The 72,089-nt window shown below is 36.0% G+C and overlaps 3 protein-coding genes and 1 pseudogene across 4 annotated transcripts; all 4 read right to left on the bottom strand.

Moving 5' to 3' along the window:
- Positions 1-7,050: 7,050 nt before the first annotated feature.
- On the bottom strand, positions 7,051-7,989 carry LOC306655307 (olfactory receptor 4K3-like; the record flags this gene model as incomplete). Its single annotated transcript, XM_079129685.1, has 1 exon — positions 7,051-7,989. The coding sequence occupies one exon, from the start codon at positions 7,987-7,989 to the stop codon at positions 7,051-7,053; it is 939 nt and encodes a 312-aa protein (XP_078985811.1).
- A 12,878-nt stretch (positions 7,990-20,867) lies between these two features.
- Positions 20,868-22,676, bottom strand: LOC306653418 (protein CDV3 homolog; annotated as a pseudogene). The gene is made up of 2 exons (XR_013766985.1): positions 22,127-22,676; positions 20,868-20,936 (listed from the first exon to the last, which is right to left on the bottom strand). The product of XR_013766985.1 is annotated as a protein CDV3 homolog (transcript).
- Positions 22,677-28,412: 5,736 nt separating this feature from the next.
- LOC306653375 (olfactory receptor 4K3-like) lies at positions 28,413-29,360 on the bottom strand (the record flags this gene model as incomplete). The annotated part of the gene is made up of 1 exon (XM_079126377.1): positions 28,413-29,360. The coding sequence occupies one exon, from the start codon at positions 29,358-29,360 to the stop codon at positions 28,413-28,415; it is 948 nt and encodes a 315-aa protein (XP_078982503.1).
- A 21,024-nt stretch (positions 29,361-50,384) lies between these two features.
- LOC306655306 (olfactory receptor 4K17-like) lies at positions 50,385-51,335 on the bottom strand (the record flags this gene model as incomplete). The annotated part of the gene is made up of 1 exon (XM_079129684.1): positions 50,385-51,335. One exon carries the CDS (start codon positions 51,333-51,335, stop codon positions 50,385-50,387), a length of 951 nt encoding a protein of 316 aa, XP_078985810.1.
- Between the last annotated feature and the right edge of the window lie 20,754 nt (positions 51,336-72,089).

Below are 72,089 nucleotides of genomic sequence, written 5' to 3'. Positions count from 1 at the left end.
ATTCCAGGTCAGGCACCTCTCTCCCTGGTGGTTCTGAGGGCAGAGTTCTGGTAACTGTGATCCTATTGTGGAGAGCTTTTCTATATTGGTTGCATCAAGGACAAGGTGATCAGAGCTGTAGGCAGGCCATGTGGCTGTGAGTGCTGGGCTGGGTTAGTGGCTGGGGAGAGTTTTGGAGAATGGGGACTGGGAAGCCAGAGGGCCCTGTTGATTGTCAAACCTGAGAGAACAAGGGTGTGGTTGGATGTTGGTCTGGGGAAGAATTAATGTCAGTACTCCTCAAATGATTCCATGAAATAGAAAAGGAGAGAACACTTCCAAACTAATTCTATGAGGCTAGTATCACCTGATACCAAAAAAAGAGAAAGACACGTTAAGGAAAGGACACTTCAGACCAATATCTCTAATAAACATAGATGGAAAAATTCCCAATAAAATTCCTGCAAATTGCAAACAAAAACATTAAAAAGATAGTGTACCACAATCAAGTAGGGTTCGTCTCAGAGATGCAAGATTGGTTCAACATATAGAAATCAATAAATGTAATTCATCACATCAGTAGACTTAAAAACAAGAAATATGATCATGTCAATAGATGCAGAAAAAGCATTTGACAAAATACAGCACCCTTTCACCTTCAAAACCCTGGAAAAAATAGGAATAGTAAGAACATACCTCAACATTGTAAAAGCTGTATGTGATAAACACAAGGTTAACATCATTCTAAATGGAGATAAATTGAAAGCATTCTCTCTAAAAACTGGAACAGGATAGAAAAGAATTCTGTCACCACTTCTATTCAACATAGTCCTGGAAACTCTAGCCAGAGAAATTAAAGAGATGAAAGAAATTAAAGAGATATGAATAGGAAAAGAAATTCAAACTATCACTATGACATGATTCTACATTTAGAAGATCCAAAATATTCCACCAGAAAATTTCTAGAACTCACAAATGATTTCAGCAAAGTATCAGGATATAATATTCACACCCATAAATCAAATGAATTTCTATACATCAATGATGAATCTACTGAAAGAGAAATTGAGAAAACTACCTCATTCACAATAGCCTTAAAAAGATATTTGGGAATCAACAAAAGAGGTGAAAGACTCTGCAATGAAAACTACAGAACACTACAGAAAGAAATTGAAGAAGACCTTCGAAGATGGAAAACTCTCCCATGCTCTTGGATAGGCAGAATTAATATTGTCAACATGGCCATACTACCAAAAGCTTTGTACAGATTTAATGCAATTCCTATAAAAATCCCAATGACATTCTTCATAGAACTAGAAAGATAAATTTTGAAATTCATTAGGAAAAATAAGTGACCCAGAATCGCCAAAGTATTCCTTAGCAAGAAGAGTGAAGCAGGAGGCATCCCTCTACCAGACTTTAAACTATACTACAGAGCAATAGTAACAAAACATGGTATTGACACCAAAACAGACAGGTGGATGAGTGGTACAGAATTGAAGACACAGAGACGAACCCACATAATACAGGTATCTCATACTAGACAAAGGTGTCAAAAATATACATTGGAGAAAAGATAGCTTTGTCAACAAATGGTGCTGGGAAAAGCGGAAATCCTATGTAGCAAAATAAAATTAAACCCTTATCTCTCACCCTGCACAAAACTCATCTCAAAGTGGATCAAAGTCTTCAGCACTAGAACAGAGACCCTGCACCTAATAGAAGAAAAAGTAGGCCCAAATCTTCACCATGTCAGGTTAGGAACTGACTGCTTGAACAAGATTCCTAAAGTATAAGATATAAAATTGAGAATCAATAAGAGGAGTAGTTTCAAACTAAAAAGTTTCTTCTCAGCGAAGGAAACAATCAATAATGTGAAGAGAGAACCTACTTAATGGGAGAAAATCTTTGCCACCTGCACCTCAAATTGAGCATTAATATCCAGGATATATAAAGAACTCAAAAAACTTAGCATCCAAAAAACAAATAACCAAATCAATAAATGGGCTAAGGAACTGAACAGAGACTTCACAGAGGAAGAAATACAATCGAGGAACAAATATGTGAAGAAATCTTTAACATCTCTAGCAATTAGAGAAATGCAAATCAAAACTACTCTAATTTTTGCTTCACTTCAGTCAGAATGGCAATTATCAAGAATACAATCAACAATATATGTTGGTGAGGGTCTGGGGAAAAAGGTACACTCATACACCACTGGTTGGACTTCAGATGGTGCAACCACTATGGAAATCACTTTGGAGATTCCTCAGAAAACAACCCCACTTCTCATTTCACACCCAAAGGACTTAAAATTGTCATTCTACAGTGACACAGCCACATCAATATGTATAGCAGCTCAATTCACAATAGTTAAACTATGGAACCAACCTAGATACTCTTCAACAGATGGATAAAAAATGTGGTATATATACACAATGAAATATTTCCAAGCTTTAAAGAAGAATGAAATTATGACATTTGCAGGCAAATGGGTGGAGCTACAGAAGGTCATGCTAAGTTAAGTAAGCCAATCCCCAAAAAACAAAGGCCAAATGTTTTCTCTGATATGTGGATGATAATTTGCAATAAGGGGGTATTTTGGGGAAGAATAGAGGTACTTTGGATTAGACAGAGGGGAGTAAAGTGGGGGAAGGGATATGGGGATAGGAAGAATAAATGAATCAGATTTTATTGCCCTATATACATATATGATTACATTACCCATGTGATTCTACCTACATCTTGTACAACCAGACAAATGAGAAGTTATGCTCCATACACGTATGATGTGTCAAAATGCATTATACTGTCATGTATAACTAATTAGAACAAAATAAAAAATAATTATCAATAGTGAAAGATAATATTGTCATATAATCAATTGTGTTCTGACTTAATTGTAGTACCTTTGTTCTTTACTTCATATTTTTTGTTGCCTCTGCGATTTGGGAAATTTGTTTCTGGAGTAGTACAATTTGATTATTTTTCTTTTTTAAGTGTGTATTATAACTTTGTGCTTTTTAATTTGTCATGGGGCACTCAAAAACATAGGTTTGACATTGTAATTTACTTCTTTTTTATTGTGCATCTTTAGCTCATACTTATTCTTCATTCCCAGTTGTATATGAAGAGAAGCTTTGTTATGGGAATAGGAGTAGTTTTGTTGCCGGAATGGGAGCAGTTTCCCTCACTATTACACTTAATTGCAGAGGTTAAAAAAATTATTTTCATCCTCACAACTTTGAGCATTCAGAGCTGGAAATTTTGGTTACTGAGGAGAGAATGAGTCAGATAAGAGAATAATAATTATATTGCATTGGAAATTAACATTAGTTAGTGGATATTTGATTTTGTGTAGGCTGTGTATAAGTTCTCTAGGTTAGTATTTATTACAAGAATTCTGATAGAAAACAGTGAGAATTAAGGCAAATCTATCTCTATTACTAATGTATAAATAGTAAGCTTGGATTGCATGTCAGTAAGTGACTAAAATTTTTGAATAGAGAGCATATAGCACTTGGGTATTTTTGTGACAAGTTAGATTATAGGACAATACAAGCTGTTTTTTTATTGTTATTTTGAACTTCTTATGGAATAGTTAGGAAATCATAAGGATATCTGTTTTAATCAGATTTTTACTCCTGTGACTAAAAGACTGACCAGAATAATAGTAGAGGAGGAAAAGTTTATTTGGGGGCTCACAGTTACAAAGGTCTCAATCCATAGATAGCAAGCTCCATTCCTCAGGGCTTGAGGTGAAGCAGAATGTGGTGGAAGAGCATGGTATAGAGAAGCAGCTCACATGATGATCAGACAGCAGAGAGAGAAATTCCACTCACTAGATACAAAATATATACTCCAAAGCCATGTCCCCAGGGACCACCTCATCCAGCCACACCCAACTAGTTTTCAGTTACTGCTCAGTTAATTTCATTGCAGGTTAACTCATAGATTGGGTTATGACTCATAACCCAATCATTTCTTCTCTAAAACCTCTTGCATTGTATCACAAATGACCTTTTGGGGAACACCTCAAATCCAAACTATAACATTCTGCTCCCGGCCCCCAAAAGTTTATGACCAACTCACAATTCAAAATGCATTTACTCCATTTCCAAGAGTTCCCATAGTCTCAACAGTTCCAAGATTGCATCAAATCCAAAGTCTTCTCTGAGTTTCAAGGCAATCTGGTAGTGTGAGCATCTGTGAAAATCAAATGCAATTTACAAATATTTAATATATGAAGATACAGAATAAACATTTCCATTCACAAAAATTGGGGCATAGAAAGTAGGGATATGACCAAAGCAAGCCTGAAATCCAGCAGAGGATGCAAGTCCTGTAGCTCCATATGCAGCATATGGGGCACATGGCATGGTGATGTTCTGTCCAAAGGACTTGCCCCTGTGACCATGTTGGTTGTAGGCCAAGTGACTTTTCTGTTGACTTGTCTCATCTCAATTCCTGTAGCCTTTCTTAGTGAACATTCTATGGTACTGATATTTCTTGATCTTGGGGGTCTCTGCTATAGCTTTGACTTCTTCACATCTCCATGCCATACATTGCCCTCTCAGGGGATGCCTGCAGAAACTCCAGCTCTGCTGTGCTTTTGTCTGGCCTCCCAGGCTTTCGTTTGAAATCTTGGTGGAAGCTTCCATGACCCTCTAACTCCAGCATCCTGCATTTGTGCAGAGCCAGCACCATGTGGTTGACACCAAGGTCTGCCGCCATCTTGAAAATAGCCAAACCTCCAGGAACCTTGGTTGCAGCAGTCTCTGAGTGCCTGTGTAGCTAACCATGTTGATAAAACTTCCCAGGCCCTCTTTTGCAAGAAAGATATCCAACTGCTTTCTTTTCAAGAGAATTTTAACTTTTATATCCTTGAGTCTAAGATGAATATGATCTTGCCACTTCCTGAGATATCCTCAAGCCATTTTTCTTACTGTCTCTGGGCAAAGTGTTTGCATTCCTCAAGTGGTAGTAATGTCTTTACCAACTGTGACTTCCTTAGCCCCAATTTTATTCCTACCTTCCAAAGTCAAGTTTTTCAATTTTTTTTCTGCACTACTTTATGCTCCTGTTTTATCACAATAAATTTGGCTAGAAGTCACTAGCAATATCTATGCCACCTCCTGGATACTATGCTACCTATGTATTTCTTCCATCAGATTAAGAATTCCATTGCTTTTAAAATCAGTCTCACAGAAAGTCTCAGGACAACTTCTTAACCAGAACATAACATGAATGGCCTCTAGTCCAATTACCAATATTCTCCTCCTTTTCCAATAAAACCTCTTGATCCCTGTCTTCACTGTCCACAGTCCTATTAGCGTTCTGTTCTTCTGAGTTACCACCAGAATTGTCCATTAAGCTCAATTTACAACAAACTGAAGCATTTCTAGCTTGCACTATTAAATATATCAAAATGCCTCCCACCAATTTAAAAAAACTCCAAATGCTTATGAACCACATGGTCAGGTTAATCACAGCAATGACCCCTCTTCTGGCACCAATTTCTGTTTTAGTCATTTTTTTTTCCTGCTATGACTAAAAGACCTGACCAGAATAATTATAGAGGAGGAGAAGTTCATTCGGGGGCTCATGATTTCAGAGATCTCAATCCACAGATAGCAGGTTTCATTTCTAGGGAATTGAGGTGAGGCTGAACATCATGGGGGAAGAGTATGATGGAGGGAAGCAGCTCACATAATGATCAGGCAGCAGAGAGACAGAGACTCTACTCACTAGATAGAAAATATAGATCTCAAAGACATGTGCCCAGGGATCCACCTCCTCCAGCCACACCCTACAAGCTTTCAGTTACCACTCAGTTAATCCAAATGGGGGATTGCTTCATAGATTGGGTTAAGATTCTAATAACCCAATCATTTCTTCTCTAAATTTTCTTGCATTGTCTCACAAATGACCTTTTGAGGAACACCTAATATTTAAACCATAATATTCTCACACAAGTTTAAATACACCAAAAATTTGGGCAGGAAAATATTACTTAAAACAGAATGCTTACAGTGAAGAATTGGTATGTCCTTGTGAAGAACAGAACTAAATTATAAGCCAGACAAGAGTTGAGCAGTATTCTTTAAAAATATCTATGTGGGGTAATATATTAGCTGTACAATTGACATTGTATGATCATAGATTGTAATTTATGCCATTTCCATCACTTTCAAATTTTCACTAGATTAGTATAGATGTCCTTTAATTTTAAGGTTTGGGGAATACTTTCACAATTCCAATGGAGTACATCTAAATACACACAAAACAATATCATGAGCACTTGAATGTAACAAGTGAACACCATTTACTCATTAATTCAGTATGCATTACTGAATCCCACTGAAGCAAGTACTGGATTTTCAGAAAATAAACAGGTAAGATTACTTAGTTCTTGCCTTTATGTCAATTTCCTTTCTGGATTTAACACAAATTATTAATAATAATTTAATCACTACATTTCAGTATTTGAGAATGACATAACCAATAGAAATAGCATTAGTTTTCAATTTTTTATTTTAACTTGTATGGAGTTAATGAATTTCACATAGGAGTAATGTCCATTGTTCCTCCTTATGTTATTTATCACATTTATTCATCCTATATTCTTTTCCCCTATTAATATTTGCTAAAGAATTTATGTCAAGAAAAAATAATAATTTATATTCTGACAAAACATAAATGAAAGTTAAAAGAGGAGGTCAATATTAAGAAGAAAAATTTTCAAATAAGGTTAGGAGAAAATTCAAGAGAAGTTCTTTTAGATACAAACAACTGAAATGAATGCATGCTTTTATGAAATATATTTTAGATTATTTTTTAACAATTTATAGTAAAACTGAGTAAATACATTTCTCAGATTGTTAGATTTGTATTTTAGTAATAATTTCTTAGTGTTCTATAGGCTAACTACTAAATATTAAATTTTGTTATATTTTATTAACCCTGTTTCTATATCTGGACACAGGAACACTAAGGGCCTCTAATTTCAACCTATTTTACAAGGCCTGTATATTATCAATTTGAAGTGTTCATGAAATTTCCAGGCACTAATCATTTCATTTCTTTGGAATCCATGTAGTAACTTCTAAATCTCTTCATAGCATTTTTCATCTCTTTATTTCTCAGTGTATAAATGGCTGGATTGAGGAGTGGTGTAAAAACAGAATAAAACACAGCAAGAAATTTGTCCAACCAGGTGATGTTGAGTGGCCACACATAAATGAACATACAGGGCACAAAAAAGATCACCACCACTGTGACATGGGCACTGCAGGTGGACAGGGCTTTAGATGCACCAGTTTTAGAGCTCTGGCGAACAGTGAGAAGAATATATGTGTAGGATATCAGCAAGAGGATAAAGCAGGTTACAACCACAACACCACTATCAGCATTCATTAATATTCCCAAGTCAGAAGAGTCCATGCAGGCCAGCTTGATCACCAGTGGTATGTCACAGAAGAAGCTGTCTATTTCCCTGGGGCCACAGAAAGGCAGCTGCACAATCACAGCCATTTGACTCATGGCGTGCACAAAGCCTGCGGTCCAGGATGTCAACACCAGTCCAAAGCACTTTGACAGGCTCATAATGGAGGAGTAGTGGAGTGGTTTGCAGATGGCCACATAGCGGTCATAGGCCATGACCACCAGTATTACCATCTCACCTCCTCCAACAAAATGCACAAAGAGGATCTGGCACATGCAGCCCGCAAAAGAAATGGTCTTATTGTCCTTCAAAAAGTCAGCAATCATCTTAGGAGTGGTGACTGAGGAAAGCCACAAATCAATGAAGGACAAGTTGGCCAGAAAGAAGTACATGGGGGAATGGAGGTGAGGGTCAGTGATGATTAAGGTCACAATGACAACATTTCCAGATACAATGATCAGGTAAAGTATCAAAAATATCATGAAGAGTAAGACCTGCATACTCCATGAGTGACCAAGTCCCAGAAGCACAAATTCTGACACTGTGGACTGATTTCCTCCATCCATTTTATTCAATGTCTCCTCTGAAATGACCTGGAAAGGACAGATAATCAGTTAGTGGGATGAGAAAGGGACATTGATTTTTAGAATTTAGTGTTCCCAATGAAATTTAGGGACTATGCCTGCAGTTAAGGAGAAATCTTGGTCACATATGCATAGTATTATCCGTAAAAGAGAATCTAAATGATGTCTAGGAATGGGTTTTCCAAGAAACAGAGCCTAAAATGGGACTGTTTTCTAGTGCCTGGTTGAGAGAGTCAAGAAAATAGGACAGTGAGGGGAAAGTCTGGGAAAAGAGTGTAATGCCACCTGGGCACTGGCTTCTGTTCACTCTGCTAGTTAAAGGAACCTGGAGAGGGCAGCAACCATCGCACAAAGAACAAAAATTAGGTCACAGATTTAGAAGACGATGGTTAAGTGATATTGATATCTAGTGCAAATGACATGATATGACATTACAGTTTCCCTGTATCATTGTAATGATTGTTTTAATCCTCAGTCTTCAATTCAACTCATAAACTAAACTTTTAAGTTATCATTCCAAAATACATGTTGGCTCAAAATACAAAATAAAAAAATATGTGTTGACACAACCTTTATGAGAGAAGCCGAATAGAAGGGTATATAATAAATACCTTTACATGAATTATTTGGTTGTAAAACTAGACCCATAGTTTACCATTAATTAAAATCCAACATATAGTGGAATTCATTTAGCATAATAAGTTAACTCAAAGAAAATGGTGTAGAGTTCTATAGAAAGTTGAAGGCAACTGTGACTCAGATGCTGACTTCATGAACTCTGGCTTATCATTAGTAAATCATTCAGGCTTATCATTAGTAAATATTTGCCTTCGATTTATGACTGGATTTTAGGAATTGCTTAGGCTTTGAAATGTCACAATCTGTGACCATCGGAGATACTAATGTGTTCTAACTATGCTTTCTCAGACCATAAATTACATACATGTGTAAGCTTATTAGTGATAAGTGAACATGTGATTTATCCTTCTGTGATACATGGTTCATCTCCAAATAAAACAATCACATTGCTTAAAATTATCCATAAGTAAATTGACCACACTTCCAATGCCTCATAGTGGAAAGATAATTGTTTATTTCCTTCCTCCTTCATTATTTCTCTCTTGGCATTGTTTCAGTTTTTGCAGTTTTTATCTTCTATTCTTTGAAATTGGAGAGCATGTGAACAATGAGAACCACTATTTCACCATGAGAACTGGTTTTCCTTTCCCTTTCACTGGGAATTCAGTGGCTTAGCTTAAGGATTAAGGATGGAAAGAGAAAAATTTCCTACATACATTATTGTAAGTAGTTAACACATACACTTACTGTGAGAAAGGAGACATGTGACAATAGTTTCACAACTTACAAATGAACATACCCTATATAATAGAAAAGATTTACCCAATTTCTAAAGAAAATATTCTGATTTATGAGCACTGAAAAACTTGAACAATCTGCCCTATGTTTTGAATCTTAACTTCTTATTAACATAAACAACTTCTAGATTAATGTTTAAAGCAGTAGTTCTGTACTGTCGGTAGAATAAGCAGTACTTTGACTCTGCTTGAAAAAGGATACTGACAAACAGATGATTATGTGCATTCCTAAGAAACAATTTACCAATTAAAAAATCACACTTCCTTTCCATCAGTTTTGAAATTTGTTAATATTTTCATAATATTAGTAAGCTAATTATATTACTCTATTATTTAACTAATATTTAAGATATTTTATAGAACAGAATAATAAGACTTTTATTTAGTCACACATGGATTGAAATCTATTACTTGTTGACCTATGCCATTAAGCTAAACTAGTTTTGTTTTCACTTCCTCATTTGTAAAAAGAGAACACTTAATCTGATAGATGTGTCCAAAATATGAATTGGAAAATATACAGAAAATTCTTTGATTTGTTTGGTACTCAGTGAATGTTAATAAATATTAGTTCTTTCTTCCAGTTATATGATGACAGTTTCTAAAACATATTAGTAATACTTTTTTGTACAGCTGAAACTTTCTTTTTTAATTTATAAATTATTATTATAGTAATTGTACATATTGAAGGTATCATCTATAAGCAAAATATATGCAATAATTTTTCTTCAAAAGATCCACTCATTTTTTCTCTTAATTAACATACACATACTAAATAATTCTGTAAGGTGTAGATTGAAGAAACATATCAGACATGTTTCTTTCTTTCCAGGAACTTAGTGTTTTCATCCTTAACTCTGCCCTTGCCAAGAGGGGTTATTAATATTATAATAGGACCTGTAAGTGGCAAAAGGGTATTCTATTACAGCACTTTAAAATTCTTACTTTAACAAGGGAAGATTATCCTAAAAAATAAAATGCCAATTCTTGGATTAGTAAAATTGAAAAAATTAAGAAAAGGGGACAAATATTTATACTCTTTAAGTAGTATGAAAATAAGCAACCTATTTTTCTACCTCTTCTACATTCAATATTCCATAAAGATTATTTTCTAAGAGAAGCAGTAGTGCATGACTGTAATTCTAGCAACTCAGGAGGTTCCAAGCAGCAGGATCACAGGTTTGAGGCCAATCTCAGCAACTTGTTGAGACCTTGTTTCAAGATTAAAAAATAAAAAAAGGACTGAAAATGTAGTTAAGTGCCCCTGGTCTCAATTCCCATAACAACAATAACAACAAATCACAAAACTTAGTAAGAGTTTCAGTATTAGTATTTTTACAAGAATAAACTTGAATTTGTACACTTTAATAGATTACCTAAGATATACTCTGTGTGTAGTACACAGGGAGAAAGACTAAGTAACTTCCGCAAATTCATGCTAACTTTTGTTTTGAGGGTTTATGAGTTTTGATTCTATTTCTGTGGTGATATCACTTTTCCCTTAATAAATAAACTTTTTTAACTTCAGTCTGTATGATAAAAATATCTTATACATAACACCTCTCTGATATGAAAAAGATATTGTTTCAAGATCACTTGAACAAGCATAACTGGAGATGGTCATATTGACTAGCTGTCAAAAAGCTATGATCTTCTTATGCAGACAACTTCTCTGATACAGAGTGATATGGTGTTGTGTGCATCGTTGTTAATAAGACCACAGAAATTCCAATGGTAAGAGGGCAGGAGGATAAATCATGAATTGTCATCTAGAAATGTCAGAAGATAAAAAAGCTTTTCTCAAGTCAAAAGCAAAGAGGGCATTCTTGAAACAGATACAAAGAAATATTTTGAGAATTACCTTTAAAAAGAACATCAGAGAGACATGACTTACTGAACACAATTTTTTACCGTGGATCACATTCTCTCTTAGTCTTTTGTTCTGACGGTGTCTGAGATAACATCCAAATGAGGGGGAGACCAAATCTGTGGATGTGCTTTCCCTCAGCCTGACCTAATATAGTCACCACTGGAAGTGGTCCCTCGGTGAAATGACTTATTATATGCTCATAATAGAAGAACCATGGAAATAATTTTCTTCAGATAGCCATAGGGAATTCTTTGTTAAGAGTGATATCAACTATTGGCTACTGTGGAAATTAGAGCAAGAAGACAAATAGCCTCACATAAATCAACTCAAGGTTAAAAATTAGTGTTCGTTTTTAAGTTAAATTAATTTAATAATTTTAATTTTCATTAATTAATTAATTAAATTAACATTGTCAGACAAGTACTGCATGTTCTGTTTCATATGTTGAAACCAAAACAAATTGACCTGAATATAGAATAGTAATTAACAGAGGTTTAGAAAGACATGTGTGTGAGGGATCAAGGAGGCTGGTTGCATCTGATCAAACCAAACTTATGCATATATCGAAACATAAAACTGAACCTCCTTAATACATAACAATGTTAAAATTAAAAAGTTAAAGAAAAAATATAAATGTTCATATTAATGAGGTAATATGATTTTGGGATACATATATAAATCATTTAATGTTTAAGTTAGGCTAAACATATCTATCTCCTCAACTATTTGTCATTTTTCATGGTAAAAACTTTCAAAATACATTTTTCTACCTTTTAAAAATACATAGTAGGGCTGAGATGTGAATCAATTATAAAGTACTTGCCTAGCATGTATGAAGCCCTGGGTTCAATCACCAGTACTAGGGAAAGAAAAGGAATAAAAATATACAGTATATGTTTGCTATCTATACTTATTATACCATGTGAAAGTGCATGGCAACTTCTTACTCCTCTCATACAACCAGATGGTTTCATTGCTGAGATCTACCAAACATTTAAAGAAGAAATAGTATCAATTCTTCTGAAATAACTGAAGGTTTGAAGAGGAGAAAAATTTTCCAAATAAATTCTATACATTCTTGTATATATAGAAGACCCAAGAGACTGCACCAGAATTCTAGAAGTGATAAGTGATTTCAGAGAAGTAGCAGAAAACAATATCAACATAAAAAAATCAATGGGCTTTCTATACTCCAGTAAATGAATCTACTGAGAAAGAAAGAAAAATAATCCCATTCACAACTTCAAAAACTTGAAAAAATGAATGTACGTGAATAAAAATTTAATAAATATTGGCATTTGTACATAAACATGAAAAGATCAACACAATCAAGAGAGTGAACTTGTGTCACATTCTGCAAAATTCCGTTCCCGCTCAATAACCCTTCTTTCCAGTCCCTCTTTCCAAGCTCCTTCCCTAGAAAACTATTCATTTTTATTTTATTATTATTTGTTCATTTTCATATTCTGGAATTTTATACAAATGAAATCAAGTAGGATGCTCTCTGTTTTTTTAATCAGACTTTTTTTTCCACTCAGCTATTTATTTTGATATTTTTTATGATGTGTGTCTTCCTTTTTATTGGTAAGTAGTTTTTCATTGTATGTATATAACCACAATTTGATTATTGATTCATCTGTTTGGGGAACATTTTAAGCTATTAAAAATAAAGTTTTAGGCTATTACAAATAAATCTGCTATGCACATTCATGTTCAAATCTCTGTGTGAACTTGACAACTTTTAAATTTATTGAGACTTGTTTCATGGTCCCGAACGTATTCTGGTTTGATTAATGTTCTGTGTATAATTTTAAAAAGAAAGATTAGTCTGATATTTTAAGTCAATGTGTTTCATAAATGTAAATTATATCAAACTGTTTCAGAGTTCTTGTGTAGTGTATCTGTCTTTGGTTTAAACTCCCCCTTTTTTGGTCTATTTCTGTCAAATATTGAAAGGGTCAATATTTTGTCAAATATTGAAATCTTTGACTGAAAATTTTTATTGAAACATAAAATGTGCTTTATATTTACTGAATATGATGATTTTGATTTGGGCACTGGGGATTGAACCCAGGGATGCTCTACCATTCAAATAAATCCCCAGCCCTTTTAATTTTTTTCTTTTCAGACAGGGTTTCACTAAGCTTTTCAGAACAGGTTTGAACTAGCCATCCTCCTGCCTCAACTTCCTGCTGGGATTATAGGCATATATCACCACACCCAGCTCCATATGATCTTTTCATATATGCATACACTCTAATGTCAAAATCAGGGTAAATATATACATCACCTCAAATTCATCATTTCTTTATGGTAAAAACATTCAACATTCTTTATTCCAGCTTTTTATTTGAAATATGTAATATGTTATCGCTATTTATAGTCACCCTACTATAAAATAGAACATGATAATTTATTTCTCATATTTAATTATAGCTAGGTACTCATTGACCAACTTTTTCCCATCCTTCCCTACCTCCTAATCCTCCAGACTGTTGTACCATTCTTCTATTCTCAACTTCTATGAGATCAACTTCTTAGATTCCACAGAAGGAGATAAAATGGTATTTGTTATTCTGTGGTTGCATATTTTAATTTTCCTAATGACCTCGTCTTCCATTCTGATTGTTGCAGATGATAGAATCTATCTGTCGTGGTTGTAAAATCTTCCACTGTGATTGCATGTTATAATTTATTTTCTCAGCATCTTAATTATACTTAGGTTGTTTCCATTTCTTTGCTATTTTGAATAGTGCTGCAATGAACATGGGGCTACAGAGATATCTTCAACTTACTCTATTAATTCATCGGAATATATACTCATCAGTGCAATTGTTGGATCATTACCTAGTTCTCTCTGGTTTTTGGAGGAAGCACCATACTATTTTCATGATTGCTGTACTAATTTATATTCCCACTAATAGTGTACACTGAATCCCTTTTCTCCAAATCCTTGCTAGCCTATTTAGTCTTTTTAATGATAATCATTCTTCATTATGGTCTTGATTTATACTTCTCTAATTACTAGTGAGGTTGAGCATTCTTTAATAATCCTGTTGACCATCTCTGTCTTCTTTGAGACATGTCTATTTAATTTTACTCTATTAAATTAAAAAGATGATGATGATGATTACCATTATCATTATTGTTATTTATTATTGAGGTTTCTTTTGGTCCTTATACATTCTGGATATTAACCTCTGTCATATGTATAGTTTGTGTTCATATATATATATATATATATATATATATATATGAAACCATTCTTTAGGTTATCCCTTTGTTCTCTTTGTTGATTGTTTCCTTTGTTATTCAGATGATATTTAGATTGAGATAGTTCCATTTTTCTATTTTCTTTTTGTATCCTTTTTAAATTTTTTTAAAAAATGCCCTTGCCCTTTTCAATATCCTGAAATATTTCTCCTCTTTTATTGTAGTAGTTTTATAATTTGGGGTCTTATATTTAAGTCTTTAATTGACTTTGACTTGATTTTTGCAGCTGTTGAAACATAGGGGTCTAGTTTTATTTTTCTGTATGTGGACATAAATTTTTCATACCAATGATTATGGAAGAGACTTTTCCCACTGCATTTTCTTAGCACTTTTGTCAGAGATCAGTTGGCTGTAGATGCATGGTTGAATTTCTGGGCTCCTCTATCTTTCTCCATTGGTCTATATATCTGTTTGTATGCCACTGCTATACTGTTTTAAGTATATAGCTTCATAGTAGTTGAAGCCAGGTAGTGTCATATCTCCTACCATGTTTTTACTTTGATTTACTATTCCCTCAATACTGCTTTGATTATTATTTTTGTGTTTATTTCTATATTATTTTAAGAATTTTCTTCTAGTGCTCTGAAGAATGTCTGGTATTTTGATAGGATCTGCTTGCATCTATCAATTAGCTTGTACTGATATTTTAGCAATATTAATTCTTCATGAGCATGGTATATTTTTCCATTTATTTGTGTCCTCTTCAACTTTTTCCAACAATGTTTTATAGTTCACAGTATACAAAGCCTCTATCTCCTTGATTAAATTTATTGCTAAGTATTTTTAATGCTAATACAAATGAGATAGTCTTCTTTATTTTTGTATAGTTCCTGGTTGGTATACAGAAACACTATTGATTTTATATCCTTATATTGTACCCTACAATTTTATTGGATGTGTTTATTAGTTCTAATGGATTTTTAGCATAGTTTCTAGGATATTTGGAAACTACACATCTGAAAAGGGATTAGTATTTGAAATGCTTAAAGAATTCAAAGAACTCAGTAGCAGATAAACAGGTAAGTCTATCAAAAATATTGAAAGGAATTGGTAAATAACTTTTCTAATATTTGCAAGACTGTAAGTTTGATCCTCAGCATTATTAAAAAAAAATTGGTGAAGGAATAAATTTGACATTTATCTAAAAAAATATAAAAGGCCAAACATTTATGAAAAAATGCTTTCTATCACTGATCATCAGGGAAATACAAATTAAACAGAGTTGGTTATCAACTCATATCTAAAAGAATGGCTATTACCAAAGGACTATAGATTTCAAGTGTTGGTGAGAATGGAGGAAAAGGAACACTTGTGCCTTATTATGGAGATTAAAGTGGAGTTTCTTCAAAGAGAATAAAAATAGAATTAACATAGCATCCACCAATGTCTGGGTCTATATTCAAAATAAATAAGATCAGAATATGGAAGTCATATTTGCATTCTTGTTTTATTGTGAGTTGTATTTAGTTATACATGACAGCAGAAAGCATTCTGATTCATTGTATACAAATGGAGTACAACTTTCCATTTCTCTGGTTGCACACAGTATAGTCACACCATTCATGTAGTCATTCATGTACATAGGGTAATGATGTTTATCTCACTCCAAAACTCCATGCCTGCTCCCACCACTCCCCTCATCCCTCCACACAATCCAAAGTTCCCGCATTTTTCCTTTACCCATGCTCCACCCCCATTATGTATCAGAGAAGACATTTGTCACTTCGTTTGGGGGGTTGGCTTACTTCACTTATCATGAAATTCTCCAACTCCATCCATTTACCTGCAAATGCCATAATTTTATTATTCTTTATGACTGGGTAATATTCCATTGTGTGTATATATATATATATACCACAGTTTCTTTATCCATTTATCTATTGAAGGGCATTTTGGGTGGCTCCACAATCTAGTTATTATGAATTGAGCTGCTATAAACATTGATGTGGCTGTGTCAATGTAGTATGCTGATTTTAAGTCCTTTGGGTATAAACCTAGGAGTGGGATAGCTGGGTCTAATTGTGGGTCCATTCCAAGTTTTCTGAGAAATCTCCATACTACTTTCCAGAGTGACTTTCCAGTGCATCAATTTGCAATCCCACCAGCAATATATGAGTGTGCTTTTTTCCTCACATCCTCCCCAACACTGGTTATTGCTTATATTCTTGATAATAGCCATTCTAATTTGAGTGAGATAAAATCTTAGGGTAGTTTTGATTTGCTTTTCTCTAATTGATAGAGATGTTCAACATTTTTTCATATATTTGTTGATTGATTGTATTTCTTCTTCTGTGAAGTGTCTGTTCAGTTCCTTAGCCTATTTATTGATTTTGTTACTTGTATTATTGGTGTTAAGTTTTTGAGGTCTATAATTCTGGAGATTAGTGTTCTATCTGAAGTGCGTGTGGTAAAGATTTTCTCCCATTCTGTAGGCACTCTCTTCACATTATTGATTGTTTCCTTTGCTGAGAAAAATATTTTTAGTGTGAATCCATCCCATTAATTGATTCTTGTTTTTATTTCTTGCACTTTGGGAGTCTTGTTAAGGAAATCTGGTCCTAAGCAGATTTCCTACTTTGGGCCTAATTTTTCTTCTATTTGGTGCAGTGTCTCTGGTTTAATTTCCAGGTCCTTGATCAATATTGAGTTGAGTTTTGGGTAGGGTGAGAGATAGGGGTTGAATTTCATTTTGCTGCATATAGATTTCCAGTTTTTCCCAGAACCGTTAACAGACTATCTTTTCTCCATTGTATGTTTTGGGCACCTTTGTCTTGTACTGTATTTTTGTGGGTTTTCTGTGTCCTTTATTCTGTGCCATTGGTCTACCTGTCTATTTTGGTGCCGATACCATGCCGTTTTTGTTACTATTGTTCTGTAGTATAGTTCAAGTTCTGGTATTGTGATACCTCCTGCTTCACTCTTCCTGCTCAGGATTGCATTGGCTATTCTGGGTCTCTTATTCTTCTAGATGAATTTCATGATTACTTTATCTATTTCTATGAGGTGTGTCATTGGGATTTTATTAGGAATTTCATTGAATCTGTGTAGTGCCTTTGGTAGAAAGGCCATTTTGACAATATTGATTCTCTTATCCAAGAACTTAGGAGGTCTTTCCAACTTCTAAAATTTTTAATTTTTTTCTTTAGTGTTCTGTAGTTTTTATTGTAGAGGTCTTTCACCTCTTTTGTTAGATTGATTCCCAAACATTTTATTTTTTGAGTCTATGTTAATGTTAATGGAGTGGTTTTCCTAATTTTTCTTTCAGAGGATTCATGAATTATGAGTAAATTAGAAATGCATTGGATTTATGCACTGATTTTATATCCTGCTACTTTGCTGAATTCATTTATTAGTTTTAGAAGCTTTCTGGTGATTTTTTTTTAATCTTCTAAATACAGAATCATGTCATCAGCAAGTAGTGATAGTTTGAGTTCTTTTTCTATTCATATCCTTTTAATTTCTTTGGTCTGTCTAATTGCTCTGGTTAGAATTTCAAAGACTATGTTGAATAGACATGGTGAAATAGGGCATCCCTCTCTTGTTCCAGTTTTTAGAGGGAATGCTTTCAATTTTTTTTTCCATTTAGAATGATGTTGGCCTTAGGCTTAGCATAGATAGCCTTTTGAATGTTCAGGTATGTTCCTACTATCCCTAGTTTTTCTAGTATGAAGTATGAAGGGGCGCTGTATTTTAGCAAGTGGTTTTTCTGCAGCTATTGAAATGATCATATGATTCTTAACTTTAAGTCTATTGATGTGATGAATTACATTTATTAATTTCTGGATGTTGAATCAACCTTACATTCCTGGGATGAACCTTACTTGATCATGGAGGACTATTTCTTTAATGTTTTTTGTATGCAATTTGCCAGCATTTTGTTAAGGATTTTTGCATCTATGTTCATCAGGGATATCTGAAGTTTTCTTTGATGTGTCTTTGTCTGGCTTTGGTATCAGGGTGATACTAGCTTCATAGAATGAGTTTGAAAGGCTTCCCTCCTTTTCTATTTCATGCAATACTTTTAGAAGTATTGGTATTAGTTCTTCTTTTAAGGTCTTGTAGAACTCAGCTGAGAATCCATCTGGTTGTGGGCTTTTCTTGGTTGGTAGGCTTTTGTAATTTCTTCTACTTCATTGCTTGAAATTGAACTGTTTAAATTGTGTATGTCCTCCTAATTCAGTTGGGGTGGATCATATGTCTCTATAAATCTGTCAATGGCTTCAAGATATTCTATTTTGTTGGAGTATAGATTTTCAAAATAGCTTCTAATTATGTTTTTTACTTCAATAATGTCTGTTGTGATATTTCCTTTTTCATCACAAATTTTAGACATTTGAGTTCTCCCTCTCCTTCTCTTTGTTAGTGTGGTTAGGGGTATCAATTTTGCTTATTTTTTCAAAGTACCAATTTTTTATTTTGTCAATCTTTTGAATTGTTCATTTCATTTTAATTGATTTCAGCTCTGATCTTAATTATTTCCTCCCTTCTACTTTTGTTATTGATATGTTCTTCTTTTTCTAATATTTTAAGATGCAGTGTTAGGTCATTTATTTGTTGACCTTTTATTGTTTTATTGAATATGCACCATGCAATAAATTTTCCTTTTAGTAGTACTTTTATAGTGTCCCAGAGATATTGATATGCTGTATCAGTGTTCTTATATACCTCGAAGAGTTTTTTTTTTATCTCCTGCCTGATGTCTTCTGCTATCCATGCATCATTTAATAGCATATTTTTTTAGTCTCCACGTGTTGGAGTAGTTTCTATTTCTTATTTTATCATTGATTTCTAATTTCATTTGATTACAATTTGATAGAATGCAAGTTAGTATCTCTATTCTTTTGTATTTGCTAAGATATACCATATAACATATGGTATATTTTTCCAAAGGATCCATGTATTTCTGAGAAAAAAGTGTATTCCCTCATTGATGGAAGTGTATATATATACACACATATATATATATATATATGTATATATGACTATTAAGTCTAAATTACTGATTGTATTATTGAGTTTTATAGTTTCTTTGTTCAGTTTTTGTTTGGAAGATCTATCCAGTGTTGAGAGAGGTGTATTAATGTCACCCAGTATTACTGTGTTGTGGTCTATTTGATTTCTGAAATTGAGAAGGGTTTGAAGTACATAACAGGTCCATTGTTTGGGGCATAAATATTTATGATTGTTATCTCTTGTTGATTTATAGTTCCCTTAGGCAGTATGGAATGTCCTTTCTTATCCCTTCTGACTAATTTTTACTTGAAATTCACTTTATCTGATATGAGAATGGAAACTCATGCTTTTTTACTGAGTCCATGAACAATGATATATTTTTCCCATCATTTCACCTTCTGTCTGTGGATGTCTTTTCCTAGGAGATGAGTCTCTTGAAGGCAGCAAATTGTATGTTGGGCCTTTTTAAAAAGTCCAATCTGCCAGTCTATGTCTTTCGATTAATGAGTTCAGGCCATTAATATTCAGGGTTATTATTGAGATATGTTTTGTATTCTCAGTCATTTTAGCTTATTTTTGGTTTTTAACTTGACTTGGTTTCTCCTTTGATTGATTTTTCTTTTAGTGTAGTTCCTCCCTTTACTGATTTTCATTGTTGTTTTTCATTTCCTCCTCATGGAATATTTTGCTGAGAATGTTTTCTGTTTGTAAATTGTGTTCATAAAGAAGACTTTCTATTTGTAAATTATTTTAATTTTTATTTATCATGGAAGAATTTTATTTCATCATCAGCACCTGAAGTAGAGCCTCCAGCATTCACTGCCGCTTATGTCAAAGGCTATTTGGTTCCACTATAGGGATTGGCAAATTCAGGAGACATTTCACAATTCTAATGCATATTTCAGGTTACTTGCCGAACCAAGCAATATGCTGTCAAAGAACTTATTCCAAGTCAAAGCAAAAAAGGCCTTAATGTGGAACACAGAAAAAGCACTATCCAAATAAAAAATTACTAAGAGAAACAAGATTATTCCATCCCCCACCCCTCTTCCCACTTGGTGGCCCCAAGTTTGGTTGAATTTCATTTGTAGTTACCTCAGACTACAACTAAAAACTTAAATTATAAATCACGCCCCTACACAGATGATCTGAACACTGTTCTTTTGAGCGGCATGTTCCAGGAAGTATAATATAGCCACAGCCTACTACAAAGTATTCCTTAGGGTGGGGCACAGGACAGGTTAATTAAGGTCACTTAAATCTTCATCTTTAACAGCAGATCAGAACCCAGATGGCTGACTTTCTGCAGGATTTCTGATAGGAATCCAGTAGAGCTGGTTTCAAGGTTCACATGGACACTTTAATAGCTGTAACCTTATTCAGAAGTTGTGATCCACATGAAGTCCACAATAAGTGCAGCAAATCTGAGGTAGTCAACCCTTATGAAGGCTCAGTATCTGAACATAAAAAGATTTTTGAAATGACCACTGCTGCAGGTTTTGGTTTTCTTGTATTTGCAGAGCAATTACGAAATAACACTGCTGAATCTAGTCCACACTTTTATGTAACAATGGAAGCTCTCCTAAATCCAGTATACATAAAGAGCAGTTGTGACACTTTAAACTTCCACAGTGCAACAGGGTCGGCCACTTAAATCGAGGGGTCTGCATCAGCGGCTGTAGGTCCAACAGAGATTGGATGAAAGGTTCATGGAGATTAGCTGTGGTCTAGTTACCTCAGAAGGGTTAGCAAAGACCATTCTTCAATTGTACTGTGTGTGGCTGCTTTCCTGATTTTCAAGCACAGCGTATTGGTTGTCTAGCTGAAGTTTAAGGGCCTGGTTTTTTGAAACCTCATCCCTACCTCTATTTTTGTTTCTTACTACTTCAAAGTTCTTCTCCATTTCTTTATCCCTAAGGGAAAAGAAATGTAATCAGTAAATATTCTTCACTAGGGTTTTTTGAAAATATTCTTCCTTGGGGATGGGGTGGGGGGGAAAGGCCACCCCTAAAGAATCTTGGGGAGAGACAGAAAAGGAGAATTGGTATATAAAATTCTATCAAACCATTTTAAGGCTTCAGTTGAACAGAAAAGGTAATACCGTACGGACACTCCATGGTCCCATCTACTGAATAGTATTAACTGAAAACCTGTTTGAAGACCAACTTGAAGACAGCTGGAAAGAAGCTGTGCAATGACATTCCTCCTAGGACTCACTTCTAGATTTATCAATTAGTAGACAATACATCTCTTGATTTATGCATAAAGTAACGGTAATCATTTTCTCATTCAAGTAAAGTTCTCATCATTCAATGATTTCTCCTCATTTCTGTTTGTGAGGGGTCGGATTAGATCAGGTAAAGAAAGCTGTGTGTGGTGAGTCACTCCCCTCTCAGAGTCCTTTACGCATTCTGTAGGACACAGCAGAGGGGCAAGTCCAAGTGGAGGCTTAAATTCAAGCCAGCTGTGCTCTCAAGAGGCGAAAAGACTGGGATTTACTTTAAAGGCCACCCCCCAAAAAATTTCCATCTGATGTCATTAACATTTCTTCCCATTTTTTATTTATTTTTAAAAATTCATGTCCCTAAATAAGATGTAGATGTGCCATATGTGGTCATTAACTCCGGGTAGCATTCATTTTAAGTACCTGTTTCGGCTTTCTACATGCTTGGCAGTGGACTGCAGGGATGGGAACTGTGTGTCGCTGTATATTTCTGGTGGTCCTTGTGGTGTTTTCCTTGTTGTGGTCAGCCTGGCCCCAGGAGGCCTGTACACACCACTAGTCATTGCTGGTTCTGGGGTTTCTGTAACGGAGCTGTTTTATTCCAGGGACCTGAAGATTTTTCTACACCACCACCTCCGCCACCTTCTTCCCAGTTATCTCCTGGATCTTCTCTCTTTTCATTGTCATCTTCTTCCTTTTCACTTATCTGCATTGCCTGAACTCTGAGTCCGCTGTAATCAACCTCTTTCTGCTCAAATTCTTTCCATTCAGCTTCGTCCTTCCTCACGGCCTTGGTGGCGGCCCCTGTGCCTGCGGTCCCTCCATCGCCCGGCAGGGACCCTGCGCCTGTGGTCCCGCCGTCGCCGGCCCAGCCCCGCGCCCGGCCCACCGCCCTGCTGCTCCGCTCCTTCTTCTTCTTCTTATCCCTCTTGGCAAAGAAGTTGTCCAGGCTCCGCTCCTCCGTTTCTGCCATGGCCGCGGCCTCGTCGGCCCGGATGGGTGTGGCCAGCGGCTGGTGCGGCCGCTCCAAGCTCAGGGTCGAGGCCGGCTCTGCGCTCACGCTGCCAGGCGCACCCGAAACTTCTTTATGGTACTGGCAGGCCATCCCATAAGGTCAGTCATCTTTAGTAGTCAATCTCCAGTTCAATGTTTATCAGTAACAAACATTCCTTTCCAGGTTAGAATAAGATAGTGTATGAACAACGGTGTATTCCATGTCTGTTTTGCTTTGATGCTATTGGTTGAAATTTGCCCTAGATGAACCTGAGAGTTAAGTTGACTTGACAGCTCAATGGCTCTGCCTGATGGAGGTAGCTTTACATGGAGGAAAAACAAACAAAAACAAAAAACCCAGGAAACCTAGGAAAAGGCCCTACTGTTTAAAATAACAGATCAAACTGGAATCATTGCTAGCAACTTCACAAAAAAAGGCATTATAAATTAATATTGTGAACTGTCAAGAATTTATAAAATGTACATTCAATAGAAAATGCATAGAACGACAAAAAAATCATGAAAGACATAAAACACTGATTTTCTAATTTTAAACTTCATATAAGGAAGACTCAAGATCTTAAATAACCTCGCTAGAGAGTGCTATCAACTATTTAAAGAAGAAATAATAATGACTCTTCACACAATCTTCTAGAAAATAGTGAAATACAGAGTACTTACCGGCTTGTTCTATGAGAGCTATTTTACCACAATATGAAAGTCAGTCCAAGGTATCAAAATCAAGAAAAGTATAGACTGATATCCTTTATGGATATGGAAAAAATATAAACTACTAATCTAAAAATCTTTTGAGATTTATACCTTTTGAGTATGAGGGTAATAAAAAAGATGAAGTATAACAAAGAACTCATACTTCCTGTTTTTAAGACGTACTAGAATGTGATAGTAATTAAGAGCATGTGGTATTGGTAAGAGAATAGATAAATAGGTCAATGGAATAGAATAGATCCCACAAACAGGCACACAAATATAGACATCTCATCCTTGACAAAGGGGAAAAGACAGAATGCAGGAGAAAAGTTAGTCTTTCTAACAAATCTTGTTGGAACAACTAGATGTCATGTACAAAAAGGAAAGATGAATCTATAGATAGATTACACATAGATTATACTACTTAACTCAAGTGGATAATAGGACTAAATATAAAACAAAGAACTATGAAACTATAGAAGAAAACAGGAATAAATCAAACTGATTTTATGTAGGGCCAGAAGTAGACTACAGAAGCAGATAGATCACAGTAGCATGGACCTTGGTTTGCTCCTGCACTGTGGTAGTCCATCTGAAATGTGAACTCTGGGTACAAATGAGTTTTGCCATATCGGTGACCACATGAATGCCTACCCCATGTTTGTACAACACAAGCATTACAACATAGAAAGCATATTTGTTCATTTGGGAGGAAAAAAAAAAAGGTAATTGGTGACAAAATGTAAGTAGCCTGGTGACACAGCTCCCTGGCTGTCAAGCCATGCAGCTGGCCTATTGATCCCTGTAGAGGAGGTCAGTGGAGTGGTGGAGTGGCAGAGCATCATAGTGGTGGCCCAGTTGGGTTGGAAGTCAGGAGGGAAGCACAGGCATGGCCCCATGGAGCTGGCCATGCAGGCGTAGTGGGCATGAGGCACTCTGAGTCAGGGTGTGCCAACCTGTCACACTTCCCTGGACAGGCCTAGTTCTGCTACCTAAGCCTGATGTAGAAGCTGGTTCCAACTCTGTGCTGCAGCCCTGAACATTCAAGCATAGACCATGCAACCTCCCACTTCCTGACCTCCCCAGGGTCAGAAAATGGATGCAGGGCAGACCTGAATTGAAGATGGGATTCAAGATTTGACCAGTAGCAGTTAATACTTTTCCAAACCCTAATTAGCATAAGTTTGGATCAGTAGCAGTGACCCAGTGCTATATAAACTCCTAGACTAGCACACTTGGAAGGAGAAAAGCCTTCCCTCGGGCCCCCTCTTGTACTACAGGAGTTCTGTTTTTGTTCCTATTCTTCAGTAAGTCCTAGTTTTACACTCACTTATCCTGGTGGGTGGATTTTATTCTTTGAATTCACAAGACTAGACCATAGAAAGAAGAAATTGATGGTGAACTGCTGGGGTCTGCTGCAACACTGGAGGGTGTGGCTGCTGTCTTTTATTCGAAGATCAATTATTGAAGGATTAAGTCTCAAACATGTTGGAAAAAAATCTCATTTTATGGAATCATAAGGAGGGAAAATCAAGTGATGACGATGAGAGTATGACCCCTATGTGGAATAAGTGTCACCTGGAGCTTTGATTTTAGTTTCCACTATGACAGCCAGACTATTCTTAATATTCCCAACTCTACAGGACTGTCCTATGTCTGTCTCATAATGTAAAGATCTGTGATAGGCTGAATTTTAATTTCTAAGGGGTTGAATCTTATAGAGACTTTAACAAACATCTGTAGCTGTTGTCTCCTGCCGGTGGAGATCTAGTACCTGCTAAAAAGCTATAAGATCTTTGTTTCCTGTTCTATGCTTATGTGTATACACTTGTGTATTGTAAGTTGTGTCTACATAGGTGATTGGGTTCATGTAACCTGTCCATTGACTTATAAATAAAAGAGTACCCATAAATTTAACTCGCAGATCCAAATGCCTTTTCTATTCTGGTGACTTAAATAAAACTTTAACAAAAAGGGTCAATTTACACTGATAACAGTAAAGATGTCTTTGTAATTACTAACTCACACATTTTTCTAGGTGACCAGGCAATCAAAGTGTTGGTTTCCATAAAATATTTAAAGTGCAAAGTCTATTGCTTTAAATGACTTTTCTTTGGCAGAAATAACTGACTTAAAGTGTTAACTAGACTTCTCCCCAAACCTTGATTTTCATGTATAACCTAAGTTGGAAATCTGTAAAATAGATTTAACATAAATGGGATTAATCTTCATGCATGTTTGTTAAAAGACATCTGATTAATTTGTAAAGTTAAAATACTAAAACAGCAACTGTAAATACAAACTCAAGTGCTACTGACTTGGAGGTCTTGGCTCATAAGTAAGAAATGTTTCCAGAGAAAACAACAATATTTTCATGCAATTAAGACTGACTGTTGAATATTTGAGTTTTCCCTAGTGAATGCACATATATCTTCTAGGTTAGTGTCTGTTGAGATGATTCTTAAAGCAATGAGAATTAAGGTATGTTTGTCAGTTTTGCATTGCTGTGACCAAAATACCTGAAAAGAACAACTTAGAGGAAAGAAAATTTATTTTTATTCATGATTTCAGAGATTACATCCACAGTGGGTGACTCCATTGCTCTGGGTTCAAGTTTAGGCAGCACATGATGGGGGAAGGGAGTGGCAAAGAAAAGCTGTTCTGGACATGGTGACTGGGAAGCCAAAGGGTATAAGGGAAGGGCCTCATGGAAGACATACCTTTCCAGGGCACACCCCCATCCATCCACCCACCTCCCTTAGCCTGGCCCCAAGTGCTTACCTTTACCACTCACTTAGTCCATTCAAACTTGAATGGATGGATTAGGTTATGGTTCTCAATGTAATCATTTTCCTCCAAACATTCCTGCATTAACACCGGAGTTTTTGGAGGGACACCTCATATTCAAACCATAACATAGGGAGAACCTGTTTTTCTGATTTATTCATATAGACTAAGTTTGTAGAGTGTAACAGAAAGCGACTAACGTATTTCAATATATTGTAGGTACTATTTGAATATTGTTCTGACAATACAGATTACAGGGTAAAACAAGCTGTGTTTTATATTTTTATACTTTTCTTTCTAAATTTTCAGAAAATTCATAGAATGTACTCAGGATACCAGGACATATGGAGACATAAAGATACTCAGCATTATGGGTAGCAAAAAGTCATTCAAAACATGAAGTGATTAGAACTAAGTGGATGAATTGGTGTACCCATGAGGAAAAATTGGGGTTACAGATGAAATGGAAGCAGTGAAAGAGTTGCCTAATTGTCCTTTAATGCTATACATATGCTGCCATGGGCTCAGGTTTACAAATCACACTGCATCATCTGAATTTTTCACAACTTATGCTGCATGATCAATCAAAAAAGATTGCAAATTTTGTCATTTCTGACAACTATATTTTATTTTGTGAAATTAGTATTAGTAGATATGTTCTAATATTTTATTCTTGGTGTGTTACTCTTTAACATTCAGTATAAAAATAGTTATTTCTTTGCATTGTGCATTGTTGTTTAATAAATGAATAGTTTTTGAGTCAATTGCTTTCTGAAACCTTTACATAAAGAAAATATAAATCTGTGCCCTCTTAAGGAAGTGTAACATATATCTGCATATTCTATAGTTATTTACAACTTAAAGATAATAATAAAACATCATAGGGAATAATCAATATATAACTTGGTGACATGGAATAAGTAGTTAAGGATGATAAGTGCATGGTATTTGTTCTACCACTTTATTTTATTTTGTTCTTATAGTAAGAAAACAAGAACTGCATATAATTTATCTGTTGTTTAGAAATTTGCATTGGTCTTATAAGCGAGTTTCAATTCATTTACCATATAATTTAGAAAATTACAGAAAAAATAGTACATATATTTGAACTTTTGGGACAATATTTTTTGTTGTTGTTTTTGGTACTAGGGATTAAATTCAGGGCACTCAACCACTGAGTCACATCCCCAGTCCTATTATATATTTTATTTAGAGACAGGGCCTCACTGAGTTGATTAGCACCTAGCTTTTGCTGAGGCTGGCTTTGAACTTGTGATCCTCCTGCCTCAGCCCCCAATGTCACTAGAATTATAGGAGTGTGCCACTGTGCCCACCTGGACTATTTTTTAAGTTCTAAAAAATATTTACATATATCTTGACAAATGGGTGTTTTATGTATTTGAATGGAACAATTGAAATGCATAGATGTTTTAAAATATGTTTACTATATATTAAGTATGTACTATCCACTCTACTAAATTATTGTAGTATCAGCATTTAACCTGCTATGTCAAACTTATTTCCCTTAGGGAGATTATATTTCAGGATTTTTACACAAAAGATAAATAATAATTAAAAGAAAAAATTTTAGTCTTTGAGACTGAGATAAATAATATAAATACAATTTATTTTTTATTTTATTTTGTCACTGTACTTTAACTGAGTTAGTGAAACTCAACACAGAGTGAACTCCACTGTTATGTCTTACACACTATTTATTTAGGTAGTCCTTACTGCAGTTTTACTTATTCCCCACCTCTGTTAGTATTTTGGTGGAAATCTAGGATAAGGAAAAAATAATAATGATTGCCTTTTGACAAAGGACAAAATAAAAGTTTGAAAGGAGGGGTTACTTTACGAAGTAGATTTTTTAAAATCTGGTTAGGACAGTATTCAAGCAAAGTTCATTAAAATTTTTTCCATCAGGATGGATGGATATATTTGTTGAACAAATTTTAGGCTCTTCATATTTATGAAGACATAGAAAGACTAACTGAATAATTTTCCCATAAGGAGGGATCATTGAAATTTTGATTTTGGGGAAGTAATTCAGTGTTTTGCAGGTTGATTATTAAATGACCTGAATTATAATAAACCTACACCAATAACTGGAGGCTGGAACAATTGGCAGATATTCACTAATTCCCTGAATTTAAACCCATTTCACCTGATGATTGTGGCATCAATTTGAAATATTTTGTGTGAGCTTTCTGGGCAATTAAGTATTTCCTTTGGAACCCATGTAATAGCTCCTGAATTTTTTCAAAGCCTTTTTCATCTCTTTATTTCTCAGTGTATAAATGGCTGGATTTAGGAGAGGTGTAATAACAGAGTAAAACACAGCTAGAAATTTGTCTAACCAGGTAATGCTGATTGGCCACACATAGATGAAGATGCAGGGTCCAAAAAAGAGCATCACCACTGTGACATGGGCAGTGCACGTAGAAAGGGCTTTGGATGCACCAGTTTTAGAGCTTTGGAGGACAGTGAAAAGAATATATGTGTAAGATATTAGCAACAGAATAAAGCAGGTTACAGCCACAACTCCTGTATCAATATTCATTAAAATGTCCAAATTGTCAGATTCTACACAGGCCAGCTTGATCACCAGTGGTATATCACAGAAGAAGCTGTCTATTTCCTTGGAACCACAGAAGGGCAGTTGCATAACCACAGTCATCTGGCTCATGGCGTGCACAAAGCCAGTGGTCCAGGATGTCAGCACTAATCCAATGCACCTTTGCAGACTCATAATGATGGAGTAATGGAGTGGTTTGCAGATGGCCACATAGCGGTCGTAGGCCATAGCCACCAGAAGCACCATTTCACCCCCTCCAGCAACATGCACAAAGAGAATCTGGCACATGCAACCTGCAAAGGAAATGGTCTTGTTCTCCCTAAGAAAGTCTGTGATCATCTTAGGAGTGGTGACTGAGGAAAGCCACATGTCAACAAAGGACAGATTAGCTAATAAGAAATACATGGGGGAATGGAGATGAGGGTCAGTGATTATTAATATTATAATGATAATATTCCCAGAGATGATGATCAGGTAAAGCACCAAAAATATCATGAAGAGTAAGACCTGCACATTCCATGAGTGGCCAAGTCCAAGAAGCACAAATTCTGATACTATAGACTGATTTCCTCCATCCATTCTATTCATCTCATCCTCTAAAATACCTAGAGAGAACAAAATATTATTAATTAGTGAAATTGAGAAAGGGCACTTTTTTATTTGGGATTTTACATTCACATTGAAATTTAACATTTAAATTTGAAATTGAAAAATTTAATCAGAAAGAGAAATCTTGACCAAAATAGCATTATTTCCAAAAGCAAAGTTAGCTGACTAACTTTCCAGGACACAGGACATGGGATGGGGTTTATATGCAAATGACCTACTGGGAGCATACTCTCAGAAGAAGGTAATAAAGAAAGCAGACAGCAAAGTCAAAAGGCTAGATAGTGATTGTAGCTTCATCTGGAAAGTAGCTTCAGGACATTAAAAAAAAAAAAATTGAGCATGAAACTAACAATCATTAAACTAAATAACAAAAGTGAAGTCATTTACTTTGGAAGATGACAGTAAAGTAGCATTGAAATCCAGCACAGTTAAAATGAGGCATTCTTACCATTTCTTTTCATTGGGCATAATGATTTCAAGTCTCTATGTAACCTCTTCGATATGACATCATGAAAGTAAATTTTTAGCTGATGCATTTTAAAAAAGTTGTGACAACCTTTATGAGAAAAGCTCTTATAATAAATACCTTGAAGGCCAAATAATCAACATGTTCGCATAATGATCTGTATGCCAAAGCAGATGTATAATTTATCATGAATTAAAAACTGCAACATACTATAACCTAGTTATTAAATTGAATGGATTAGAAAAGAATCAATGTAGATTTATGTAGAAATTCTTTTTTATCAAAATGGAAGGCCACTCAAAATCAGATTTGAACTTGATGGAACTCTGAATGTTCCATATGATTTCAGGTTACAAAAATATTGGCCTTTAATTATATCAATGAACACAGCAAAATCCCTAGGCTTTGAAATTTTAGTCCCTGATCATGAATGCTACCAATGTCACATCTATGATCTATCTATCTATCTATCTATCTATCTATCTATCTATCTATCTATCTATCCCTTATTTGCAAGATGAGAATTGACTCTGAGTACTGAGTGCTTTGTAAACTTTCAGTGAACACTGATTATTCACCTTTAAATATAATGATATTGCTTATATTGATCTCTAAATAAATGGACAAGACTTCCTCAAATTGGTAGAAAATAATTGCCCATTTTCCTTTCTTCTTCAGTAATTCCCTTTGGCATTGTTTTAGTGTATGTGCCTCGATTTCTTTTATACCTTGAAATCTCCATGGTGGGGCCAAGGAGAGTATGAATAATAAAGCCTATTAACTTATTTTGGCAATATTTTCCTCTTCAATTTTACTGAAAGTCAGAGACAAAGATAAAAGATAAACAGACAAAGATAAGATAAATAAACAAAAGATAAACAAAGATAAAATGAAAACAAAATTCTCCTGAATAAATTAGATAACATATACATTTGCTATGGAAAATAGGATGTGTAACAATAGTATTTTTACTTGAAAATAAACATATCTTCTATAATAGAAATTTACTCAATTTCTAAGGACAATATATTGATATTGCATGTAATAGGTCTATGTATCCGGAAAACTTGAACAATCTGATCTGATTCTCATAACTCAATTTTCTGTTGACACAAAAATTTTGAAGTTAACTTTTAAGAAACTAGTTCTGTACTGCTAGAATTAGTTACATAGACGATAGTTAATGGAAAAAGCATGATTTCAAATATGTTTGAGAGAATAATTTGCTAAAAGATAACTATGTCCCTTCTTTAAGAAATCACACAGCATTTTTGTTAAAAAATCAAGTAATTGCTATTTTTTGTTAAAAATTTGTATTTGCTTTTTTGTTAAAAAATTGAATTTGCTATTATTCAAAACACTGGAGGACTAGTCATATTACTATATTTACATTAACTAGCATTTAGGAGAATTTGAAGAATTATCACAGTTTTAATGTAGATCTGATTAAAGTCTCACTTCAATACTTGTTGACCTTATAACTTAGTACTAAATCATTTTTGTTTCCATTTCCTTACTCTAAAATGAGCATGATTATTTAATAAAAATTTTGTATTTATGTAAAGGAAAATATACAGAAAACCCTTAACCATTTCAAGAACTCAGTGTATGTTCATAAAGAATTACTTCCTTTCTCCATTCTTTGTGGTGGATTTTGACACATTCCCATTTCCAAAGCTATGGACCACAATTGTACTGGTGAGCTGAACACTTTCTGTAAGCAAAATATATAAACTGCTTTTCTTTAAAGGAAGGTCTCCTACTGACATTTTGTCTAAACTAATACCCACCTACCTATTCAGTAACAGAAGAAGCATAAGCAACAGATTGACCACACAGGCTGCTTACTCTCCAGGAACATAGCAACTGGTTCTACCTTTACCTGTCTTGCCCAGGAGGCATTATTACCATCTTACAGGAACTAAGATAATAGGATATTCTAATAAAGCATCTTTAGAATTCTCATTTTCAAATAATTTTCACAAAAGAACTAATATTAGGTCTGGAATTAATGAAGTCAAAAAGAGGCAAAGAAGACAAACAGAATTACTCTTTTAGGACTATAAAAAGACACCAATAAAAGTATTAATTCCTTCTAATGTAATATCCTTCCATTCAGATTTTTTTAATGGTAAAACTACTAAACTGTTTGATATTTTCGATATTTGTTATTTTCCTAGCATATAGTAGAACTTAAACAATTTAATGTGCTATTGATGAGATTTTCTAGTAGCTCTTGATGCCTTCCTTTGTTCTCAGGTTTGGAAGGACCAAATTTTACATCACTTTTCTTTATATTTGTCATCATTTTTACTTATATCTCTATGACAAAAGTTATCTGACATACTATATACTTTGGGATATAAAAATACATATCCTTTTTAAAAGCAGAGACCATTCACATGAGGACAGTTGGAAGATGTCCATGTTGATTGGCAAGCAGAGAATGTGAGCTGCATACACAGACTTGCCTGAGGTAGAACATCTTAGTGTTGTGTGCACTGTTGGTAAGACCATAGAATCTAGTAAGGAAAGGGTAGGAGGGGAAAGTCCATGAAATGACTTCTGAGAAGATCAGAGGCTAAAGGCACACTTAACTCCAGGCATAGTGGATGTCCTTAAAAGAGGCACATACAAATATTTTAGGATTTATCTTAAGAGAATCAGAAAGCTGAGAAAACTTACTAAATACTATGTTTCCTGTTAGAGCAGATTCCCTCTCCTTCTGAAGTGTGCTTGTGATGACATCCATTGCTGGGTGGACACAATGTTTGTGGAAATGCTCTCCCTCGGCATGACCTATATTTACCACCTGAAACCACTCAGTTGAAATTTTTTATCCTATGATCTGAGGGAACATGAATCATGGAAATAATTACCTGGACTTCTCTTGGGGTTTTGTGTCTAAGAGTAATACCAACTGTTGCATACTCTTTATGTCAGAACAGGGAGACAGATAAACCTCATGTAAATCAGCCCAGTGTTAAAAATTAGTAAAGTTATTCATTTGAACGATAAGTATTAAGGAGATGTCTTCTGCAATCTCAATCTGTAATCCTACCTACATAAGCCCATCTAATTAAGATTTTATTTCCAATTGCCAGAGCAGTGTGACATATGACCACAAATAATAAAAACTGTGATATGACAGAGTTCCCTGACTTAAGTCAAGGTGGTCTGAATAGGCAGGTAATCTTGGTCAAATGTTCTGGTGTAATTCAGTTTCTTCTATGATTACATGAGATATTATCTTTTGTAAAATGGATATGAAATTATTAAGATATCTTTAAGTTTTTAAAAAGGACATTGAAGTGAGTTAAAAATACATCTGTTTAATTTCCTAGGTTTAAATACAACGTTTGTAGTGCACTGACATATAATAAACTGCTCATATTGAAACTGTACAATTTAATAAGCATGGATAAATGCATACCACCATGAAAAGACCATCACCATCTAGAAAGTGGCCTGTGTCTCAGCTCTCAAAGTTTCCATTATTAAATCTTATCTTATTAAATCTAACTTCTTTCCCTCATCATACTTATTTTGATATTTGTCATATTGGTGTTTGCATCAGTGGAACATTCCTTTTATGTTGCTGAATACTATTCAGTTGTACTAAAAGACCAGCATGTTGCCATCCATTCATCTGCTGAAGGATAGGTGTGTTCTTTCCACTTTGGGGATATTACAAATAGAACTGTGTCATATATCTGTGTACAAGTCTGGGTAACTTGAATATTTTTTAAATTAATTGAGACTTTTTCTATGGCACAGAATATTCCCTAACTTGGCAAATATCTATGCACTTCAAAAGAAGAAATAGCCTTATATTTTGATCATTGGGTAAACATGAATTATACAAAATTGGTTAAACTATGATGAATTTTTATCAACTTTAATCAATTGTTGAGAGTAGGCTTTGGACATTTTTGTTTATAACTTTCAGTCTGCGCCTCCTCCTTGGAGTTTTATCAATCTTATTCCCATATTTCAGCTCTGTGATTAGGGGCCTACATAATTGAAATTGTTAGGTCTTCCTGATTTATTGACTGCTATCTTAGTGTGAGATGACCTTCTTTTGTCTCTGGTAATATTTGTTGTCCTGAAATATACTTTTCATGTTATTAAAATAGCCATGGATGTTAACATTTCTTTTGTGTTAACATTATGTGTATTTCTATTCTTTCATTAATAATTTTGGTTTTTATGGAAGAGACTGTCCTTTCCATATTGTGTGTTATTAGTACCTTTCTTGAAAATAAATTGACCAGAAGTGCCTCAAATTCTTTTGTGATCACTATCCCATCCCATTGAGCTGTGTGTCTCTTTGTATGCCACTTCCATGTGTTTTGATTCATACTTATTTGTAGTAGATTTTGAAGTCAAGTAGTGTGATGCCTTCAGCTTTGTTTGGTTTGCTCAAAATTGTTTTGGTTCTTCGGGGTCTTCTTGGTTAAATAGAAATTTTAATATATTTCTTTTCTAATTCTGTAAAAGAAAAAGCCTTTGGATTTTGATTGACATTGTGTTGAATCGACAGATATCTTGAAGAATATGGACGTTTTAGCAAGACGTTTTGCAATCCATGAATGCTGGATATATTTATATTTTTTAATTGATCTGGTAATGTTTGAATTTCTTCTAATTAGTTGTACATGAGAGTAGAATGCATTTTGACACACTATTCACAAATGGAGCACAAATCATTCCTCTGGCTGTAGATGGTGCAGAATCATACAGGTTGTGTAATCATACATGTATAGAGGGTAATAATGTTCATCTCATTCCACCACCTTTCCCACTCCCACACCCCTCCCCTCTCCTTATTCCCCTCTGCCCAATCCTTTATTCTTCCCTACTCCCCACAATTATGGAAGAGCATCTGCTTAGCAGAGAAAACATTTGGCCTCCGGTTTTTTCGGGGATTGCCTTATCTCACTTAGCATGATATTCTCCAGCTCCATCCATCTGCCAATACCATAATTTCTTTCTTCTTCAAGACTGAGTAATATTCCATTGTGTATATATACTACAGTTTCTTTATCCATTCATTTGTTGAAGAGCATCTCGGTTGGTTTCATAGCTTAGCTATTGTGAATTGAGCTGCTATAAACATTGATGTGGCTGTGTCACTGTGTCTCTCCAGCATTGTATGAGTGTACCTTTTTGTGCCTTCACTTATTCTCAACAAAAATTCTTCAGCTCTTCAGTTAAATTTATACCTACATATTTTACATGTTGTAGTTACTATAATTGAGATTGTTTTCCTTTACATTTTTATGTGTTTACTATGTGAAAACACTACTAATTTTATATTCTGCAATACTCTAGAATTCAGTTATAAGATCTAAGATTTTCTTGTGATCTAAGATTTTCTTGTGAAAGCTGTAGGGTTTTTTTTTATACATAATGTTATGTAATCTGAAAATGAGATGATTTGACTTCTTTCTTTCAAACTTGGGAACCTTTTATTTCTTTTTTACTAACTGACTGGAGCTTCCACTGCTGTATTTGAATAGCGGTGGTAAGACTGGGCATACTCTTCTTGTTCTTGACGAGCAAAAAGTTTTAAGCTTCACCAAGTGATGGCCTTGTCATATACGTCCTAATTTGTTGGACTTTGGTCCAGAAAGCACATTGCATTTGTTAAATGCTTTTACTGCATGTATGATATGATCGTATGTTAATTTTCACTTTAATTCTGTCATTATGCCTTATCCCATTTATAGATTTGCATAGGTTGGAGTATCTTTTCTTCTTGGGATAACTTGCTTTGTTATGTTGAGTGGTAGATTTAGTGTGCTGGTAAATTCAGTTGGTATTTTCCTGGATATAGATATATCTATGTTCCTCAGAAATAGTAACCTGTAATTTTCTTTTATTTCTGTGTTTTATTCTGACTTTGCTAAAAGGATAATGATGCCCTCTGAAAATGAGTTTGAAATATTCCTTCTTGACAATTATTTTTTTAAGAAATGTTTGAGAAATGACAATATTTTTTCTAATAAAATAATTCTAATAAAAGAATTCAGCTATTGGAGGACTCAGACCATCAGGTCCAGAGTTTCTCCAATGTCAGATGTTCTACAACTGATTCAATCTCCTTAATTACTACTGGTCTGGTCAGATTTTCTATTTCTTCCTGGTGATTGTTAGGTTGGATTCAGGCAGATGGATGAGAGGGAGCAGGGCAGCAGGCACCTGCGTACGTACTGTGGAACATCAGGCAGGCCACTCCGCCAAATCACGACCAATCAAATGCTGGCAGATAAACCCTGCCGGCCCCTTGCACCCACTTGTCACTCAGTGGGACCCCCAGCCAGTTCAGGACTATAAAGACCCAGGCCAGTTGGAGAATTCCACGCCCTCTACCCTGGCCTTCACCCTGGAGGTCTAGTGAATCTTGCTGGAGAGCCAATGCCAATAAAGTTTTGTTCAGCCGCTTCTGGTCTGACTCCTTTGTGGCCATCCACATCCGACCTTACATTTCCAAAACCCGGGAAGGGTCTTTTGATCTTCCTCATCAGGAGGACATCAGCCTTCTCCCTCAGATGGACCAGGAAACTCCTTCACCATCCTTTTCTCTTCATTGGGCCGACAGGGTAAGTTCCCTTCCTTATATCCCTTGGCCTTTTCTACTGGGCTCTGTCCTAAGTTGCCTGCGACACAGAACCCTGCCCGGTCCATTTGGGCACTGGCAGACTGTGAAGAGGTTCCAGGCTCTGACTAGCCCCTCATTCCGTTCCAGGCCCGAAGGCTAAGAAGACGTTCTAACCTTTGGTCTGCCGGCCTTCCTTTTCTCTGATGATCACAACCAGGACTTGGGACGCCTCTTCCTGCTCCTGTCACTCCTGGGTAATACTAAAAGGTCATGGGAAATACTGGGTCCTCCCTAGACCCCAAGACTTCTTTGGGCTGTCTGTACCTTAATTTCACTAAATTAGGACTTGCCCAAAACTCACGCCAGCCATAAGCAGGTGATCTTTTACTGGACTGTGGCCTGAACTCAGTATGTTTTGGATAATGGCTCAAAATGGCCTCCGGAGGGATTCTTTGATTTTTAAAACCTCACTGACTTGGGCAATTATTGTCACAGGAAAGAGAAATGGTCAGAATTACCTTTTATTCAGGATTTTTGGGATATACGAGCTCGCCCCTCCCTTTGTTCTACCTGTTCTACTGACCAAGTTTTCCTCGCCAGAGATGTTCCCAAACCTCTCCCCCATTGTTCTCCTGCTTCTTCTTCCACGTTTTCAGATCTACCAGAACTGCTTTTGGCTCCACCTCTCTTCTTCCCCCTCCTTACTCAGGCCAGACTTCCTCCTCCTCTTCCTCTCCTCCCACAGTTATAACTCGCCCCTTCCTCCTATGGCTACAGCTCCTCCTCCTCCTCCAAGCCCTCTCCCTCCTCTTTTTCTCCTCCCCCAGAACTTCCCTCCACCCACTCAACTATCTCTTCCCCTATTTTCGCTCACACCGGATCCCATCAGACCCTCCCACCGCCCAACCCCAAACTGCCTTGTCCCCTCTGGGAGGTAGCTGATGCAGAGGGCATTGTGAGTCCACGTTCCATTCTCACTCCAGGATCTTTCCCAGACTGAGAAGCATCTAGGGTCTTTCTCTACCTATATTAAGACATTTAGATAGCTTTCCCAGATTTATAATCTCACCTGGCATGATGCTCATGTCACTCTTTCTTCCACTCTTACCCCAGACGAATGAGCCTGCATCCAACAGGCAGCACAGGATCATGCTGATCAGATCCACCTAATGGACACAACCCTACCCACTGGGGCAGCAGCAGTCCCAATAACCAAACCAAACTGGGACTATCAAGAAGGTCAGCAGGGCCACCATTACTGCACTCCCACGGTCCAATATCTCATAGCAGGCATGAAGGCAGTCTCCAATGAGGTGGTAAACTTTGATAAACAGAGGGAAATTACCCAGGATCTGAATGAGAATCCACCTTTACTTCTTAACTGCCTTACAGAGGCCCTTACCAAATATACTAAATTGGATCCTGAATCTCCTTCTGGGGCTACAGTGCTAGCAACCCACTTCATTTCTCAATTGGTCCCTGATATGAGAAAAAAGTTCAAATGAGCTGAGGAGGACCCTCAAACTTCTCTCCAAGATCTGATGAAAATGGCCTTCAAAGTCTATAATGTCCAAGAGGAATCAGTCGAATTGGCCAGGCAGGCTCATTTACAGAAAAAGGTGACACTCCAGTATTAAGCTTGATAGCTGCCCTGCAGCCTGCAGTTCCAGCAAGAACTTCAAAGGGGAACCAGCAATCCTCTCCACCAGGGGCTTACTTCAAGGGTAGACATGAGGGACACTGGGCCTGCTGTCAGTCCTGGAATTCAACTGCCTTCCAGAAGGGACCACGTCCCAAAAAGCCGAACTTTTTGTTCTCATTAGTGCCTTAATTCTATTCAAAGGTAAACAGGTTAACATCTATACAGATTCCAAATATGCCTTCTTGATTGCTTACTCACACTCGGTTCTTTGGAAGGAGCATGGATTCCTAACCACAAAGGGGTCACCAGTGGTCAATATCTCCCTAATTTCTAAGCTCTTAGAGGCATTTCAGCTGCCATTCCAAATTGCCATCATACACTATCAAGGACATCAAAATTCTTCAGATCCTATAACCATGGGTAGTAACAAGGTGCATGCTATAGCACTGGGCCTAACAGCAAAGTCCTCAACAGCCCCCATCCTATTCCTATCCACTATAATTATACCTAAATATTCTTCACAGGAACAGGAGGACCTAATAACCCAGGGCAGCCATTTCAGGGATGATAACTGGATCTTCCTGGGAAACCAGATTGCCCTTCCCAAGCAGCAAGCTTACAGCTTATCGATGGACATTCATAACTGTCTTCATATTGGCCCTAAGTCTCTTCTGTGGTTTCTCTAATCCCTCTTTCACTTTCCAGGAATGAGATACATTCTTGAGCAGATCCACTCTGCTTGCCCGGTCTGCTCCACAGTATCCTCACAAGGGGTCATCAAACCCAAGCTCCAAACACATCAGATTGAGAGGCCATCAGCCAGGTGAAAACTGGCAGATTGATTTCACCCACATGCCCAGACACAAGAAGCTCTGTTATTTACTTATCTTGGTTGATACTTTTTCAGACTGGATAGAAGCCTTCCCTACCCCTAGGGAAACTGCAGACATCATTGCCTCCATCAGCATTGAGCAGATTATTCCCAGATTCAGACTTCCTGCATCCATCCATCCAGACAACAGTCTAGTCTTCACCTCTCAGGTTGTTCAACTAGTCTCCAAAAATCTCAATATCTCCTGGAGACTCCACATTCCCTACCGACTCCAATCCTCGGATAAGGTTGAAAGGGCTAACGGCATTCTCAAGGATCATCTCACTAAACTTGCTGTTGAACTTAGACTTTCTTGGCCCAATCTCTTTCCATTGGCCCTTACCAGAATCTGGGCAGCCATTACAGTCCCCTCAGGCCTCAACCCCTTTGAGCTACTCTATGGGTACCCTTTCCTAATCAACCAAAACTTCCCAATCACCCCTTCTCCTCTGGCATCTTATCTCCTTACCACACACTCTTGCACAAACTCCTAAGGGAACATGCAGACTGCTACCTTCTAGCGCCTTCCACAGCCTCATCTCCAGCCGAACTGCAAACCAAATCAGCCATCATTCTTCTTCAACCAGGCAGTGCAGTTTTGCTTCAAGAATTTCATCCTCAATCACTGGACTGGATCCCACACAGTTACACTCACCACCCCAACTGTGGCCAAACTTCTGGGCCACTCCCATTGGTGCCATGTCTCCTGCCTTAAAAGAGCACCCTTCTAGGATACACAGCTACTCAGCCCATGTTAATCCTTTCTCATGGCTTACTCTGATACGTCAAGGTCTTCAACTTCTCAATCTCTCCAGAGTCAATAACATCTCAGATTGCTTTCTCTGTGCAGTTTTGGACCGGACCCCCTGTAACAGCTGTTCCCATGAGTACCCCCCTTAACACTTCCTCAACACCTCAAAGAACCCCCTCTTCACCTTTAGAGGGAGTTCCTCCTTATCACAACTCCTCAGAGAACTTTGCTTACTGATACACTTCCTCTACCTTGGTACCTTGCAACCAAACCATATGGGTCTCTTCTCCAATGTTTGCTCCTCCAGGATTCTTTTTCTGTTGTAATGTCACTCTGACAAAAAGTTAGGTTCCAATATGCCCTTTGCTTTCTGTGCACCCCCCACCTTAGTTCTTTAGTTGACGCTATATAGTAAAGTGAATTAATCTGACTTGCTCAAAATCCCATCCCTAGGGTGAAATGGGTTGTTTTCCTACTGGTGGTGGTTGGACTTTCCCTAACCTCCTCACTCACTGCCTTCAGGTTGAGGGCAGGAGAACTCAGTTACTGGGTGCAGTCACTGCCACCCTAAGGCTATAATACCAACTCCAAGAAGCAGTAGAGGCATCTACTGACAGCGGACAAAGGGGGAACATGTAGGTTCCTAAAAGAAGAATGCTGCTACTTCGTCAATGAAACTGGATTAGTGGAGAAAAACATCAAAACTCTCAGGCATCTGAGTGAAAGACTGAAGAAATAACAGTCAAATGACTCTTGGCCAGGATGGTTGAACTCCACTCTTCTCGCCTGGCTGACCTCCATCCTCACTCCCATATTAGTGATAGAACTACTAATGATTGCTCCCTGTCTCCTCAGGTTTTTCCAGAGCCTCATAAATGAGGTCACCAGGATAACATACAACCAAATGCTTTTGCACACTTATAGCTGCCTCCCCACCGAACTGGCACCTGAACCTTACCTTCCCTACCACACCCCCTAATAAGCAGGAAGTAGCCAGATGGACTTCTGCTCCCTGTATCACCAAAAAGTCTGGATGTTAGGTTGGATTCAGGTGCATGAACGAGAAGGAGCGGGAAGCGGGCAACCCCCGCATGCCCGGCAGAACATCAGGCAGCCTACTGGAGCCAAAGCACAACCAATCAGATGCTCGCAGATGAACCTTAACGGCCCCTGGCACCCACTTGTCACTCAGCGGGACCTTCAGCCAATTCAGGACTATAAAGACCTAGGCCAGTCAGAGCCACGTGCAGATTCCCTGACCCTCTACCCTGGCTTTCACCCTGGAGGACTGGTGAATCATGCCCAAGAGCCAATCCAATAAAGCTTACTTCAGCAGCTTTTGGTCTGACTCCTTTTTGGCCACCCGTATCCAACCTTACAGTGATTTGTAGGATGTATCCATTTCTTCTAGATCATACACTTTGTGGGTAACACTTCTGCATAGTGACCTTCTTTTATTATCCTTTATATTTCTATGTTATAATTTGTAATGTCTCCTCTTTCTGCTTTTATTTATTTGACTTTCCCAACTTTTTCTAAGGGTAACTCAAGATCTCAAGATTTCTGTTTTTTTTTTTTTTTTTTTTTTTTTTTTTTTAATTTTCCTTTCAAAAATTACCTGAGTTTGCTGATGTTTTCCATTGTTTATCTAGTCTGGACTTGAGTTTCCTCTTTGATCTTTCATTCCTTCCACAAACTGAGGTTTTTGTTGTTGTTGTTGTTGTTGTTTTCTAATTCCTTTTAGGTGTTGCAGTAAGGTGTTTAAGAGCATTCTTATTTATTTATGTTGGTCTTTATTGTTAAAAAAAATTACTTCTTAAATTCTATTTGTTGCATCCCTTTAGTTATAATATTGTGTGTACATTTTGTTATTTTTAAAGTATTTTCAAAATTTCTTTTTTGTTTCTTCCTTGACCCATTAGTTGTTTAGGCTCACATTAGTTATTTTCCAAGCATTTTTCAGTTACATGAAGTTTCTCTCTTATTTATTTCTAGCTTCACACTAATGGGTATGGAGAATGGGAAATTCCCAAGATAATGAGGCCTGAGAAAAACAAATAAAAATGAAGACCATGCACTGATGGCCTTCTTCTCCCAAGACAAGTGTCTTCCAGGTGCCGGCTGCAGACAGGGAGGTGTTTTATCACCCTTAAAAGAAACAGGCTCTAGGAGGCGTTAATCTCCTCCAGGGTAAATCCTCTCCAGGCACTGCCCACAGACCTTTGACCAAAAAATACCCTCAAATTTCTGAGTGCCCAAGAAAACTGATATGTTCATTAGACCACCCCTCAAAATAACCTATATAAACCTAGTCCCTTTCTTTGTTTCTACCAGGAAACTGAGTCCAATGCCATTTCATCCCTGTACCCTCGGTTCCTGTGTGATACTTCATTCCTGAATAAAGAACTGAGCTGATTTGTGGAGTTTGCACTTGTCCTGGTCTCTTCTTTTGTGCTCACACATACCACTTTGGTTAGATTGAATAACCAATATGATTTTTTTTTTTTTTTTTTTAGTATTGCTTTGGCTGTTCTGGGTCTCTGATTCTTCCAAATGAATTTAAACTTTGTTTTTCCTAGTTCTGTGAAGAATGTCACTGGTATTTTGATGGGAATTACATTGAATCTGTATATTGCTTTTGGTAATATGAAAATTTTGACAATATTAATTCTGCCTAACCAAAACCATGGAAGTCTTTCCATCTTCTAACATCTTCTTTAATTTCTTTCTTTTTTTTTAAATTTATTTTTATTGTAAACAAATGGGACACATGTTGTTTCTGTTTGTACATGGAGTAACAGCAAACCATTTGCATATTCATAAATTTACATAGAGTAATGATGTTTGATTCATTCCATTATTTTTTCCTTCCCCCCCACCCCTCCCACCTCTCTTTTCCCTCTATACAGTCCCTCCTTCCTCCATTCTTGTCCCACTCCCACCCCCCATTAAGTGTCATCATCCGCTTATCAGTGAGATCATTCCTCTTTTGGATTTTTGAGATTGGCTTATCTCACTTAACATGATATTCTCCAATTTCATCCATTTGCCTGCAAATGCCATAATTTTATTATTCTTTATAGCTGAGTAATATTCCATTGTATATATATACCACAGTTTCTTTATCCATTCATCAATTGAAGGGCATCTAGGTTGGTTCCATAGTCTGGCTATTGTGAATTGAGCCGCTATGAACATTGATGTGGCTGTATCTCTGTAGTGTGCTGATTTTAAGTTCTTTGGATATAGGCCGAGGAGTGGGATAGCTGGGTCAAATTGTAGGTCCATTCCAAGTTTTCTAAGGAATCTCCACACTGCTTTCCAGAGTGGCTGCACTAATTTGCAGTCCCACCAGCAATGTATGAGTGTACCTTCTTTCCCACATCCTCTCCAACACCTATTGTTGCTTGTGTTCTTGATAATCGCCATTCTAATTGGGGTGAGATAGAATCTTAGTGTAGTTTTGATTTGCATTTTTCTTATTACTAAAGATGGTGAACATTTTTTCATATATCTGTTGATTGTTTGTACATCTTCTTCTGTGAAGTGTCTGTTCATTTCCTTAGCCCATTTGTTGATTGGGTTTTTTGTATTCTTCCTGTAGAGTTTTTTGAGTTCTTTATATATTCTGGAAATTAGTGCTCTATCTGAAGTATGAGTGGCAAAGATATTCTCCCACTCTGTAGGCTCTCTCTTCACATTGCTGATAGTTTCCTTTGCTGAGAGAAAGCTATTTAGTTTGAATGTATCCCAGTTATTGATTCTTGCTTTTATTTCTTGTGCTATGGGAGTCCTGTTAAGGAAGTCTGATCCTAAGCCAACAAGGTGAAGATTTGGACCTACTTTTTCTTCTATAAGATGAAGGTTCTCTGGTCTGATTTCAAGGTCCTTGATCCATTGTGAGTTGAGTTTTGTGCAGGGTGAGAGATAGGGGTTTAGTTTCATTCTGTTGCATATGGATATCCAGTTATCCCAGCACCATTTGTTGAAGAGGCTATCTTTTCTCCATTGCATATTTTTGGCACCTTTGTCTAGTATGAGAAAATTGTATTTATTAGGGTTTGTGTCCATGTCCTCTATTCTATACCATTGATCTACCTGTCTATTTTGGTGCCAATACCATGCCGTTTTTGTTACTATTGCTTTGTAGTAGAGTTGAAGTTCTGGTATTGTGATACCCCCTGTTTCATTCTTCCTGCTAAGGATTGCTTCAGCTATTCTAGGTTTCTTATTCTTCCAGATGAATTTCATGATTGCTTGCTCTATTTCTGTGAGGTACGTCATTGGGATTTTAATTGGAATTGCATTGAATCTGTATAGCACTTTTGGTAGTATGGCCATTTTGACAATATTAATTCTGCCTATCCAAGAACATGGGAGATCTTTCCATCTTCTAAAGTCTTCCTTAATTTCTTTCTTCAGTGTTTTGTAGTTTTCATTGTAGAGATCTTGTACCTCTTTGGTTAGATTGATACCCAAGTATTTTTTTTTTTTTTGAGGCTATTGCAAATAGAGTTGTTTTCCTCATTTACCTTTCAGCTGTTTCATCGCTTGCGTATAAAAATGCTGTAGATTTATGCGTGTTGATTTTATAGCCTGCTATTTTTCCTGAATTCATTGATGAGGTCTAGACGTTCTCTGGAGGAGGTTTTTGGATCCTCTAAATATAGAATCATGTCATCCGCAAATAGTGACAGCTTAAGTTCCTCTTTTCCTATTGGTATCCCTTTAATTTCTTTAGTCTGCCTAATTGCTCTGGCTAGAGTTTCGAGGACAATGTTGAATAGAAGTGGTGAAAGAGGACATTCCTGTCTTGTTACTGTTTTTAAAGGGAATGGTTTCAGTTTTTCTCCATTAAGAATGATGTTGGCCCTGGGCTTAGCATAAATAGCCTTTACAATGTTCAGGTATGTTCTTACTATCCCTATTTTTTCTAGTGTTTTCAGCATGAAGGGGTGTTGTATATTGTCAAATGCTTTTTCTGTGTCAATTGAAATAACCATATGATTCTTATCCTTAAGTCTATTGACATGATGGATTATGTTTATTGATTTATGGATGTTAAAGCATCCTTGCATTCCAGGAATGAACCCCACTTGATCGTGGTGCACAATTTTCTTAATATGTTTTTGGATATGGTTTTCCAATATTTTGTTAAGGATCTTAGCATCTATATTCATCAAGGATATTGGTCTAAAATTTTCTTTCCTTGATGTGTCTTTTCCTGGTTTGGGTATGAGGGTGATATTAGCTTCATAGAATGAGTTCGGTAGGGTACCCTCCTTTTCTATTTCCTGGAATATTTTGAGAAGTATTGGAATGAGTTCTTCTTTGAAGGTCTTGTAGTACTTGGCTGAGAATTCATCTGGTCCTGGGCTTTTCTTGGATGGTAGATTTTTAATGACTTCTTCTATTTCATTGCTTGATATTGATCTGTTTAAATTGTGTATGTCCTCCTGGTTCAGTTTGGGAGGAGCATATGTCTCTAGAAATTTGTAAATGTCTTTGGTAGTTTCTATTTTGTTGGAATACAGATTTTCAAAGTAGCTTCTCATTATGTTCTGTATCTCAGTGGTGTCTGTTGTGATATTTCCTTTTGCATCATGTATTTTAGTAATTTGAGTCTTCTCTCTCCTTCTCTTTGTTAGTGTGGCTAAGGGTTTGTCTATTTTGTTTACTTTCTCAAAGAACCAACTTTTTGTTATGTCAATTTTTGAATAGTTTCTTTTTTTTCAATTTCATTGATTTCAGCTCTGATTTTAATTATTTCCTGTCTTTTACTACATTTGCTGTTATTCTGTTCTTCTTTTTCTTGGGCTTTGAGCTGTAATGTTAGGTCATTTAATTGTTGACTTTTCATTCTTTTCTGGAATGCACTCCATGCAATGAATTTTCCTCTTAGTACCACTTTCATAGTGTCCCAGAGATTTTGATATGTTGCATCATCATTCTCATTGACCTCTAAGAATTTTTTAATCTCCTCCCTGATGTTTTTTGTTATCCATGTTTCATTCAATAGCATATTATTTAGTCTCCAAGTGTTGGAGTAATTTCCTTTTTTTACTTTGTCATTGATTTCTACTCTCAATCCATTATGATCTGATAGAACACAAGGCAGTATCTCTATTTTTTTGCATTTCCTAAGGGCTGCTTTGTGGTATAACATATGGTCTATTTTTGAGAAGGTTGCATGTGCTGCTGAGAAGAAAGTGTATCCGCTCGTTGATGGATGGAATATTCTATATATGTCTATTAAGTCTAGGTTATTAATTGTGATATTAAGTTCTATGGTTTCTTTGGTTGGACTTTGTTTGGAAGATCTATCTAGTGGTGACAGTGGTGCGTTAAAGTGGCCCAGAATTATTGTGTTGTGGTCTATGTGATTCTTGAAATTGAGAAGGATTTGTTTGATGTACAGGGATGCACCATTGTTTGGGGCATAAATATTTACTATTTTTATGTCTTCCTGATTTATGGTTCCCTTAAGCAGTATGAAATGTCCTTCTTTATCCCTTCTGACTAACTTTGGCTTGAAGTCCACTTTATCTGATATAAGGATGGAAACCCCCACTTTTTTACTGGGTCCATGTGCATGGTAGGTTTTTACCCATCCTTTCACCTTTAGTCTGTGGATGTCTTTTTCTATGAGATGAGTCTCTTGCAAGTAGCATATTGTTGGGTCTTTCTTTTTAATCTATTCTGCCAGTCTATGTCTTTTGATTGATGAGTTTAGGCCATTAACGTTCAGGGTTATTATTGAGAAATGATTTGTATTCCCAGTCATTTGGCTTATTTTTGGTTTTTAAGTTGGCTTGGTTTCTCCTTTGAGTGGTTTTTCTCTAAGGTAGTTCCTCCCTTGCTGACCTACATTGTTGTTTTTCATTTCCTCCTCATGGAATATTTTGTTGAGAACATTCTGTAGTGCAGGCTTTCTATTTGTAAATTCTTTTAACTTCTGTTTATCATGGAAGGATTTTATTTCATCTTCAAATCTGAAGGTTAGTTTTGCTGGGTATAGGATTCTTGGTTGGCAACCGTGTTTTTTCAGAGCTTGAAATATGTTGTTCCAGGCCCTTCTAACTTTTAGAGTCTGGGTTGAGAAGTCTGCTGCTATCCATATTGGTCTCCCCCTATATGTAATCTGATGCTTTTCTCTCATGGCCTTCAAAATCCTATCTTTATTTTGAATGTTAGGCATTTTCATTATAATATGCCTTGGTGTGGATCTGTTGTGATTCTGTGCATTTGGTGTTCTGTAAGCCTCTTGTATTTGATTTCCCATTTCATTCTTCAGGTTTGGGAAATTTTCTGATATTATTTCATTGAATAGGTTGTTCATTCCTTTGGGTTGTATCTCTGTGCCTTCCTCAATCCCAATAATTCTTAAATTTGGTCTTTTCATGATGTCCCATAGTTCTTGGAGATTCTGTTCATGATTTCTTACCATCTTCTCCGTTTGGGTGACTTTATTTTCAAGATTAAATATTTTGTCTTCATTGTCTGTGGTTCTGTCTTCCAAGTGGTCTTGTCTGTTGGTGATGCTTTCCATTGAGTTTTTTATTTGGTTTATTGTCTCCTTCATTTGATGGATTTCCGTTTGGTTTTTTTTGAAAATCTCTATCTCTTTGTTGAAATGATCTTTTGCTTCCTGCAGGTGCTTTTTCAGCTTATTGGTATTATCATTCATTGCCTGCATTTTCTCTTATCTCATCCTTTGCTTCGCGAATCATCTTAATCATGTATAATCTGAAGTCCTTTTCTGACATTTCTTCTAACATACTGTCATTGGATTCTATTAGTATAGAATCTAGATTTGTTTGGATCATTTTCTTCCCTTGTTTTTTCATGTTGTTCATGTATCTTCCCCTCTAGCGCTGCAGATCTTGGGTATTGCAGATTTTCCCCTATAGGCTTATAGTGGCCCTATAGGTTTCCAAAACCCTTTCTTTATTAGCAGTGCCCAAATCAGACACTGTGCAATCCTAGACCAAATAGCCCCTATGGGGACAATAACATCATGTAAATAAGGGAGAAAGCAACTCTGAGGGAACAGGTAAACAGAAGGAAAAGAAAGCAAGAAACGTAAAGAAATGAAAACTTAAATTTTTTTTAAAAAAGGAGAAAAAAGAAAATCTACTGTATAATAGTCATATTGTAATGAAACCTCCCAGTGTTCAGTAGCCTGATCTATGAGAGGTACCTGAGAATGGGCTTCAAGCCTCCAGCAGGTGTCTCAGGATGGGATTTGCCCCACCCGAAGATCGGAGCTACGGCTTCCAGGATTATCCAAGATGGCTGCTCTGGCTTCCAAATGTGTTGGCAAATGGGGAGCTGCAGCTCAGGGGTGGACGTGGTCAACTGGAGGTCCTGGAGACAGGATGCAGTTGGTCCGGCAGGGGTCCTGGCGGTCGGGTGTGTTTGGTGTGGTTGTGGGATCCTGGCTGCCGGGTGCAATCAGTCGGTCTCGGAGTCCTGGCGGCAGGGAGCAGTCAGTTGATGTGAGGGCCCCAGAGGCAGGGAGTGATTGGTCGGGCTGAGGGATCCTGGAGATGTGACTCCATCAGTCTGGCCAGGGGTCCTACAGGGCCTGGCTGTTGTCTCAAAATGGTGGCAGCCACGTGTAATCAAACCTGCAGGTACTGTGACAGTGAACTTCCAGGCAGCAACAGGCAGCTGGTTCTCCACTGGCGGTCTGCGGTCAATCTGCTGGCAGCTGTCTGACGATCGGGAGGTGAACCTTGAGTGTTGGGTGATGGATAGGGGTAAGGCAGGTGATGGACAGGCGAGAGGCAGGCAAATGGCCCCAATATGATTTTTATCTTAAATTTGATAGAACTTGTCTTGTGGCCTAATATGTGTTTTATCGTGAAGATTGTTCTTTGTATGCTTGAGAAGAACATGTATTCTGCTGATGGATTGTTGTGTACATATTTGTTATGTGTTATGTCAATTTGTTCAACAGACCCTTATTGTTATTATCCTACATTCTATTTATAATTATGTATTTTAAGTGGATACTTTACATCGATCTGCATTAAACATTACAATTTCACTCCACCCCTTCCTATATTTTTTAGTTTTTGATGTCATAATTTAAATCTTTTTAAATGTTACCAATACCTTAAGAACTTTCTGGGGATTTAAAAATGATTTCAACCACTCTGTAAATTTGTTTTTAACAATTATTGTTTTTCTGATTTTTTGTAAAATTATATTATATACACAAGGACATGCTGAAGTTTCATGAGCTCCCTTAAAGCAATTTTTTTGACTTGTGTGCCTGATAGGTCATAGGTCTCCCATTTCCTTGGAGTTAACTACTGTGAAATTACCTACTTCTGTGAGTTCTTTTGTGGAGGTGTGCCTTCTTGGTTTTCCACACTTTGTTGTCTTAAGTGCAATCCCTGTATTTGCTGGAGCACTCACCTCTCCCAGACTTCACATGCTGCGTTCAGTGGGGAAAGACCTTTCCTATGTGGAATGCTAGGACACTGTCAGGTAGGATGGAACTGTTGTGGGTACCACGGGTGCAGTGTCGTATAGTTTCTATTTCCCTCTGTCAGCTGAAGTTGGTGTTGAGGAAGTTTACAGAGACCTTCAGTGATTGACAAGGTGGAACTCTGCAGTGGTGGTGATCGGGGTCTTTATGGAGATGGCTGTTAACATCTTTCCAGACTCCTTGTCTCCTATTAAGGATGTTATGACAGAAAAAAGTGCTGCTGGCACAGCATCTGGCTTCCCGGACCACTTGAGTTGATGGTGGTACAACTCTGATAGTTGGTATTCTTGAGAAGCGAAGAAATGGAAGTGAGAAGCACAAGCAGGTGTGGGCTACTACAGATCTGCATTCTCAGGAAGTAATAACAGTGATATCTGGGACCAGGCACTCCCATTGCCCACTGGCAATGGTATATGAGACACAGAGGCTTTTGAAGCAACCCAGAAGCCAGAGAGAGTTCTAGATTCAAGTCAGGGACTTTCTCAATATGGTGGCTGAGCTGATGTCTGGGCCACAGGGACATATACAAAAAATATTGCTTCTAAAATTCAGGGTTTGTCTTCTTTGCAATATATAACCTGATATTTGGAGTCAGAACACAGTTGTATGGAATTGAAATACTAAAGTCAGGAAGATGGTAGTAAGATTTCATTATATCAATGACCTGAAAGACAACTAGGCAAACTCTTATTTCAGTGGTTATAGGAAAAATAGGTGACTTGTATGGTGGAGGTAGATGGTGCAAGTCCCATTTCTGCTTTCTTAGAAGGCACCACATACAATTTGTGACTCAGACACTAATATAATTGAGAAAAAAAAAAAAAAAAAAAACAATGTTAGGCCCACACTGAGTGCTAAATCACTCAAAATATACAGAAAATTATGACAAATTATCTGGAGATTGACTTTATTTACTTTTCATTCAAAGTTTTATGACTACCTAGTTAAAAGGATGAGTGTACTTGACAATTGTTACAACTCTCCCAACATTATTTTAAACACCAATAACAATTTATCTATTAAATTTACATTCGAGATACTATAAGATATCTGGCTTGTACAATCTTGCTGTTTTATTTGCCTTTCTGTATATGACTTGGATATGTCTATTTTAAAAGAAATTTTAGAGATCTGAACAATACCCCATTTCTCTGTAATCATACTCTTAACCTAAATATTTTCTTTAGAATGCACAATAGCTCTCCAGAGTTTCCTCATAGCTGTCTTCATTTCTTTGTTTCGTAGAGTGTAGATAAGTGGATTTAAGATAGGGGTGACAATGGTATAGAATACAGCAAGGAACTTATCCACGGAGTGATTGTTGAAGGGCCAGACATAGATGAAGATGCATGGACCAAAGAAGATCATCACCACTGTGATGTGAGCTGTCAAAGTGGACCGGGCTTTGGACTGCCCAGTAGAAGAGCGCCTCCTGATGGTCATGAGGATCACACTGTAGGAGATAAGCAAAATAAGGAAACAACTCATGGAGAGCATGCCACTGTTGGCAACGATGACTAACTGTACAAAATAGGTGTTTGTGCATGCAAGTTTGCTAACCAGAGGGAGATCACAGAAAATGCTGTCCACTACATTGGGACCACAGAAAGGCAAATTCACAACAAAGGGTAACTGAAGTCCTGCATGAAGGAGACCTATTAACCATGGAGTAACTGCAAGCAAGGTACACACCTTCTTGTTCATAATGGTCATGTAGTGTAGGGGCTTACAAATGGCCACATATCTGTCAAAGGCCATGGAAACCAATAGTACCATTTCATTTCCACCCAGTAAATGAAGAAGAAATATCTGAGTGAAGCAACCAACAAAAGAAATGGTCTTCTTGTTTTTTACCATGTTCACGATCATTTTAGGAGTGGCAAAGGAAGCCAGGGTCATATCCACAAAGGAGAGATTGCCAAGGAGAAAGTACATGGGAGTGTGCAGGTGTGGGGTAAAAAATACTGTAACTATAATGAGAAGGTTACCTAAAACTGTTAACAAATAGATAATTGAGAAGAGTGCAAAGAGAAGAAATTCTATATCCTTGAAGCTGGTCAGTCCCACCAAAATGAATTCTGATACTTGAGTTTGATTTGATAGTTCCACAGACTTGATCATATTGCTTGCTCACAGATGACCTGCATAGAGAAAACAAGATCACTTACACCACAGAGTTTGCAAAGTTCTGGCAAGAATGGGGAGAAAAATGTGAACACCTGCCCATTGTTGGTGGAATATAAATTAGTACAGCCAGTATGATAAGCAATACAGAGGTTCCTCAAGAAACTTAAAAACAGCTCCACCATATGATCCAGCTATTCCACTACTGGGTATATATCCAAAGGAAATGGAAGGAAATGAAATCAGTATGTCAAAGACACATCTGTGCTCCCATGTTTATTACAGCACTATCCACAATAGCTAAGAGATAGAAACAACCTATATTTCCACTGACTGATGAATGCACAAAGCAAAGGTGTTACATATATGCAATGAAATAACAAATCAGCTTAAAAAAAATGTCATATGCAACAAGATGAATGGACATAAGAATCATTAAGTGAAATAAGCCAGGCACAGACAAACAAGCAGTACATGATCACACTCATTTGTAGAATATAAAAATTAATTTCCTAGAATTTGTGAGGAGGATGGTAGTTACAAGAGTCTGGGAAGAGTAGGAGGATGAGAGAGATTGGTCAAGGTTGTTACCTGGGTACTAGGTTATACTGAGATAGGTGTGTTACATAGCAGGGCGCCTACATATAATGATAATGTACTGCATATTTTTAAAAACTTCAAGAAAGAACTTTAACATAGTCACTATAAAAATGATAAGGGAGTAGATTTGTGGCTCAGTGGTAGAGTGCTTTCCTATCATGTATGAGATACTGGGTTTGATTTTCAGTACTGCATATAAATGAATAAGTAAAAGAAAGGTCCATTGACAACCAAAAAAATATTGACAGAAAAAGAAATGATAAAAGTTCATGATTCAAAACATGACATGATACCCCTAAATTTGTTGATTTTATATTATTAGTTAAAAATAAGTTTAATTGAAATTAAAAGGAAAAAGAGATTCTACTCCACCTCTGAAGTCAGGTATTTTTTATTTGCAAATGTATACACTAAATTACAATTAGGTGTAATGTTTTATAAATGAAAGATTAGTGGACAAGATAATACTTAGAGATAGTTGTGCTCTGAATGAGCTATGAATGCTGTGTGATCCCTTAGACTTGACCATCAACTCATATTCTATCCTTCACCAAAGAAGTTCATTGACTGAAAACTGGGGAAACCAAATCATCGTGGAATTAGGAAACTGAGACAGTAAGTGAGAAACTCAGCTTAAGAAGTTTTGGGATGCAAGGAGAGGAAAGATGACATGATGGATAGAGTAAAAACACAATTAAGAGTGATTTTAGTTAAGTGTGGTGGCACATGCCTGTAATCTCAGTGACTTGGGAGGCTAACTCAGGAGTATCAAGAGTTCAAAGTCAGCCTCAGCAACTATGAGGCACTAAGCAACTCAGTGAGACCCTGTTTCTAAATAAAATACAAAATACAACTGAGGAAGTGGCTTAGTGGTTGAGTGCCTCTGAGTTCAACCCTGGTACCAAAAAAAAAAAAGTGATCTTAGGGTGATGAAGATTTAAATAGATTAACGTATTTGTATAAAATAAGCAAAACATGAGAATCTACTTAAAATTCAACAAAGGTCTTTGAAGTAAATCATGGAAAAACTGGATAAACAAAAAGGTAAAGGAAAAAACAGAACAAACACAATAGAGCCCAACCTCAATCTCTAACTTCTGTGAAAATTGACTCCAAAGCGGATCATACACCTAAATGTCACAAGTAAAACTAAAATTTCTAAAGAAACTAAAAAAAGAGAAAACATGCCAAAATTTTGGTGAGGCAAATACTTTCAGACACAACTTCAGAAGTGTGATTGATGAAAAAAATGACGAAGTTCTTACCGAGTAGGACAGTGTTCTTTCTTTTCTACCATCCATCCCTGTGCAAGGGAGACATACATTTCAACCAGTTTTAAACTTGGACTACTAATATTTTGATAAATTTCAAAAAGAATGTGTCACTTGTGGAATAGACATTAAATTAACTGTTACTGAGAAACACATGCAGAGCTATGTGTTAGATCCAAACTGAATCCATCATAAGTTTTTAGCTCTAGGATTTAGCACTCACTGGTACAGTGCTTCCTTGCACTTATGAACAAGTACAGTATGCCAGGTGGGCTTAAGAATTTAGATTCACAGGTGTAACTTCTTTGGAAATAGAGAAAAATCTCTATCAGCTTTGAAAAATACTCTTATGAGATGTTTCTCTTTTTATTCAAGTTCACATGATCTGTAACTGAAATCTCTATTCATGGATTATTTGTGGAGAAGCAGAAAGAATAAAGGAAACACAGGGATTCAGTGACCAACTTGTCACTGAAGGTTGAGTTTTCTGGAAGATTTAGTGTTAGATAGTGAAGGGAAAAACATTCTCAGGTTTTTTTGTTTTTTTTTTTTTGTCACTATAATATACCTATCAGTACTTTTCATATTAGGCAATCTTCTAAGTACTATGCTACATCACAAAATAAACAATAAGGAATATATATGATTCAGAGGTGGAATATTTCAATCTAAATAGTAAAGCGTCCTTAGCACAGCATCCAACACACAGCTGGCACACAGTTGCCACTATTCTTATTGCTTACTTGCTAAAGTTCACTAGGGTAAAGTGCAGGGATTCAAACTCTGGGCTTCCTGACATCAAATTTAAATGTTCATAAACCTGGAGTTAAGGCTTACCACTAGAATAGTTTGCATACTATTGCAGGCATTTAAACACTATAAGTTTTGATGATACAATTATCAGAATTAATAGATAATTACCTAGTAAAAAGAAAACACTGATACAAATATTACACAAACGGTGTGACTCCGTGTACAACCAGAGAAATGAAAGTTGTACGCCATTTGTGTACAATGAATCTGAATTAAAAAAATAAAAATTAAAAAAAGAAAAAAGGAAACATTGAATAATTGAATAAATAGCATCGTTATTGTATTCATACGCTGAGTCAATTTTCCATACTGCATTGCTATTTGAGTTGAACTCTCTGCTGTTCTGAAGAAAATTCTTACATGATGTAATTAACACATGAACTCTCTTTGACATGGGGTTGATGTTCTGTGGTATTTCTTTTCTCTTTGTTCACAGTAAGTGAAATTGAACTCTAAAGAATAATGCCTTGATCACCACTATGACAAAGTGTATCATTAGCTGAATCAACAAACAATCTTTCAACACTGATTTTAATTTCATTATTCATCCAATTAACATTAGGCAATAGGAGTACACTGGCCATGTGCAGAGCACTTTGTACACAATAGAAACTTCTTAATTTTGCCATTATTTCACAAGATTCATTTTTTCAGCCATGAACTTGGAAAATTTGTACATGCATATTGTATTAGCAATAACTTGAAATTCAGAGAAAAACTTAACAGAGTTCGGATTTTGTCTCTTGTCTTTCACATAGTTCTCATGTCAGACCGACAAATGCATTTATTCCTGCTTGATGTACCACAGCAGACGGCTCATATAAACCTTCTCTGGGGAAAATATTTATTTCAGGTTCAAGGACTTGAATTGGTGATCTGATACTCTCTAAATTTAAATTGTCAACAGTACATTTACTTCAATTCCTGATTTGGATGCAAGTGCTTCGCCTGAACAGTGTGTCTTACCTCAGGACACTGCTGTCTTCCTGGTTTCTGACTACATCACTGATGCAGGACTCTGCTCACAAAGATTTCTGCTGGTCACAGACACCAGTGCAGCCCAGTGGATCTCAGGCTTCTGTTAATCCTGCAATGGGACAGAAACTAAAGATTTCCAGAGCACACAGGCACAGAATACATCCTTTACCTTGTTAAGGAGGAGTCTGCTTCCCTGATCAAAGGTTTCCTGGTCACATTTGGAAGCTTGAACTCACGCTGTGCTCTGATTCTGGCCAATTCAGGTGACCCTAGGTCTCCTTAACTCCCAAGAGAATGTGTTGCATAGTGGATTAAGTCAGGAACGAATATTTTATTTGTGAAGTTCAATATCAGATTTCAGATCTCATCAACTCTCTTCTCACCAGAACCCCCACTGCAAACACCTCTTCTCTTTATCTGCCTCTTTGCCTCTCTCTGCTCTCCTCACTCCTCTGGGTGAATGCCAAAGTTCAAACTTTTCCTGACTTTGACCTACTCAGCCCTTCCAAGTCTTCATTTTTGTCATTTTGCTCTCCAGGCTGATTTATTATGAAGAGTAAGTGGGTATGGAATCCTTGCTCTTCCCACTAGGGAGAGGAATTGGGAATGCCACTGAGCAGCTCACACAACTGATGGGAGGAGCCAAGGCTCAGAGAAGGGGAGGGATTCTTGGTGGGGTCATGGAAGTAAAGCTGAATTCTAGGGATCTTCTAACCTCTGTGCTTCCTACAGGCTGTGAGAGGTGTGCAGGACGGGTCTGCACTTCTTGATTAGCACATACCTGTGGTTTTCTAAGCTCTTCATTCTTCCCAGCTTCTCAGCAGAAGTTCTAAGATCATCACCTTTAATTGGAGCAGTTTCTTTCCTGGACTGGATGGAGCCTAACCAACAATGATAATAACAAAATAAAATTCCAAATAGAACTGTTGTACGGGGCATGACAATGCTCAGCTTCTCTTAAAATCAGCAAGAATCCTTGAGAGTTGGCTATTTTGAGGACTTATTAGGAGCAGCCAGCTCTCCCCATAAAGGCGCTAGAAGGGTGGGTTTCAGGAAATGTGAGTCCCTGGTATGAGGAAATGCACACATATGAATAAATGAACTAACTCTTCGTTTTCCTTACTCATGCAACTAATCCCCAAATTCTAAAATCGAGACATTCTCAGTGACACCTTTCCTCACACTGTCAGAATTGACGATTCTGTCTTCTGTGTCCCCAGAGCACTGCCATTACAATCTGTGATGCAGTTATTTTATATATTTCTTCCTTCCATGTTTGTGATCTTAAAACTTACTATAATTGCCATATTAGCACCTAGCACAATGCCTGGCATATAATAGAGGCTCAACGATTTTTCCTCAATGATAATAAATTCATTTATACATTAAGATTGTTATGTGGCAACCTCTTTACTCTGCTTCGTGTAACTCTTATCTCATTAACTTTTACTGCTACTGATTTCAATCCCCAATAACTAACACATACACACACACACACACACACGTGCGCGCACACACACACACACACACACACACACACACACACACACCTACCCCACAAATGCTGTTCATAAATCTATGTTTAATTCTTCTTTTGGAGAACTTGTCAGAATCTCTGCAGTATTTTCTGAAACCCAAGACTGCCTTTACATGTTCAGTCACCTCACGTTTATTGAAAAATTGCTGTTTTGTGTGAGCTCCAATAGGCAAATGCATTAACTTTAATGCTAACTATGCCATCTTACCAGTTCAGATACAATTAACACGATGAATTCTGGTGGAGAAATATTTCCATGGGTGTGAACCTTCTGAATTCAGTTTCATAATAAAGTACAGCTCACTAAATCATATATACTCTAACCTTCCCACCTCCTAATATAATCTGTTGGAATTATGTAGTGGCCAGTAAGTGCTGGAAAACTCTGGGAACTCTCATAGGTGACTCTTATGGGAATTTGGTTTGTTGAGGGAATAATACTTCAAGGCTGCAAAGTAATTGTCCAGTCTTTAGCATTAATGATAGTTTGAATATGGCAGATGAAGTTGGTCATAATAGGGAGGCTGAAGAGGGATTTTGAGCTGATGACATCTTTTCATCTTTCTTTTGTCCAAGCTATCTTTAGAACCACTACTTTTTCATTCTTCATTATTAAATAATAATTTTAAGCTAAATGAAGGTGTATATGAAGATGAAAGCATGCTGAAGTGGAACCTTAGGACTATTCTCAGGTGTGATAAATGTCAATGTTAGTACAAGTGTCCACAAAGGCAGTTACGCTGGTAGGCCGTAGTAAGCAGAAAAAATACATCGTAGTAGGGAAAGGGGTTGTGATAGGAAGAGAGGACATTTAGAAGGATACAAGGCAACAGAGAATGGATCTTCTGCAGAAAACACGGATTTGGAGTTTAATCTTCACACTGCAACTATAAACCACCATTTCTCAGATGCTTCAAACTTTTGTTAGTTCAAATTCCTTTTAATTAATTCCAATTAATCTGATAATACTTAAAGCAAATGTTTGTTGAGTGCCCACTGTATGCCAGTCACTAGGCTAACATAGAGTATACAAATGCAGAAACAGGTCTCCAGCCCTTCAGGAGCTGATAGTCTAGTGAAAACAGCTAGTTGACAAAGAGCTTCCTGTACTGTAGGTGTAGGATCCATCTTTTATTATAATTCTCTTTGTTAGTCCTCCTATAGAATGAATATGAATATATTTACTCATGTAATTATCATTACCGCTATTATTAAATGATTATTAGTTGATAAATGATTGAATTTTCATTGTTTTTGTAACTATCTAAAGAACACAAAGTTTAGTAGAATTAGTAGATTTATTAAAATACTTAAGTAATTTTCCCTGATTTATCACAAGTAATAACCCATTCTGTTACAAAAGTTAGTGTCTCTCAGCTTCTATTTCATACTGTGTCTTTACAAGAATAGAATAAATAGAATGAAATTTTTTCTGCTAATAACTACTATGAAATTTTTTAGATGCATATAAAGCTGTAAAAATGTCCAGTTTTAGGACATCCTCAACAATTTCTGCTTCTCCAGCCTGGTTGCAAGTGAGTCTAGTTGTTTGCCATATCACAATATTTTCTTCATATGAACAAATAAATACTAAGTAAAGCTATAGTGATAATAATAGTAGGTTACCACAACAAAATTGCGTAGAATGGCATAATTCATTTAATTCACACAGATAGTTTGTATAGTTCGAATAATGGGGGTAGGGAGATAAATGCATAGGAATTATATGCCATTATTCTTGCTTGTTAGACATGCTTTTTATTTTAGTTATCACATCGGTCCCTTTCAGTAACCAAATGAAAGATGGAAAAGGTAAGATGTAACTGTAAAGCTTTTAGGTGCAGACAATGGAATCTGATCTGGCTACCTTTACTTGGAAGGATTAATGGACCTTTATAAACTTGGGATAATGTATGGAAATACCAGGGAATCAGATCTATATGAGATTATATAATTATGCATATCTGTATAAAAAGAGCTGCTTTCACTGTTGATTGCATATTCAATCTTCCTCTGTTACCACAGGCAAAATACCACTTACATCATCAACCCTACAAACAAATGACCTTTACTGATACTAATTCTAACAAAGTTAGTTTCCATTCCCAGACATTATGCATGTCCTCCGTAGGAAGATATGTCTAAATAGCTAAGCCAAGCATCTGCATCTTATTGACTAGGGAGTTGAGAAACATCATTTGTTTTTATTGCATTTTTTATTATTCTTTTTTGACAAGTCAGATTACTCTAGTAATGTTATCAAAAACAAAGATTTTCAAAAACTTTTAAGAAGTCACAAAAGACAGATTCTTGCATATATAATCATTGTCACTAATTTAAAAAAATAAAACAGGCATGCCACCCCCTTTGCCAACACACCAGGGAAGATGTGATCAGGTTATATGCATGGAATAAGAATGCAGTTCAACCTCTTTTTATCAAGTCCCCTAAGAAGTGATGGGAAAGTGAGGAGCAGGTTTTCAGTATCTTTATTTTGAATCAATTAGAGACTAAACTTCATCAGCCAAGGCACCAGGTGAAGATTCATATAAAATGTCCTTAAAACTTCATCTGTGAAAATAAGAATAACTTTTTTTCTGACAAATTTGCAGCAAATCCTCTGGATATACAGGCTCTTGAATTGAAGGCCAGCCCAGCGATGACACAGGAACATGAACCTGAATGAGCTGAGGAACAGAATAAGACTATCATCTTACTTAAGTCAGTAGCAGGAACAATCAGACACGGGAAGGACATTTTAGATGCAGACATAGGAGGACTTACCAAGGTAGGGTAGTGAGCTTCCAGAGAGCACTGGAATTCTGTTTCTTTCTATTTATCTTTCGTATTACCTTTATTATAATATTTAAGATGTGCCTATAATGAAGAACAGGGAAGATTGCTGTGACCTGCTTGGAGATCATATGATCTGATATTTCCAGAAAGCAGTTTTATATAATAAAAAAAGCAAAACAATACCTATAGTAAGCCACACTTTTTAGCTTTTTACAAGATGAAAGGAAAAATAGGGTAAAGTTTGCATATCTGCATATTTGTGCAGAAAAAACACAAAATATTTGAACTTTTCTTTTTTTCAAGTGGCAAGAGGCTAAAAAATGGAAAGAATGGGGTACTGGATAGGTTTGAAAGAAGATGGAAGAAAAGTGATATTTCTGTGAGTACACATTTTTCTATAACACTTGACATGCACACACAAACAGACGTGTGAATACCTATACATTTGTACATCATTTATAGAATATGTGGAGATTTAATGCATATGTGTTAAACAAAGAAAGAGGGAAATAGCCTCAAATGGAAATCAAGAGACTCAAACAAACCTAACTAGATTTCAAATGGATACAATAACCACACCGAAAGAGGATAGAGTAGCATTATCCAGCAACACCACTCCTGAGTATATGTCCGAGAGAAATGAAATCAGTAAGTCAAAGAGACACGTGCAGTTCATTGCAACACTAGCACAACAGCCAAAATCAGTAACCAATAACCAAAGTGCCCATCAGTGATGAAGGGATATTAGGGTTGTGATACATCTACACAATGGAATATTATTCAGTCATGAAAAGGATGATATCCTGTCATTTGTGACAACATTGATGGAGACCATTATGTTCAGTGAAGTAAACCAGGCACAGAAAGACACTGCATGGTCTCTTTCATATGTGGAATCCAAAAAAATTGATTTCATAAAATTTGAGAATAGAATGGTCATTACCAGAGACTAGGGAGAGTATCATCAGAAGGGAAGAATCGGGAGTTTGATAAATGGGTACCAAATAAAAGTTAAGAATGAGAATTTCTGATGTGATAACAGTAGGGTTATCATAGACAACAATAATGTACCATATGTATCAAAAGCTAGAAGAATGCATATTTGAAAGGTTTTGTCATAAAAAGTGATAATGTTTGATATGGTATGTTTAACCTGATTTTAAAAAATTAAACAATCTATGCAGGTTCCAAAACACCATGCTAGCCTGTTAATATGCAGAATTTCATATGTTTTAGTGTATTGGATAATAATAAAAATTATAAAAATCAATAACTTTTAATCACAGTATTTTGAATATATAACATAAGAATGTAGGCAACAGTATTTGTAATAGAAAATATTGAACTCTGAACAGTTTGGTTTTTAGATTGGAATGGTTAATAGTACTGGAACTGCATTCCATGGACTCTAATTGAGCATATGGGAGAAAACAGTGAAAAGAGATGACGTTTATCTCAATTTTGGAGGAAAGAATTACCAATATGGAAGATGGGAGGTTAGTATAAACCATGTTATTTGGGGCTAGGTTTGGAGGTATCAATACAAATGACTGGTTTATATAAACTCAAATATTCATTTACCATATAGACATATATGCATATATACATATATATACATGTATTCAAACACACACACACACACACACACTTTTTTTTTTTTTATATGAGTCTTCTAAGAAGACCTAGAAGTGAGGATACCAGAGTGGCAATAATCTCTACTAATTCCAAAATCTTGATATCAAGTAAATAGAATTGACTCCAAGGAGCCAATACTCAAGAAATGACTATAACTACATGAGGACTGGAATGAGGAAAGTGTAAAATGAGTCTGGAGCTTGGGGTTGGTCTGTTTTTTTGTTTATTTGTTTGTTTGTTTACTTGTTGGTCTGTTTTATACTTTTTTGTGCAGAAAGTAATTCTCTGGATGAAAAGAGATTTTTTGACAGGCCAACTTGAAGGGGAACCTACCCTCCAAAAGTAGGATTATTTGTGAACTGTGATAATTATAATAACATTCTAAAACAGTAAAAAATAGGATTAAGTTCACTCTATACAAATGGGTGTATGACTAATTGAATATGTAGAGAAGTTGAAACTCCTCCTTTTGTAGAGTTATAATTGGTAAATGTAGAGTAGATGATGGAATTTTAAAAGAGCAATTTGGAAATCATTATATTAATAATTGATTTAAGCCCAAATCATCAGCTTATATAAAAATTAGTGAATAAAATTTTGACAAGGAATAAAATATTTATACCATCTAAAAGTATTTTCCTATATATCACTTGCTATTTACATAGAAAGTAAAGTTACAAAAATAGTAATTTTAAGGGAGTTACCTGACAGACCACCTTACTAAAATTATCAAAGTTAATACTAATAGTAATGGTACAAGTCACCACCATCTGTGAACTGACATGAATTGCTACATCATTTTTGTGAAATTTTCTTGCCCCAAACATGAAGTCGCAGTCTACCTGTAATGAAACATTAGAAACTAAGATTAACAGATTCAAAAAATTTTATTGTTTTTAACTGCCCCAAATGCTCCAAGTCATGAGTCTTAAGGAAAGATTGAGGAATCCTTAAAGATCAATAGAGACAGGCCAATGAAATACAACTTTTAATCCTGCATTGTCTCTGGATGATATAGATTTTTTTTTCCTCAAAGAACATTATTTAGGACCTGGGGCTATATCTCAGTAGCAGAGCACTTGCCTAGCATGTGTGGGGCACTGGGCTCATCCTTAGCACCACATAAAAATAAACAAATAAAATAAAGGCATGCTGTGCATACACAACTACAAAAAAAAATTAAAAATTAAAAGAACATTATTCAGGAAATGGACAACCAAAGTCCATAACCTTACAGATTCAGTATCCATAAAATATTAACTTAAAATTCCTGATTTGAAAATCAGGCTGTTTTAGGAAATACACACTGAGGTAGTTAGAAGGAAATTGGCATTCTGTGTTTAACTTATTCTTAAAGTTTGGAAAGAAAATTATATTTGTGTGTATTTGTAACATATATATATTACACATGTGAATATACATATGTACATTTTTAATGATGTCATGTGTACAGTAGTTGTAGTTCTCCAGAGAAACCGAACCCAAGAGATGTAGGTGCATGTGTGTATGTAGAGAGAGATTTTTGAGAAATGGCTTATGTTACTGTGAAGGCAATGAGTTCAATATCTGATGGAGTAGATCTCCAATTTGACAACTCAGAGAAGAAAAGGTGTTTGTGTCCAAACAACTACTAACAAAATTCTTTTTACTTGGGGTTGGTCTGTTTTTGTTCTCTGAAGGCTTTTACCTGAGTAGATGAGTTGTAAGTTACTATATAGAATAATCTGCTTACTCAAAGTCCAGTCAATTTGAATATCAAGATCATTGAAAAACATGTTCACAGAAAGATACCAAATTACTGTATAACTTGGGACACATAAGCTCATACAGTATATGTATTTATATATACAAAAGTATATTTGCGTATGTGTACATATTTGCATGTTCATTATTTACATGCATACTTATATGAATATGTTTATTTGTGTGTATCTGCTACTTATCTTTATACATACATATAAAACACATGTTAAATAATAATTATACTTTTAATAGATTATAGCAATATAAATTTCATTAATTACTTGTAACAGTAAGCTTGAAACAAATATTTGCAAGTTGAAAATAAAAGAAGAGCATTATGGGGTAAATCGTAAAACTTTTACATAATATAAATTGTGATTCAAACAAACAGAAAGATATGCTTAGTTCAATGCTCATATTTAGGAAGACACAGCACAGCAAATATGGTGATAATATTTCAAATATATTCAATAAAATCTTAACTTTTAAAACAATTTTGTAAACTATCATAAAGATTTATGCTTTACTAACTCAGCTATAAATAGCTAATATTGTGAATATAAAGATTGTTAGCATGTCAACCAATTGCTTAAATGTATATAAATTGATAGTCCACAAATTAATAAGGTAATTATAAGACAAAAGGCATATATATGGAACTTAATAAAAAAGTATCTCTCAGTTTTATACACGCTCACTCACACACACACACACACACACACACACACACACACACACAAACACAAATACAGTATATGAGCTGAGATTTACACAGAGCTTATATGCTATGATGCTGACTAAGGAAGACAATGGAGGAAGGGCAGATGAAATTGAAGATGTTCCCCGCAACAGTGGTTCATTAAAGAACATAAGTGAAATTGGGTCCCTACCCTACATGTATCCCAAGGTGCACTCTGGATACATTGAACAACAAATTCAACAGTATAACACAATAATACAACACAATAATAATAGAATAAAATGTTGAGGAATACATTTGAAATAAATTGCTGACGAAGAACATCTATAAACAAAACATTAAAAATGAATGAAAAGGTAACATTGTAATAAATATAAAGAGATAAATGGTAAAAATGTCTGTCTTGTGAAAGATACTAGGAGAAGATATAACAAGTAGATTGAGATTCAAGAGAGATTTATAATATATAAAATTGAAAAAAATATTACTGCCACCACAAAAGCTTTCTATGATGGTGGAAATGTTCTGTGTCTGTCTTGTCCCATGTGGAGGTAACTATTTATATTTGAATATTGAACAGTGGAAATGAAAGTAAATGTGAATGAAGAACTAAAATTTCATTTTTTCTTTTTAAAAATATCTTATTAGTGTATTATACTTATATATAATAGTGGGGTTCACTTTGACATAATCAGATATACATGGAATATATTTGCTTCATTTCATGGAACCATCATTTGACCCAGATATCCCACTCCTTGGCCTATACTCAAAGGACTTAAAATCTGCATTCTACAGTGATGCAGCCAGTTAATGTTTATAGCAGCTCAATTCACAATAGCCAAACTTTGGAACCAACCAAGGTGCACTTCAACAGATGAATGGATAAAGGAAATGGAGTATATATACACAATATAATATTATTCAGCTGAAAAGAAGAATTAAATTATGGTACTTGCAGGTAAATGGATGGAATTGGAGAGTATCATGCTAAGCTAGTCTCCCAAAACCAAAGGTTGAATATTCTCCCTGATATGTGGATGCTAACCCATAACAAGGGAGGGTGGGGAGGGGAAGTATAGAAATTCATGGAATTAGACAAATGGTAATGAAGGGAAGGGAGGGGGAGGGGAATAGGAAAGACAATGGAGTGGATTGGACATAACTTTCCTATGCTCATATATGGATACATGACAAGTGTAACTCCACATCATGTTCAACCATAAGAATGTGATCAAAATTGTAATGGGTCGCACCCCATGTATGTACAATATGTCAAAATATACCCTACAGTCTTCTAAATCTAAAAACAATAAATAAAAATAATTTGTTTTATTTCAGTCCCCAATACTCCTCTTTCCCTCCTCTCCTCCCTTCCCCTTCGTCCCTCTCTCTAATCTTCTAGTCTTTTATTTATTCATTAATTTAAAATTGACACTTTAGATATACATAAAGGTAGAATTAATGTGATATATTTTTATACCATTTCATTCCACAATTCCTTCCTTTTCCTGTCCCTCCTCCTCCCCCCTCAATCCCTTATCTCAATTCCATTGATAATCCCTTTTGATTTCATAAGGTCACTGCTTTTTCCTCCTCACTTTGTTCTAGCTGCCAGTATGGGGTAAATATTTGATCCTTGACTTTCAGAGCCTGGCATGATATTTTCTAGTTCATTCATTCCCCAGCAAATGCCATTCTTCTTTGTGACTGAGTACAACTCCATCGTGCATATGTACCAAATATTTTTTGTCCATGCCTCTATTCATGGCCACTGGGCTGCTCTTATTTTGAGACGTGCTTGTATAGGTCATTTGCCTCGTTATTGCTTTTTTCATTTTTTTGTTTTTGTTTTTGTTATTGTTATTCTTTGCACCTTCTGGACATTACTCCTTTTGAAAGAATAGCTGGCAAACATTTTCTCTCATTCTATCAGTTGTCTCTTCACTGCTATTTGTATCTTTGCTGTGAAGAAGTTTTTAATTTGATGTTACCCATTTGCTGATTCATCCTCCTTCTTCTTGAGTTCTAGGGGTGTTTTTAGGAGGTCTTTGTGTGAATGCTTATATGTTGAAGTGTTATCAAGATATGAAGATTCTAGTACTATAACTAAGGTCTTTGGTTGATTTTGAGTTGACTTTTGTACAGGGTAAGAGAGGGATCCAGTTTCATTCTTCTACATATGGATATCCAGTTTTCCAAGTTCCTCTTGTAAAAGAGTTTATCTTTTCTCCAATGTATATTTTTGGTACTTATGTTAAGAATCAGATGACTGAAGCTGTGTGGCTTTGTTTCCATGCCTTCCATTCTGTTCCACTGGTTTCTATTTCTGCTTTGATGCCAATAGCATTCTGTGTTTGACACTATGGCTCTGTAATATAAATGCCTCTTTATGCTTAGGGTCTTTTGTTCTCCCATAGGGATTTTAGGATTTTTTTTTTTTTTTTTTTAGTTCTGTAAAGAATATAATTGAATTTTAAGGGAGATTGCATTTAATCTATAGATTGATTTTGGTAATAGGGTTAAATGTTTTTGGAAATAAGTGTGTGTTTTACTAAATTAATAATATCAATTTTGACTGTGCATGGACATGGGAGTACTTTCCAATTGCTAATGTCTTCTTCAATTTCTTTCTTCAGAGTTTAATAAATTTCATCATAGGGGACTTCCACCTCCTTGGTTGAGTTTATTCTTATGTCTTTATTTAACTGTGAATAAAAATATTTTCCTGATTTTTAAGTAATGAGACTGGAATGATAATTTTGAGAAAAATAAGTGAACCCGCAGAGGAAAGTCTCATGTGTTTTCTCTCATATGTGGAAGCCAAAGAAAAAACAGGGAAAAGGGATGCCACGAAAGTCACACCCAATAGGCAGAAGGAAGAGAGGAGAAGAGGAAGGTGAGGAGTACTGGAGGGCGAAAGTGGACAATTGTGTTTTTATGTTTTTATAAATATATTGTAGTGAATGCTATCAGTCTGTAAAATTGAGATGCATCAAAAATTAAATAATATAAATGAAAAATAGTTGAAGCAAAAAAATGACATTTAGCATATTATATCACTGCACTGATAAAACAATTTAGTATTATTTAAGGAAAAATAGAAACACATTGTGTGACAAAAACGTTATAAAGTGAGGAAATGGTTTAGGAATAAAAGCAAGCATGATGAGGTCTTAAAATGTATCAAACTGCGGCATCATTTTTATCTCCATTTTGCATATGTGTTACAGGAAATAAAGAGGTAAGAAGTACTGATATATGTGATCTCAATCATTATCTAATTGCATACATAACATGAGAAAACAATTAATTATGTGCTGTTATGAATGAGGGATCTCCTAAATTTGTGGTCAAGAATTCCCCTTGAAAATTCTATCAATTAATGTTTCTTATTCTAACTAAGTTAGTCAGTGATGCAAATATCAAATCAGTCAGTCAAGCAGTGTTTATTTGTAATTATTTTGTGTCAGACATGCCCTGGAAATATTTTGGTAATTAAGATACACACGGTCTTTGGATTTATGGTTTCTTTATGCTTTAACAGGAAATACAGACAGAGGCTCATGGATATTTCATTAAATAATTTAATGTGTGGTAGGTACTCCAGAAGGATGGAGATGGTTAGGAAGTCAAAGATTCAGAGATTCTGATCAGGTCTGGAGAGTTAGAAAGCAACTCTTTCAGATCCTCTTAAAGTCTTACCTAAGAACTGACTGAAAGGCCACCAAGTGAGATTTCCACTCTGGGGAGGCCAGCCCAGAGACCCAGGCCCAGACCAGCCCTTGCCAGTCCGAGGTTTAGCACCTGTGCTGCAGTTGACCATCTGTTACACATGGAGGCACCTCTGCCCACTAGCAGAGACTATACCTCACCTGGAGACCACCATACCTAGAGGGGCAGCACCTTTCTTGCATCACTGCATTATCAAATTCCTCCCAGACATCAGGCTGCTGAAGAGTAGGAGGTTTGAACAGCACTGTATAGTTTTATTGTAGATTTTTAAAATTAGAAGTAATATTACAATTATTCATATTATACCTACTATTATTCCTACTTTTCTTTTTATTAATATTTTTCTCATCCTTTCTATTTTCCTATCTGTCTGTATCCTTGGAGACTCTTTCTCCCTTTTCACATGCTAACAACCAATTTCTTTTAATTCCACTTTCACTACTCCTATGACATAGTACCTCTATGGACACACTTCTTATCTCATTCACATTATATCCTAAACCCCTCCTCATCCTTTTTGTCCATCATTAGAAATCATGGTTCTTCTTCCAAACCTATTGGCTGAGTTGTACATAATAATCAAACTCATAATCTCTGTTTATTAAGACAATATGGTTAAAATCTTAAAAGGGACAATTTGAGTTAAGGATGTATATTGTTTATATGGTGTCCTGCTAATATCGAGCTCTCATTTCAAGGTGAGATATTGGAAACTTGCAGAGACACTATAAGTCTATGGGAGAAAATTGCAATACCTCATATTTGCACTCCTAGAGGGGAAGATACATGAACAATAGGAGAAAAACAAGGACAGAAAAGGTCCCAGACAAACCTAGATACTACATCAATAAAATCCAATGACAGCATAGCAGAAGAAAGTCTGAAAGGGAGTTCAGAATGTACATAATTAAAATGATCAGAGAAAAAAACAATGAGATAAGAGAGCAAGTGCAGGCATTGAATGATTGCACTAATCAACAACTGTTGATTGAGAAATGCAATTGATTGAAAAGAGAAAATGCAGGAAGCAAAAGATGATTTAAATAAAGAGATAGAGATTCTGAAAAAAAAAAAAAAAACAAAACAGAAATCCTTGAAATGAAGGAAACAAAAAACAAAATTAAAAACTCCAAAGAAAGCGTAACCAAAAGGATAGAACACCTGGAAGACAGAGTCTCAGACAATGAAGTCAAAATATTTAATCTAGAAAACAAAGTTGACCAAATAGAGAAGATGGTAAGAAATCATAATGGAACCTCCAAGAACTATGGGATATCATGAAAAGACCAAATTTTAAGAGTTATTGGATTGAACAAGGCACAGAGATACAAATCAAAGGAATGAACAATCTATTTAGTAAAATAGTATCAGAAAATTTCCCAAATCAGAAGAATGAAATGGAAAATCAAATACAAGAGGCTTATAAGACATGAAATGTACAAAATTACAACAGATCCACACCAGGGGGCATAATAATGAAAATACCTAAGGTACAAAATACAGATAGAATTTTAAAGGCTGAGAAAAAAAAAAAAAGCAAATCACTTTCAGGGGGAAACCAATATGAATATCAGCAGATTTCTCAACCCAGACCCTGAAAGCTAGAAGGGACTGGAAGAACATTTTTCAAATCTGAAAGGAAAGGGATGCCAACCAAGAATCTTATACCCAGGAAAACTTACCTTCAGATTTGACAATGAAATAAAATCCTTCCATGATAAACAAAAGCTAAAGAATTTACAAATAGAAAACCAGCACTACAGGACATTCTCAGCAAAATATTCCATGAGGTAGAGATAAAAAACAACAATGTAAGTGAGCAAAGGGAGGAACTACCATAAGGGAATAATCAAATAAAGGAGAAACCAAGTCAAGTTACAAACCAAAATTAAGCCAAAATGACTGAGAATACAAATCATATCTCAATAATAACCCCAAATATTAATGGTTTGAACTCATCAATCAAAAGACATAGATTGGCAGACTGGATTAAAAGAAAGACCAAACAATATGCTGCCTTCAAGAGACTCATCTTATAGAAAAAGATACCCACAGAATAAAGGTGAAAGGATGGGGGAAAATATACCATGCACATGGACTCAATAAAAAAGGAGGGGTATCCATCTTCTTATCAGATAAAGCATACTTCAAGCCAAAATTAGTTAGAAGGGATAAAGAAGGACATTTCATTCTGCTTAAGGGAAGGATAAATCATCAAGACATAAAAATCATAAATATTAATGTCCCAAACAATGGCTCATCCTTCTATGTCAAACAAATCCTTCTCAATTCCAGGAAATAAATAGACCACAACACAGTAATACTAGGTAACTTTTACACACCTCTCTCACCACTGGACAGATCTTCCAAACGAAAATTGAACAAAGAAATCATAGATCTCAACAGCACAATTGATAATTTAGATTTAACAGATAAATATAGACTATTTCATCCATCAATGAGCAAATACACTTTCTTCTCAGAAGCACATGAATCCTTCTCTAAAATAGACCATATGTTATGCTACAAAGCTACTCTTTGAAAACACAAAAAGATAGAAATACTACCTTGTATGCTATCAGATCATAATGGAATGAAATCAGAAATCAATGACAAAATAAAAAACAGAAACTACTCCAACATTTGGAGATTAAATAATATACTATTGAATGATGCATGGATAACAGACAACATTGGGGGAAATAAAAAGAATTCTTAGAGGTAAATGAGAACAAAGATACAACATATAAAAATCTCTCAGACACTGTAAAAGGAGTACTAACAGGAAAATTTCTTGCATGGAGCGCATTCAATAAAAGAAGAAAAAGTCAACAAATAATTGACCTAATACTACAGCTCAAAACCCTAGAAAAAGAAGAACGGATCAACACCAAAAGTAGTAGAAAACAGGAAGTAGTTAAAATCAGAGCTGCAATCAATAAAATTGAGACTAAAGAAACAATTGAAAAATTGACAAAATAAAAAATTGGTACCTTGAAAAAATAAACAAAATTGATAAACCCTTAGTCACACTAACAAAGAGAAGGAGAGAGAAGACTCAAATTACTAAAATTTGTGATGGAAAAGGAAATATCACCACAGACACTATTGATGTACAAAACATAATTAGACGTTATTTTGAAAATCTATACTCCAGCAAAATAGAAAATCTCGAAGACATCAACAGGTTTCTAGAGACATATGAATTACCTAAACTGAGTCAGGAGGACATACACAATTTAAATAGATCAATTTCAAGCAATGAAATAGAAGAAGTCATCAAAAACCTGCCAATGAAGAGGTCTTTCCAATACTCCTCAAAGTATTCCATGAAATAAAAGAGGAGGGGTCCCTTCCAAACTCATTCTATGAAAGTAATATCACCCTGATACCAAAACCAGAAAAAGATACATCGAAGAGAGAAAATGTCAGACCAATATCCTTAATGAACATAGATGCAAAAATACTTAACAAAATTTTAGCAAATCACATACAAAAATATATTAAAAAGACAGTGTACCATGATCAAGTGGGTTTCATCCCAGGAATGCAAGGTTGGTTGAACATCTGGAAAATAATAAGTGTAATTTTCACCACATCAACACATTTAAAGTTAAAAATCACGTGATTATTTCAATAGATTCAGAAAAACATGTGATAAAGCACAGCACCCCTTCATGCTCAAAACACTAGAAAACATAGGGATATTAGGCACATTCCTCAACATTGTAAAGGCTATCTAGGCTAAACCCATGGCCAACATCATTCTAAATAGAGAAATACTGAAAGCATTCCCTTTAAAACCTGGAACAAGACAGGGATGCCCTCTTTCACCACTTCTATTCAACATCATCCTTGAAACTCTAGCCAGAGCAATTAAATAGACCAAGAAATTAAAAGAATGCCAATAGGAAAAGAAGAACTCAAACTATCCCTATTTGCCTATGACATAATTCTATATTTAGAGGAGCTGAAAAATTCCACCAGGAAAATTCTAGAACTCATAAATCAATTTGGTAAAGTAGCAGGATATAAAATCAGTGCTTATAAATCTAATGAATTTTTATTCTTAAGTTATGAATCCTCTGAAAGAGAAATTAGGAAAACTACCCCAATCACAATAGCTTTGAAAAAAAATAAAATACTTAGGAATCAATCAAACAAAAGAGATGAAAGACCTCTACAATGAAAACTACAGAACACTAAAGAAAGAAATTAAAGAAAACCTTAGAAGATGGTAAGATCTCCCATGTTCTTGGATAGGCAGTATTAATATTGTCAAAATGACCATACTACCTAAAGTGCTATACAAATTCAATGCAATTCCAATTAAAATCCCAATGATGTACCTCATAGAAATAGAGCAAGCAATCATGAAAATCATTTTGAAGAATAAGAGACCCAGAATATTTAAAGCAATCCTTAGCAGGAAGAATGAAGCAGGGGGTATCAGAATACCAGATCTTAGACTATACTACAGAGCTAAACTAAAATGGCATGGTATTGGCACCAAAACAGACACTAAACTAATAGTACAGAATAGAGGACACAGAGACAAACCCACATAAATACAGTTATCTCATAATACACAATGGTGCCAAAAACATACAGTGGAGAAAAGATAGCCTCTTCAACAAATGGTGTTAGAAAACTGGAAATCCATATGCAGCAAAATGAAAATAAACCCCTATCTCTCACCCTACACAAAACTCAACTCAAAATGGATCAAGGACTCCGAATCAGACTGGAGACCCTGCACCTTACAGAAGAAAAAGTAGGACCAAAATTCATCATGTCAGCTTAGGACCAAACTGCCTTAACATGACTCCCAAAGCACAAGAAATAAAAGTAGGAACCAACAATTGGTATAGATTCAAACTAAAAGGCTTTTTCTCAGCAAAGGAAACTATAAACAAGGTGAAGAGAGAGCCTGCAGAGTGAGA

The sequence above is a fragment of the Sciurus vulgaris genome, assembly GCF_902686455.1.
Source record: "Sciurus vulgaris genome assembly, chromosome: 2".
In the NCBI taxonomy this organism is placed as follows: domain Eukaryota; kingdom Metazoa; phylum Chordata; class Mammalia; order Rodentia; family Sciuridae; genus Sciurus; species Sciurus vulgaris.
The sequence above is the reverse complement of the archived record's forward strand: the minus strand, read 5'-3'. Positions and strand labels throughout refer to the sequence as shown.